General features: G+C 38.6%; 1 long non-coding RNA gene across 1 annotated transcript; it reads right to left on the bottom strand.

The window, feature by feature from the left end:
* Positions 1-15,499: 15,499 nt before the first annotated feature.
* On the bottom strand, positions 15,500-69,719 carry LOC129047417 (uncharacterized). Its single transcript, XR_008527218.2, has 7 exons — positions 69,178-69,719; positions 42,182-42,247; positions 36,616-36,717; positions 33,289-33,431; positions 20,569-20,662; positions 18,305-18,423; positions 15,500-16,314 (listed from the first exon to the last, which is right to left on the bottom strand). It is a non-coding gene; the product is annotated as an uncharacterized LOC129047417 (long non-coding RNA).
* Between the last annotated feature and the right edge of the window lie 2,370 nt (positions 69,720-72,089).

Genomic DNA, 72,089 nt, shown 5'->3' with positions numbered 1-72,089 from the left:
TGAAAACCAAATATTACATTTGAAGACTAAAGGGACTGTTTATGTTTACTATATACAAAAATAACAGAAGACTGGCCAGATGCAGTGGTTCATGCCTATAATCCTAGAACTTTGGGAGACTGAGGCAGGTGGATCGCCTGAGGTCAGGAATTTGAGACTAGCCTGGCCAACATGGTGAAAACCCATCTCTACTAAAAATACAAAAATTAGTTGGGTGTGGTGGTGCTCACCTGTAGTCCCATACTTAGGAGGCTGAGGCATGAGAACGGCTTGAAACTGGGAGGCAGAGGTTGCAGTTAGCCAAGATTGCACCACTGCACTCCAGTCTGGGTGATGGAATGAGACTCTGTCACAAATAATAATAATAATAATAATAAAAATAATAATAATCGAAGACAAATAATAGAAGACAAAGAGAAGGTTGTGACATTGCTGCCAGAAGCACAGTTTAACAGTCAAGAGGGACTTAGACCGCCTAGGTTTAGGTCTCAATACCTCCACTCATTGGCAGTGAGACCTCGGGGGAAGTTACTTAACTCTTTAATTCTCAAAGTTATCATCTATAAAGAATAATAACTAACTATTGGGAATGATGTAAGGATGAAAAGCAATCCTACAGGTAAAATGCTTACTAATTATAGTAATGTGCTTGGCACATTTTTTTAAGTGCCCAATAAACATATTAGTTAGTTTTCTTTTCTTTTTTTAAAGTTAGATACATTTTAAGGCCTGTTTAGCAGCCCTCTCCCTTCATCTGAGGGGGCACATGACTTTGGCACATGATTCAGGCCCAGTCAATCAGAGTGTCCAATCCTGGGCCAAAGTGATTAATTTAGGTTGGGCAAGTGACTAAGGGGCTCCATTATTCTGCATCTTTTTTTTCCCCCATTAACCAATGTAGTTGCTTTATACAGCTTTTATCATTAATAAGTTACTTACTATATGCCATAGTGATGAATAATTAGCTTATATTTTTATAGAAAATTCTGGTAAATAACAGTGAAGTAATGTATCAAATTTTATAGGTTAAAATGACAGAATGGAAAAGCAGGTCCAGGATTAAATGAACGTTAGTTTCTTAAGACACTAATAATTATATGAATTTATATAATTCCTTTTGTTTTATTTTTTAAGCTGGTTTGAGTCAGAGTTCTGACTCTTACTGATAGAAGAGTCCTGACCAATATTAATAAATGGTAGTTGTAGTTTATGTCTAGAGACATTCTTCGATGTGCACTGGGAACAGTGCCCAGAGCAGCTTAATCACAGAGGGGTGAAAATAAGCTGAGGGACAGATTTGAGTTTTTAATAAAACCAGATAAACTGACAAGTTTGGGCACTTCAAATCGGAATTGATAGTGTTTTCCTTGAGATTTTAATAACTTTCACAAATCAGGTATAGCAAATATCAAATGCCAGGATGCCAGGATAATTAATAATAGAGGTAAGACATTGCAACTCCTTCCTTTTATTGGAAAAGAGCTGCTCCCTGCCCCTCTTCCCTTGCGGCAGGCCTCAGATATTATGGGAAAGTGTCCTCTTTGACACAACGTGAAATTCATCATTTCAGCATTCCCCAGTGTTCCTGACAAAAGTTTTAAAAATTCTGTCTCACAATGAACTCTAATGTAGTGTTTGACCGTTCCTTAATTTGAGATCTTGTTCATTTTTTTGCATCTAAAGTTTTAAAGAAAAATATAACTTCTAATTCCAGTTTTTAAAAATTCAGTGGTAAAGCAGTTTGGGCTGATGAACTGATGGACTTGCATGAAGAATTTTAAACCTCCTAAATTTTATTAATGTCATCTTTCACCCACTGGTGATCATCTTCATCTAATCTTAGCTTTTAGTACTTCATTCTGAAAACAGTGCTTGCAGGATACCTGATGTCTTGATGATCAAGAGACTGGTCAGTGACATTTAGCAATTGTGACTTTACCCTTTACCAAGTTTTCTGTTACAGTCACGCCCATGTGGTTTCATTGGTCATTCCAATATCTAGTCCGTTCATATTTTTTTATCTAGGACAGAAACTTGCCTGTATTAGAAAATGCTATAAATAGCAGTGGGCTGTGGGCTTCTCACTGCCTTTTGAGTAAATAATCTTTTTTAATAAAAAGATTGTGTAATTTAAAGATCACATTATAACGACTCACTTTAGTCTTTAATATCACCAGTGTTCAGAGATGGAGTTAACAGTGAGATCTGGATAAAAAAGATACACAATTCTGTTTTTCATCTCTTCCCCTTGGCAATACTTCCTGAGAACAGTGTGAATGAAATTCCAAGAGTAAATAACCAATAGCATCATATACTTTCCAACATGCTGTGAACTAGTGAGTGAAGAAAATTAGAGCTCCAATGGTTTCCTGTGAAGGATTTAATAAATTATTTTCTAGTACAAAAATGAGGTTGAAATAGCTGTCATTGCATTCTTATACTTGTACCAGGTTCAGAACTATAACAAAAATCCAAAATTATGAAGGTATTCACATTTACAGAATACATTTAAATATGACTAAATATAATTTTAATTATAATTAACATGTATTGGATAGTTACTATTTTCCAAGTACTGAGTTGAGTGCTTTATAGCTTAAATGAGTGAGTTAGCTCATGTAATTCTCGTAATAATCTGTATGTGGTAGGTACTATGAGGGTTCCATCCCTGTTCTGCTGACTTCAGAACCTGGGCTTGTCTTAGCAATGCTATTTTATGGAACTATTACATTTCTTCATTTGCTTTTCTCCTCTACAGATACCCACATATTTATCATGTCCCACAACTAAACACAAGTTTTAAAAAATTGTTCTGCAAATACCCACACATTTATTTTTATTTTTTAACTTTTTATTTTGAAACAATTACAGATACACAGTAAGCTGTGCCACAAAATACACAGAGATACCATGCACACTTCACCCAGCTTCCACCAGTGGTGACATCTTGCGTAACTAAGGTAACACTATCAAAATCAATAAATTGACGTTGGTACCTTCCACATAACTAATTCTGATTTCACCAGTTTTACAAGCACTCTTTGTGTGCTATAGTTTGTTATAGGTTTGTAATGCTTTCCAACAAATGAAAGCTCCTTGTTTTATCTAGGCAAATATTCCAGTCTTTTTTTTTATAGTTCTTTCATTACTTCTTTACAAAGTGCTTCCCCACCCCCAAATTATAACAGTATATTTTCAATATTTTCTTTTAGTATCTTAGTTCTTTTAGAGTTTACTTTTGCATATAGTGTGAAGCAGAATCTAATTTAGTTTTTTTCCGCAAAATGTATCATCAGGTTGTGATAACACTATTTATTGAATAGTCAATCCTTTCCTACTGATTAGAATGCCACTTTTATCATATACATTCATCTTTTTTTCTTCTGTATTTTGTTATATTTTTCTTTTTGTCAGTGACTGCATCAATACTATGCAATTTAGATGTAATTTTCAAAAGTGTGTAGTTATTGTACTTTTAGCAAGAAAATCACACTCATGCAAGACAACAGAGCACAAATAATTTCTTCTTTCTCTAAATTCAAGTGTGCTCTTGTGCTGGGCCCAAACTCAAAAGCTTCTGGACACCATGCAGGTATCATAAATGTATGATAAAGTCAGTGGTAAGTCAACGAAGATTGCTTTTTATCATAAATAGGTGATTACATGATGCTCCTGAAAGCATGTCAATTCAATATTTTAACATATTTTTCTGTCCAAACAAGTCTGTGGTCTCTAAATGTCCACCTCCAGTCTAGTGGAAATAATTCTGTATTAGAATCAAACAGCTCCTCAAGCTTCATCATTTATTAACTGTGAAACTTTGAGAAAATTACTTAACCCTGTGAACCTCAGTTTCCTCTTTCGAAGAAATAAATAACAATAGTTACCCACAAGATTGGACTAATTATCACATGAAATAATATGCATTACAATACTGAGTATAGTGCCTTATACATGACTTTTACTCAAGGATGTTAGTGTAATTTAAACAGCAACTTATTAAGGGAAAGCAATGTATCTTTTGATCTAGATAAAGGCCACTTTTAATACACTAAATCGAGGAAGCTAGAAAATGTGTAAATATGAGTTTATTTATGAGCTTTTATGTATAGCACTGTTTTGGGTATTATTCAAGGAATAGATATTATTAGATGTAGCCCTTGCTTTTGATAAGTTACAGTCTGATTAAGACACAAACATTGTAAAGTCCATTTTTTTTTCTTCCTGTCCAGCATTCTTTCTTACCTATTGAGGACTTGACCACTCCACTCTCAATTCATATGCTGCGTTGGGGTTTGCCCACAGGCAGGCATACATGTCATAGGCCTGGCCTTTTGGATGTGTTCACGTTCTAGCTACTGTGATTGCTTCAAATCTGGGCATGAGAACAGCTCAAGGAATTCTGAAACTTTTGCTAGAGCTACTGGGGAAAAAATGTCCATGAATTGTTACACTAGCAGAATTTAAACCTGAGCTGCTCATCCCTCGGATCGTCTCATAAAAAATAAATGCTTGAGAAGGAAGCGAACACAGTAGGTGGCAGACATGAGAGATGGTAGGAGAGACGTAGACTGATGCCATCACTGGAGCCCCTGAATTCAGTTGTACCTGTATTGGCATCCCTTGAACTTCCGAGTTATTTTTTTTTTAAGTTAGTCTGAACTGTCTTTCAGTTATTTTCAATCAAGAATCCTGAACAATATAGAAATACAATACAGACATTAAAGAAACACGTGAGGGAGCTTACAAAGCAACATAAAGCATCCATCCTCAAGAAATATGAAAGTCCATTTCTCTTTCTAGGTAGAATTATTCCAAGTCAGATGCATACAAACTGCAGAGGACTTCTGGGAGGAGATAATAAGCACCATACAATTAAAAAAAAATCCTTGGAGATTGAGGTTTCATTGACCCTCAGTTATAAGGAACTCAAGCTTTAATATAGGGGGAGGTCCTATTCATGACTAGCCTGTGTCATGTAACCTGAAGTTTCAACATATTTTCTGAACACTTCCAACATATTTCCAGGGGTTCAGGAGATAAATGGAATTGAATAAAAATATGGAGTAAGAGAGCTGATTTTGGTGCAGTGCTTGGAGTAAGAGATTGATTTAGTGGGGCAGTGTTACAGCAAGGCAAGAAGAGGCCTGGGGTAGAAGTGGCCTGCAGAGGGGGGCTTTCTTCTGCTGTTTCCTCTCCCCCTGCTTCCTACCTTCTCACTGGGAATGTCTTTTGGACATTGTAAATCTGTCTGCCAGACATATCTCCTGGCCACAGAGCTGAAAGCCTCAGCATCAAGGCTGCATTTCTTACTTCAAGACACTACATCATTACATCAAGACAATTATATCAAATACATATAATTGTGTTTGAAACAAACATTAGAATCTATTAACTGAATACATTTTGGACCATGAGATTAGTTAATAAAACTTTTCCAGCCCAGAGCTAAGGCACAGAGCTGGCCAATTCCTATCCGAGTGAAGTGGAAGGCATGGAGAAATCTGGAACATGGAGAAGGACAAGTCCTTGTGGCCTATGGCCTCTTTGGGGGCAACATAAGAGGGCATTATGAGAACAAGGGCATTAAGAATCTGGCTGATTTAGATTTGAATCATGATCCTATGTTTACCTGGGCAGTTACTAGGAACTCTGTATTCTCTTCTGTAAAATGAGGGTAATAATGATACCTGTTTCATATGTTAAGAACATTTGATAAGGTTATGGCCATAGACCATGGTGCCTGGGCATAACTATAGATGCTCAGTGTATGTTAACTCTTGTTATCATCATCATCCTTATCATCATCTCATGTTGATGTTGGTTTTATTATAACAGGAAATATATATACCTTAAGAAAGGGGCTGTGTTGAAGGCAGATTGACTCACTTTTTAGGTTTGCTCCACACGCAATACTGTCTGCTTGAGAACCACATGGCAATTGGATGGGTAAGGTTGCTCCAGACCACAGTGATTTCAGAGAAGAGTAATAGAAAATTTTGCCACAGAGAAACAAACGTCTGTCCTTGAAACATGTCCCATGTAACACAAGGAATTTCGCAGCCTTATTTTTGCCTTATCACTACAACTATATTATGGTTTATAAATATCAACAGTATCTGAGTGCTTTATCTGGCCCAAATAAATGAATGTTTCTATTGCTACCAGTTTTTCTTCCTTGTATTACAAATGCCACAATGAACAGAAACATCTCTCTTGGAGCACTGTATGTGCTCAATCACATTCTGTTGCTCTCCACCACCCCCAAACATCCAGATGAAATGCAAAATATTCAGTCCATGGTTTATTACAAAAATCCAAATGTACACATATTGGGAAGCATTGATTTGTATTACTGTGAAGCCAAAATATTTAGATGCAAGGGTGGGGACTTTCTCCTTTGTTCTTGCTCAGAAATGCACAAACTTAACCAGAGTCTAGATCCCGAGTCCCATAGAAGCCAATTAGCTTCCATATTCAGATGTTTTCACAGAATTATTTATATATGTATAAAAGCACAACACAGGATAATGAATGCAACTTTTGTGTTCATATGGACTTTGATTTGACTTATATTTCATACACTCACTAAACATGTGGAATCTGTCAATTTACCATAGCTCTTTGAGACTCATTAATCTCATCTACAGGATGGAGAGAATCAACTCTGCCATGCCCAGGGGATACGAGGGGCATATCAAAACACTGTGATTTCCATGTAAAACCTGAGAAGAACTGGGAAGAAGAGGAGGTTTTCCTTACAAGAAGGACTGGAGAACAGATATGGCAACTAAGAGAATTAAGGCAACCACACTAATTTATGTCTCTTACACCCTATGGCCCAGTAATTTCACTTCTAGGACTTTACCCACAGACATATACTCATGTGTACAAAAAAAGGCTTATGCGGTGATGATCACTGCAGTACTGTTGTTAAAAATCTTTCTAAACTAAATCCAATGTCCATATATTGTATATTGGTGAATTAAATCACGGCAAAACCATTCAATGAACCACTGTGCTGCAGATAATAAAAAGAGTGAGGTAAGTGTGTGTGTGTGTATATATATAGTATATATACATATACATATATAGTGTATATATATATACATATATAGTGTATATATATACACTATATATAGGTGTGTATATATACATATATAGTGTGTATATATAGTGTATATATATACATATATAGTGTGTATATATAGTGTGTATATATACATATATAGTGTGTATATATAGTGTGTATATATACATATATAGTGTGTATATATAGTGTATATATATACATATATAGTGTGTATATATAGTGTATATATATACATATATAGTGTATATATACATATATAGTGTATATATACATATATAGTGTATATATATGTAGTGTATATATATACACATATATAGTGTATATATATACATATATAGTGTGTATATATATATAGTGTGTGTGTATATATATATATATATATATATATATATATATAGTGGCATAGAGCAATGTCCAAAGATATAAATTTAGGCCAGTAAAGGAATTTACAGAAGAATATTATATTACAATCCCATTTGTATAAAATGTGTATCCATATCAATCTATCAACAGTAGTATTTACTAGGATGAGAAAGTTACCTGGGAATTTCACTATATTATCCATTTTAAAAATGATGGATTTCATTACAATGACAATGCATATTTTTGCCATAAGGAAATATAAAGATTTAACCTAAAAAGTCACATTTTTTCCAACCAATGAAGATGAGAAAGCCATTGAAGGACTTTGAACAACAGAGTGATACATCACATTTAACAGGATCACTGTGGTAGCTGTGTTGACAGTGGATGGGGGAAGCAAGGTGGTAGCAGCAAGACCAGTTATGACACCATTGAAATAACCAAGGCAAGAAGTGATTGTGGCTTAGACTGGAGTTATAGTAGAGGGAGTGGAGTGAAGTGACATGTACTGTACATGTTTGAAGACAGTCAATGAGCTCTGCTAGTGGATTGGGTCTGCAATGTGAGAAAAACAGAGGAGTCAAGGACAATTACAAATATTTTTGATCTACTTGCTTGTTTTATGTTTGTTTGTTTTTAAGACGAAGTCTTGCTCTGTTGCCCAGGCTGCCGTGCTGTGGCACGATCTCGTGCTCACTGCAACCTCTAGGGCACAAACGATTCTCCTGCCTCAGCCTCCCAGTAGCTGAGATTACAGGCATCCGCCACAACGCCCAGCTAATGGTCTGCTCAATTGGAAGAAAGTAGTAGTCTCATAAGGTTCTTATCTTGCCTTCCATTGTATTATCCTCTTCTGGTTTTCCTCCTTCTCTTGTGCACTTATTTTTTGAGTGGTAGTATGTGCAAAGACTGGTTATGATGCACAATCAGCCAGCATATACAATTTGGGATTCAATGTGTAAATTCCCTTCAGAGGGAAGAGGAAAGAGGAAGCCTGAGCCAGGAACAACTGGATCTTGAAGGCTTATTACCTTCAAGTGAAGGCCACACTGATATGAAAATTATGGACCATGGCAAGACTAGAAAACTCACCAAGGGCATGAAACATCAGAGTGATCTCTCAGAGTAGATTGTCCAAGAAAATAGATGTTTGCAGTAAGCTTTAGATATTCTCCAACCTGAAATCTTGTGACTGGAGCATATTTGCATTACTTTCTTTGTCTTGATACTGCAAGTTTCCTAGAATTTGCTGTGACTCATGTATTTGAATAGTTTTCCTTTGGTTTACACAATTTCAAGTTTAAATACCCATTGATGTTATTACATACAATACACTTTCAGTCAGCACTTTAGAATTGTAATCTTCATTTATGCACATAATTTGTTTCTTCAGTTACAAACATGTGGTGCAATTATGTTGGTTTTTATCATTGATTTGGGAATTAGGGTTTGTGTTTACATGATTAAAGTATTCAGTTTTTGAGTAAGTTCTGTAACTTAAATATTTACTTTGCAACAGTCTTAGTTTCAATGGAAAATCAACTTTAAAAGGTAAAATTTGGTGCCATCCAGTGTCATCATTGTGAATTGCAGCATAAGCACAATTGTGAGGAAAACAATTTCAAATTGAAACAAACTACAATTCACAGAAATACAAATAATGATTTTAAAATAGTATAAATTTGGAATTAAATTTAACTGTAACATGAGATAATATAGAAAAAACCATGGAATTAAGAGAATTGAAACATATTCTGGAATTGCTTTATTTATAAAATGGGAATATGTTACCTACATGGTAGACAAGAGCTAGAAAAGTTTTATTTTTATAAGGTCTAAATATCAAACACTATACTTGACATCTATATGGTCTATAGATGTCTAAATCTATAAGGTCTAAATACCAAACACTATACTTGACATCTACTCCATTAGACATATATTATCTTTATATTACACTATGTTAAGTAAAATATGTATTGCAAAGAAATTAATATTTGATTCAACTTATAGGGCATTACACAAGTCTGAACTTTTGAAAGTCATTCACAGGACAACATATGGGGCACATTTCTGTAGATGCTAAAATTAAGAAGGAAAATTTCTACTAAGTATAGACTTTTGGTCTTCTCACAGAAGTTTTTGGTCGTTCAGGTGCAGTAACAATGGTATATATTTAAAACACTTAATTGAATATGAGATATTCTGTTAGCAAGACTACCTGGTCATGACTTGTGTTAGTTAGGTAATAGGTTTGGCTGTTGAAAGAGACCCTGTAATAACTGTGGTTTAAATGAAATAGAGAAATTATTCTCTTTCATGTTAAAGCCTGGGCAGGCAATTTAGAACTGAGACCCGTTTTCGAGCCTGGAGCCAAGATGGCCGAATAGGAACAGCTCTGGTCTACAGTTCCCAGTGTGAGCAATGCAGAAGGTGGGTGATTTCTGCATTTCCATCTGAGGTACCGGGTTCATCTCACTAGGGAGTGCCAGACAGTGGGTGCAGGACAGGGGGTGCAGCACACCATGCGCAAGCCGAAGCAGGGTGAGGCATTGCCTCACTCGGGAAGCGCAAGGGGTCAGGGAGTTCCCTTTCCTAGTCAAAGAAAGGGGTGACAGACGGCACCTGGAAAATCGGGTCATTCCCACCCTAATACTGTGCTTTTCTGATGGGCTTAAAAAACGGCACACCAGGAGATTATATCCTGCACCTGGTTTGGAGGGTCCTATGCCCACAGAGTCTCGCTGATTGCTAGCACAGCAGTCTGAGATCAAACAGCAAGTCGGCAGCCAGGCTGGGGGAGGGGCGCCCGCCATTGCCCAGGCTCGCTTAGGTAAACAAAGCAGCCGGGAAACTCGAACTGGGTGGAGCCCACCACAGCTCAAGGAGGCCTGCCTGCCTCTGTAGGCTCCACCTCTTGGGGCAGGGCACAGACAAACAAAAAGACAGTAGTAACCTCTGCAGACTTAAATGTCCCTGTCTGACAGCTTTGAAGAGAGCAGTGGTTCTCCCAGCATGCAGCTGGAGATCTGAGAACGGGTAGACTGCCTCTTCAAGTGGGTCCCTGACCCCTGACCCCTGAGCAGCCTAACTGGGAGGCATCCCCCGGTAGGGGCAGACTGACACCTCACACAGCCGGGTACTCCTCTGAGACAAAACTTCCAGGGGAATGATCAGACAGTAGTATTCACAGTTCACGAAAATCCGCTATTCTGCAGCCACCACTGCTGGTACCCGGGCAAACAGGGTCTGGAGTGGACCTCTAGCAAACTCCAACAGACCTGCAGCTGAGGGTCCTATCTGTTAGAAGGAAAACTAACAAACAGAAAGGACATCCACACCAAAAACCCATCTGTACATCACCATCATCAAAGACCAAAAGTAGATAAAACCACAAAGATGGGGAAAAAACAGAGCAGAAAAACTGGAAACTCTAAAAAGCAGAGCACCTCTCCTCCTCCAAAGGAACGCAGCTCCTCACCAGCAACAGAACAAAGCTGGACGGAGAATGACTTTGACAAGTTTAGAGAAGAAGGCTTCGGATGATCAAACTACTCCGAGCTACAGGAGGAAATTCAAATCAAAGGCAAAGAAGTTGAAAACTTTGAAAAAAATTTACACAAATGTATAACTAGAATAACCAATACAGAGAAGTGCTTAAAGGAGCTGATGGAGCTGAAAGCCAAGGCTCGAGAACTACGTGAAGAATGCAGAAGCCTCAGGAGATGATGCGATCAACTGGAAGAAAGGGTATCAGTGATGGAAGATGAAATGAATGAAATGAAGTAAGAAGGGAAGTTTAGAGAAAAAAGAATAAAGAAACAAACAAAGCCTCCAAGAAATATGGGACTATGTGAAAAGACCAAATCTGCGTCTGATGGGTGTACATGAAAGTGACGGGGAGAATGGAACCAAGTTGGAAAACACTCTGCAGGATATTACCCGGGAGAACTTCCCCAATCTAGCAGGCAGGCCAACATTCAGATTCAGGAAATACAGAGAATGCCACAAAGATACTCCTCGAGAAGAGCAACTCCAAGACACATAATTGTCAGATTCACCAAAGTTGAAATGAAGGAAAAAATGTTAAGGGCAGCCAGAGAGAAAGGTTGGGTTACCCACAAAGGGAAGCCCATCAGACAAACAGCGGATCTCTCGGCAGAAACTCTACAAGCCAGAAGAGAGTGGGGGCCAATATTCAACATTCTTCAAGAAAAGAATTTTCAACCCAGAATTTCATAACCAGCCAAACTAAGCTTCATAAGTGAAGGAGAAATAAAATACTTTACAGACAAGCAAATGCTGAGAGATTTTGTCATCACCAGGCCTGCCCTAAAAGAGCTCCTGAAGGAAGCACTAAACATGGAAAGGAACAACCAGTACCAGCCACTGCAAAATCATGCCAAATTGTAAAGACCATCGAGACTAGGAAGAGACTGCATCAACTAACGAGCAAAATATCCAGCTAACATCATAATGACAGGATCAAATTCACACATAACAATATTAACTTTAAATGTAAATGGACTAAATGCTCCAATTAAAAGACACAGACTGGAAAACTGGATAAAGACTCAAGACCCATCAGTGTGCTGTATTCAGGAAACCCATCTCACGTGCAGAGACACACATAGGCTCAAAATAAAAGGATGGAGGAAGATCTACCAAGCAAATGGAAAGCAAAAAAAGGCAGGGGTTGCCATCCTAGTCTCTGATAAAACAGACTTTAAACCAACAAAGATCAAAAGAGACAAAGAAGGCCATTACGTAATGGTAAAGGGATCAATTCAACAAGAAAAGCTAACTATCCTAAATATATATGCACCCAATATGGGAGCACCCAGATTCATAAAGCAAGTCCTGAGCGAACTACAAAGAGACTTAGACTCCCACACAATAATAATGGGAGACTTTAACACCCCACTGTCAACATTAGACAGATCAATGAGACAGAAAGTTAACAAGGATACCCAGGAATTGAACTCAGCTCTGCACCAAGCGGACCTAATAGACATCTACAGAACTCTCCACCCCAAATCACAGAATATATATTTTTTCAGCACCACACCACATGTATTCCAAAATTGACCACATACTTGGAAGTAAAGCTCTCCTCAGCAAATGTAAAAGATCAGAAATTATAACAAACTGTCTCTCAGACCACAATGCAATCAAACTAGAACTCAGGATTAAGAAACTCACTCAAAACCACTCAACTACATGGAAACTGAACAACCTGCTCCTGAATGACTACTGGGTACATCATGAAATGAAGGCAGAAATAAAGATGTTCTTTGAAACCAATGAGAACAAAGACACAACATACCAGAATCTCTGGGACACATTCAAAGCAGTGTGTAGAGGGAAATTTATAGCACTAAATGCCCACAAGAGAAAGCAGGAAAGATCCAAAACTGACACCCTAACTTCACAATTAAAAGAACTAGAAAAGCAAGAGCAAACACATTCAAAAGCTAGCAGAAAGCAAGAAATAACTAAAATCAGAGCAGAACTGAAGGAAATAGAGACACAAAAATCCCTTCAAAAAATTAATGAATCCAGGAGCTGGTTTTATGAAAGGATCAACAAAATTGATAGACCGCTAGCAAGACTAATAAAGAAGAAAGAGAGAAGAATCAAATAGACACAATAAAAAATGATAAAGGGGATATTACCACCAATCCCACAGAAATACAAACTACCATCAGAGAATACTAAAAACACCTCTACACAAATAAACTAGAAAATCTAGAAGAAATGGATAAATTCCTTGACACATACACCGTCCCAAGACTAAATCAGGAAGAAGTTGAATCTTTGAATAGACCAATAACAGGAGCTGAAATTGTGGCAATAATCAATAGCTTACCAACCAAAAAGAGTCCAGGACCAGATGGATTCACAGCTGAATTCTACCAGAGGTACAAGGAGGAACTGGTACCATTCCTTCTGAAACTATTCCAATCAATAGAAAAAGAGGGAATCCTCCCTAACTCATTTTATGAGGCCAGCATCATCTTGATACCAAAGCCAGGCAGAGACACAATCAAAAAAGAGAATTTTAGACCAATATCCTTGATGAACATTGATGCAAAAATCCTCAATAAAATACTGGCAAACAGAATCCAGCAGCACATCAAAAAGCTTATCCACCATGATCAAGTGGGCTTCATTCCTGGGATGCAAGGCTGGTTCAATATACGCAAATCAATAAATGTAATCCAGCATGTAAACAGAACCAAAGACAAATACCACATGATTATCTCAATAGATGCAGAAAAGGCCTTTGACAAAATTCAACAACCCTTCATGCTAAAAACTCTCAATAAATTAGGTATTGATGGGACGTATCTCAAAATAATAAGAGCTATCTATGACAAATCCACAGCCAATATCATACTGAATGGGCAAAAACTGGAAGCATTCCCTTCGAAAACTGGCACAAGACAGGGATGGCCTCTCTCACCACTCCTATTCAACATAGTGTTGGAAGTTCTGGCCATGGAAATTAGGCAGGAGAAGGAAATAAAGGATATTCAATTAGGAAAAGAGGAAGTCAAATTGTCCCTCTTTGCAGATGACATGATTGTATATCTAGAAAACCCCATTGTCTTAGCCCAAAATCTCCTTAAGCTGATAAGCAACTTCAGCAAAGTCTCAGGATACAAAATCAATGTACAAAAATCACAAGCATTCTTATACACCAATAATAGACAAGCAGAGAGCCAAATCATGCATGAACTCCCATTCACAATTGCTTCAAAGAGAATAAAATACCTAGGAATCCAACTTACAAGGGATGTGAAGGACCTCTTCAAGGAGAACTATAAACCACTGCTCAATGAAATAAAAGAGGATACAAAGAAATGGAAGAACATTCCATGTTCATGGGTAGGAAGAATCAATATCGTGAAAATGGCCATACTGCCCAAGGTAATTTACAGATTCAATGCCATCCCCATCAAGCTACCAATGACTTTCTTCACAGAATTGGAAAAAACTACTTTAAAGTTCATATGGCACCAAAAAAAGAGCCTGCATTGCCAAGTCAATCCTAAGCCAAAAGAACAAAGCTGGAGGCATCATGCTACCTGACTTCAAATTATACTACAAGGCTACAGTAACCAAAAGAGCATGATACTGGTACCAAAAGAGAGATATAGACCAATGGAACAGAACAGAGCCCTCAGAAATAACGCTGCATATCTACAACTATCTGATCTTTGACAAACCTGAGAAAAACAAGCAATGGGGAAAGGATTCTCTATTTAATAAATGGTGCTGGGAAAACTGGTTAGCCATATGTAGAAAGCTGAAACTGGAACCCGTCCTTACACCTTATACAAAAATTAATTCAAGATGGATAAAAGACTTAAACGTTAGACCAAAAACCATAAAAACCCTAGAAGAAAACCTAGACATTACCATTCAGGACATAGGCACGTGCAAGGACTTCATGTCTAAAACACCAAAAGCAATGGCAACAAAAGCCAAAATTGACAAATGGGATCTAATTAAACTAAAGAGCTTCTGCACAGCAAAAGAAACTACCATCAGAGTGAACAGGCAATCTACAAACTGGGAGAAAATTTTTGCAACCTACTCATCTGACAAAGGGCTAATATCCAGAATCTACAAGGAACTCAAACAAATTTACAAGAAAAAACAACCCCATCAAAAAGTGGGCGAAGGACATGAAGAGACACTTCTCAAAAGAAGACATTTATGCAGCCAAAAAAAACACATGAAAAAATGCTCATCATCACTGGCCATCAGAGAAATGCAAATCAAAACCACAATGAGATACCATCTCACACCAGTCAGAATGACAATCATTAAAAAGTCAGGAAACAACAGGTGCTGGAGAGGATGTGGAGAAATAGGAACACTTTTACACTGTTGGTGGGACTGTAAACTAGTTCAACCATTGTGGAAGTCAGTGTGGCGATTCCTCAGGGGTCTAGAACTAGAAATACCATTTGACCCAGCCATCCCTTTACTGGGTATATACCCAAAGGACTATAAATCATGCTGCTATAAAGACACATGCACACGTATGTTTATTGTGGCACTATTCACAATAGCAAAGACTTGGAACCAACCCAAATGTCCAACAATGATAGACTGAATTAAGAAAATGTGGCACATCTACACCATGGAATACTATGCAGCCATAAGAAATGATGAGTTCATGTCCTTTGTAGGGACATGGATGAAATTGGAAATCATCATTCTCAGTAAACTATCGCAAGGACAAAAAACCAAACACCGCATGTTCTCACTCATAGATGGGAACTGAACAATGAGAACACATGGACACAGGAAGGAGAACACCACACTCTGGGGACTGTTGTGGGGTGGGGGGAGGGGGGAGGGATAGCATTAGGAGATATACCTAATGCTAAATGACGAGTTAATGGGTGCAGCACACCAGCATGGCACATGTATACATATGTAACTAACCTGCACATTGTGCACATGGACCTTAAAACTTAAAGTATAATAATAATAAAATAAAATAAAAAATTTAAAAAAAGGGCAAGATTTCAGACCTCTAAAAAAAAAAACAAAAAACAAACAAACAAAAAGAACTATGAGACCCACAAAATTATGTGGGACCCAGGCTCCTTCTACTTGTGGTTCTGGGGCCTTGAACATATAGCTTCTCTCTCATGTTCCATGATGACTTCTCTGTTCCTCTTCTCATTCACAGCTTTATCTGCACTTGCCATCCTTAAAACCATATGAGGCAAATGGGCCGAGGAGGGTGCTCAGAGCTGATTGTATGGTTCACATCTTACTCTGCCCCTAAAATTTGTGCCCCTTTTCTGTGAACATTTCTGCTCCTGATGGAATATCTGGTACAAAAATAATATTCATATATTCTTCTATCAGTGAAACATACATACACTCATTTATTGGTTTATGCCAATATTAAGAAGAAACATAAAATAATACATCTTATTTAGTTAGTTATACATAGTAATATTAAGGGAAGTAAATCAATGCAATTTGTTCCATTAGACCAGTGGCTCCAAAGTAGTTGTTCTCAACTTTGGCTATATACTATAATCACTTAGGGAGCTTTAAAAATACTTGTACCTGAATCCAGCAATCCAAGTTTCTGATTTAATGGAACTAAAATGCAATTTGGTCTGCAGCAGTTTCCTCCCCAGGTGATTCTAAGTACAGCAAGATTGAGAATCATTGCTGTAGATCGTGGTGCAGAACAGGGTCACCTGAGGAGATTCTGAGCTTCATCTGTGCCTTCCCACACCCACACTCCCCATTTCATTATGCCACAATTAACCTGGAGTGGGGTCCAGGCATCAATATTTTCAAAAAATTTCCCCAAGTGAATCTAATTGTAGTTCGGGCAGAGAACCAGTGCTAAATATGAAAGACTGTTTCTTTTATGATTTTTTTTGTTACCATATGTATTGGCACTTATGCTTGAATTTATAGCTGTTCTGTCGAATTAAATGAGAAGTTTCTGGTATAGGAAAACTACAACTATATTGAAATTAACTCTATATGAGCATCTCATTAAAATCTCAGCTTTACCCAAGTTTAGCTGGAATGCTAAACTAATGTCAAAAATAAAATTAACTATCATTTTGCACATTTATGTTTAGATAGAATTACCTAACATTTTCAATTGCTATGTATTTTTAAACAACTTGATTACATTTAAATGCAAAGCTTTACTTTGTCATTCAAAGATCTCATAAAGAGACAATTTTATTGTTGGAAGGACGTCTCAGCAGCCATAGCCTTCTCTACTATTGTCAACACTTAGAATATTCTGGGTTGGGCCGGGAGTTCGATATTCTTTTTGCCACTCACATTTCCTCTCTACATATTCTTCTATATCAGATAGCCCAGATACAGTATCATCTGACTGTTGCAAAGCCAGTTGTACTGTACTCAGAATCTTGACCCAACCAGGAGTTTAGCCATGAAGTTGTTGGCTCATGTCATCTTTGTACTCCAGACAGGATTAACTTGTATGTTTGTGTGTTGCAATTATACAAACAAGATGAGTCATGGATTACTTGGAGCATTTTCAGTTTTGGGGCTTTCAACTTCAGGACTTTGTGTTCAAATTCCCTTGTACTGTAGCTCCAGCTCTATGTGATACCTAACATATGGAAGTGTGACGGATGAATGCATGAGGACAGTCTCTGAAGGGATCCACAAGGATGTGCTCCCTGCTAGTGACCTATGAATCAGGTAACTCCAACTGAGCCAAAAAAAAAAATTCACATATATTTTTAGAAAACACTTACCAGAGCCTATGATTTCTTTATGCCTTGGATTTCCATGTTGGGGACCAAGGATTTCTTTTTCCGTTACAATAATTAAAATGAATCCCATTAGGGACTTTTGAATATTTGCATAAAATTGGAAGGGTTCTTTAAGAAGTATTTTAAAGAAATCCTGTAGTACAGTGTGCAGAATGCATATCCCATTGGGGCCTTATTAAATGATGCCACATCTTAGGGGGACACCTACCTCTCCTTTTCATGGTTTCATAGAAGGAAGGACATTTTCAACTATTCCATTCCCAAGGAGAAAAAGCCCAGAAAAGAGATACTTCCAGCTTTTCCCTGCCCTTTTGCTTTCTTCTCTGTACTGGAAGTAGGTTGACTTATCTGACCACTTTCTTTGAAGAAGAAATTGAGTATGGTTGGCTCTACTCCTTCTGTTCTCCTTTTTTTTTTTTTTTTTTCAGATCTGACTTTGCACGGAGTTGTGTCCTGCTCCTCTCCACAGTGAAATGTACTGAGATAGGCTTTGTCCTTAAATCCATGTCTACCAAACTCAAGTGCTTCCCAGCAATCTTACCTTTTTTCTAGTCCATCCACACTCCTACTCTCCTAGATGAGTATTTCTTTCTTTATCTTCTCTTTTCAAACTCCCTTCCCAAACCATGTTATTAGCTGAAAACCTTGTTCCTTTCTTCACTGAGAAAATAAAAGTAATCAGCAAAGAACTTCCACAGATTCCCATTACCAAATCTACTAATCCATCTATACCTAAACTCATATAACTGCCTTTCTTTCATTTACACATAAACAGCCTACATTCCAATCCAAGACCTATCTACTTGTGCTCTAGATCCCATTTCATCTTTCCAAGGGCATTGCTTTAGCAGTTTTCCCCAATCATTAATTTCTTTTATTGATCTACTTAATCATTTATATCAGCTGATATACTTTGTACATTCGTTCCTGCCCACATTTCATGTTGAATTGTAATCCCCAGTGTGGAAGTGGGGCCAGTGGGAGGTGGTCACAGGGGCAGATTTCTCATGAATAGTTTAGCACCATCCTTTTTGTGCTGTTCTTGTGATAGTGAACTCTCAGGAGATCTGGTCATTTAAAAGTGTGTGGCACCTCTCTCAACCCACTGGCTCTCTCACTTGCTCCTCCTTTTGCTGTGTGATGTGCCTGGTCTCCCTTCATCTTCTGCCACAATTGTAAGCTTCCTGAGGCCTCCTTAGAAACCTAGGAGATGACAGTACTATGCTTCCTGTACAGTCTACAGAACCGTAAGCTGATTAAACCCCTTTTCTTATAAATAACCCAGTCTCAGTTATTTCCTTATAGCAATGCAAGAATGGCCTGATACATCAGCATATAAACATACTGTAACATTTCTCATCTAAAAATAAAGGTGTTTTATATCCCATATCTCCCACCAGCTTCTACCATTTCCCTGCTACACTTGACACGAGAATTTCTGAGAAAATTCTAGTGCATTTTTAGTCTCCACTTTCCTCTCCTCTCATTCTCTAATGAGTCAGCTCTAGTTAAGCTTTTGCCTCCATCACTCTACTTAAAGTTGTTCCACTCAAAGTCAGAAGTGACCTCTCCATTGCTAAATTCAATGTTATATTTTTAGTCTTCATCTATCAGGAACATTTGACATAGCTAGATACCGTTTTCTCTGCTGTATTGGCTACTCCTTCTTAATCTCTGATGAATCCTATTCATTTTTCTAATTCTTTTTCTTCTTTCATTTTTTCATTCTTAGATTATTTTCTTTCTTTTTCTATATTCACTTCCTAGGTGCCTGCATCCATTTCCACAACCTTAGTATTATCTATGATATTGGTGTGACTTCCCAGTTTTTTCTTTAGTTAAGTGCTCTTCACTGAAGCCTCTAGACTTGTAAACCCAGGTGCTTACCTGACACCCCCATCTAGATGTCTAGTAGGTATTTTAAATATAACATTGCTAAACATTTTTAATTTTCTCCCTTAGACCTGTTCAATTTCAGCCCTCTCGCTCTCTAGTTTCTAGTTTCCAAATGACATCTTGAAGTCATTTTCGACCTCTTTCTTTCTTTTGTACCCTAAATCCAATATGTTAGCAACTTCTATTGGCTCCATATTTGGAATATATTATATCAGCACTCAATTAGAGAAGCAAAAACCACTACAAGATCTATAGATCTAAAAGGATTTGTTGTAGGATCTATAAATCTAAAGATTTGTTGTAGGATTTTGTAAAATCTACAAAAAAAGAAAGATTTGTAAAAGGATTTGTTGTGGGGATTTGACTGTACACAACAATTGTGGAGCTGATCTGGTTAGGCAGTTTCTGTAAGACTGTTTTCATCATATTTAATACTATATCTTGAGTTCATAGCTCTGGTAGTTAGAAAGGGAAGATAGACATAAATATATCTATATATGGATATATTCAGAGATATCTCTATCTCTGTTCAGATATATGAACTACCTGAACTATCTCTGTTCAGATATCTATTCTATCTGAACAAAGACAGAGATATTTCTGTCTGTATGTTTATCTATCTACCTATCTACCTACATGTAGATATTTAAATATATCATTCTGCCCCATAGTCTTTTAAAAGAAGGTCTTTCTCCTGACCGTCCCTAATGGAAAACTCACATGAAATAGAATTCTGAAAAATGTAATTCAACCTAGTCAAGTTGACAAGATACCACAGTCCAATTCTTGCTAACTTGGCATCTATACATATCTCCTTAAACCATACTTCATATGAAATAACAATAACAAAGTCATATGTCTTCCTACTATGCTACAACTATCTCACATGCAACTGAAAAGCACACTAACCCTTTCCCCAGGAAAGACAACAAATCCTTTGTTGTCTTTGGGTGTTATTCATTCTCCTCCTGGCTGGTTCACACTCCACTTTGATATCCTGTAACTTAAATACAGACAACCACTATTAAGATGTCTTACGTTAAATTATAAGGGATTAAAGAAGCAATAAAACAAAAATATTTATATAAAAATAAGAAAAAACTCATAACTATGACAGTCCTCGTTTCTACAACTGGTCCCATAGCATAGCCAATATTTATAGTTATGAATTGTAAACTTCCTTAGGCCTCCTAGAAGCCAAGCAGATGCCAGCATTATGCTTCCTGAACAGCCTACAGAACCATGAGCTGATTAAGCCTCTTTTCTTATAAATAACCCAGTCTCAGGTATTTCCATACCTTCTTCCATGGTCCTTTCTGGATTTCCTTTGCCCTAACAAAGTCCCTCAACTGGTCATGATGTTTTTCCTGGGAGAGGTGGTCCTAACTTTTACTCTTGAGGGGCCTGAGTCCTTAGCAGTTCTGTTTAAATTGGATTGTTGCAGTTTTCCATGGACTTTGCTCTCAGGAACGTGCTAAGAGGTTTCCCAGAGCATCTTCTGTATTCCAACAAACTTCCTATTTGTCTCATTATGTAAAGCAACCTCAATTCCTCTCTTTTCACCAGTCAGAAACTGACTTCTAGTCAGAAACTTCTTTCACCTGTTGATTCAGTGTCATGCAGAGCTGAAAGTGTTGAGAGCCAGTCTCAACTCCCTGTTTAATGGAGTGTTTTATCTCCTAGTAGGGGCATTACATCCTTTGGAACAAAGACCTCTAGGCCAGCTAAACCTAAAGTCATGGGAGCAGGAAGAAAAATTTTGCTTGTGGATCACTAAGGGCATTAGTGAGAGGAGACAGTTCCATTTTCACCTCTTGATTCTTGGACCTACAAATTCTGTCTATGAGAGAAACAGCACGATATAATTGTTGTTGATTTAGGGTGCTACTGAATCCTGGAGAAAAGAGCTTACAATATGTCACTTAGCTCACACAGTAACTGAGTCTTCAAAAGATCATTTTACCATTCTGACAAGTCAAGTGCTTCAGAATAAAGGGGAACATGGTAAGTTTCATGAATTCCATAAGCATGAGTTAATTGCTATACTTCCATTTGCTATGAAATAAATTCCTTGCCTTGTTGTGATACTGTGTGTTCAGAGCTGATGCTGAGTAGAATACAGGAAATCCATGAATTGTAGTTTTGACAGAAACATTGCAGAAAGGAAGGAAGATCTCTATCAGAGTAAGTTTCTATTCTAGTAAGAATGCAGGGGAACATCAGCCACCTTGTAGCTCACATGTGGTTTCACTGGCTAGCTCATCTTCATAGTTGCTGGGCCTGCAACTGCTCCCCTTCCTCTGTATCTTCCTTTAGATTTTAAACTTGTATGCGGGTGTGTATGTTCAGAACACATCTTCCAAACATCTATATTATTGTGGTCAGAAGCAACAGGAGCTGTCAAGAGTTTTAGTCATTTCTCATGGGTTCCATCTTGTGCTTTGGGGTCCAGCTTAATCTTGTTTGCCCCCATTTACATTTACTGTCCCTTCCCTAGTGACTGTCTTGTGGACTTCATACTCCAGCTTCAGATATGAAGACAACAATCTGACTGAGACTGTGTGTGGCTGCTCCCACAATTATATAAGATCAAATTCCAGCCAGGTGCAGTGGCTCATGCCTGTAATCCCAGAACTTTGGGAGGCTGAGGCGGGTGGATAACTTGAGGTCAGGAGTTCAAGACCAGCCTGGCAAACACAGTGAAATCCTGTCTCTATTAAAAATACAAAAATAAAATTAGCCGAGCATGGTGGTGCATGCCTGTAATCCCAGCTACTCGGGAGGCTGAGGCAGGAGAATAGCTTAACCCAGGAGGGAGAGGTTGCAGCGAACCGAGATCGCACCACTGCACTCCAGCCTGGTGACAGAGTAAGACTGTTTCAAAAAATAAAAGAAAAAAAAGATCAAATTCCTATGACAAGTGTCTTGATAAATACATATATCGATAGATAGATAGATAGATGATAGATATTCAAAGAGACAGATAAATAGATACATAGGTAGATGTATATATAGATACACACCTCCTAGTGGGTCTGCTTCTCTGACTGAATCCTGATAACAGAATTGCATACTGAGAGTGGTTGCAGAGAACAGAATCTCAAGGATGAGTTATCTGAATTGGTTTTGGGTTTTCTAGCATTGGCTCTCTGATCTGAATAGATTTAAAGGCACTAATGACCATGTCTCCAGTGGTAAATGGAGCACTAGTAGTTCATGGCATGTGGTAGTTCATGGCCAAAAAAGTTATGCAAATTATCTCCTTTAGATATCTGCAATCAAATGCTTATAAAAAGCATTTCAGCTCTTCAAGTATTTGCTGCCAATAGAATATTTTAGTGAAAATGAGCAAGATTGAGTTGGTTGGTTTCTTCTAACAATACCTGAGAACTTAGGGAAAGAAAATTATAAGTTCAGGGCTTTAAATTCTTAGCTCAACATTCTCACAAGGGACCTGGAATCTTCTATGTCTACACTGAAATAAACTGTTATCTCCTGTAGGCACAGGACTGAAGTTTATGAAAATGAAAGAAAAAAAATTCTCACCTTGTGAGTGGCTGAATTGCAATGTCAACTGAATGCCCAACCACACAGGGCCCCTTTGTTAAAGTTACGGCATTGATTGGAAGGAATGGCATCTCAAAAACTGGAATCAAGACATATGAGCAGATTCTGATGAAGCTGGTGTCTTGAACCTGTAAATTACACAAAGCCTTTTCCACCAGAAGAAACCGCCCTACCATCTCTTCCTCAGGAAGTTAGTCCCGCTTTGCTTAAAACACCTGCAATGGTTTCCCCTGAGGTAGTCACCTTCCAAGATATTGCTGATCTTCTTCAGGACCTACCCCCCAAAACTCTGCTTTCCTCTAGATCTGCAGCCAAACTCAAGTCTTAGCAGACTCAAGACCTCCTCACTACTTAGAATGTGAACTCCCTGAGTACAGTGACTTTGAGTTGTTCACTGTTGAATCCTCAGCACCTAAAACAGTATCTGGCCCATAGTTGACATTCAATAAATATTTATTGAGTGAATAATGAGTGTCTCTACAGGAGAGGCATACAGTTGTCCATTACTGCCTGTAGGAAAATTCAATATGGAGCAAACTGTTAGGAAATCTATTGAGGCTGAACATTTAAGCCACATCTTCCATTCTAGCTTTTATCAATAATGTTCATGCTTTAATCTCTATCAGATTCCTGCATCTATTGGGGTAGGAAAGAGAGGAGTACTATTTATTAGCCCCCTAAAGCCACAATCACATTTTCCAGAAAAATAAAATAAAGCATTTCATTACATTTTTAAATTTTAATTTTCAATTTTTGTGGGTATAGAGTACATGTATACATTTATGGGGTATATGGGATGTTTTGATATAGGCAGGCAATGTGAAATAAGCACATCATGGGGAATGGGTTATCCATCCCCTAGGCATTTATCCCTTGAGTTATAAACCATCCAATTATACTCTTTAAGTTATTTGAAAATGTATGATTAAGTTATTATTGACTATAGTCACTCTATTGTGCTGTCAAATAGTATGTCTTATGCATTCTTTCTATATATTTTTGTACCCGTTAGCCATTCCCACTTCCCTTTCAGCCCCCGCCCCACACTACCCTTCCCAGTATCTGGTAATCATCCTTCCACTCTCTTTGTCCATGAGTTCAATTGTTTTGAAGTTTAGATCCCACAAATAAGTGAGAATATGACATACGATGCTTTTCTGTCTGTGCCTGGCTTATTTCACTTGGCATAATGATCTCCAGTTCCATCCATGTTGTTGCAAATTACTGAATGACATTCTTTCTTATGATTGAATAGTACTCTATTGTGTATATGTACATTTTCTTCATTCATTCATCTGTTGATGAACACTTTGGTTGCTTCCAAATCTTGGCTATTGTAAACATGGGAGTGCAGATATCTCTTTAATATACTGATTTGCTTTCTTTGGGGAATGTACCCAATAGTGGGATTGCTGAATCATATAGTTGTCCTATTTTTAGTTTTTGGGGAATCTCCAAACTGTTCTCCATAGTGGTTGTACTAATTTATATTCCCACCAACAGTGTACAAGGGTTCCCTTTTCTTCACATCCTTGCCGGCATTTGTTACTGCCTGCCTTTTTAATATAAGCAATTTTAATTGGAATGAATTATATCTCATTGTAGTTTTGATTTGCATTTCTCTGATGATCAGTGACATTGAGCATCTTTTCATATGCTTGTTTGCCATTTGTATGTCTTCCTTTGAGAAATGTCTGTTTAAATCTTCTGCCCATTTTTAATTATACTATTAGATGTTTTTCCTGTTGAGTTGTTTGAGCTCCTTATATATTCTGGTTATTAATCCCTTGTCAGATGGGTAGTTTGCAAATATTTTCTCACATTCTATGGTTTGTCTTTTCACTTTGTTGATTGTTTTGTTTGTTGTGCAGAAGGTTTTTTAACTTGATGTGATCCCATTGGTCAATTTTTGCTTCGGTTACCTGTGCTTGTGGGATAATACTCAACAAATCCCTGCCCAGACTATGTCCTGGAGATTTTCCCCAATGTTTTCTTGTAGTAGATTCATAATTTGAAGTTTTAGATTTAAGTCTTTAATCCATTTTGATTTGATTTTTGTATTGGTGAGAGATACAGGTCCAGTTTCATTCTTTTTTATATGGATATCCAGTTTTTCCAGCACCATTTATTGAAGAGACTGTCTTTTCCTCAGTGTGTGTTCTTGGCACTTTTGTAGAAAAATGAGTTCACTGTAGGTGTGTGGATTTGCTTCTGAGTTCTTTGTTCTGTTCCATTGGTCTATGTGTCTGTTTTTATGCCAGTACCATGCTGTTTTCTTACCATAACTAGTATAATATGAAGTCAGTAATTTGATTTCTCTGGTTTTGTCCTTTTTGCTTAGGATAGATATGGCTATTCTGGGTCTTTTGTGGTTCAATATGAAATTTAGGATAGTTTTTTTTTATTCCTGTGAAGAATATTGTGATGATTAATACTGAGTGTCAATTTGATTGGTTTGAAGAATGCAAAGTATTGATTCTGGGTGTGTCTGTGAGGGTGTTGCCAAAGGAGGTTAACACTTGAGTTGGTGGACGGGGAAAGGCAGACCCACTCTTAATCTGGGTGGACACAATCTAATCAGCTGCTAGAATGGCCAGAATAAAAGCAGGCAGAAGAACATGAAAAGACTAGACTGGCTTAGCCTCCCAGCCTACATCTTTCTCCGTGCTGGATGCTTCCTGCCTTCGAATATCAGACTCCAAGTTCTTCAGGTTTGGGACTCGGATTGGCTTCGTTGATCCTCACCTTGCAGACAGCCTATCATAGGACCTTGTGATTGTGAGTTAATACTCCTTAATTAACATATATATATATATATATATTTCTGTTAGTTCTGTCCTTCTAGAGAACCATGACTAAATACAGATTTTGGTATCAAGAGTCTTTCTAGAGGAACAGATTATTAAGGATGGAGTTCTTTTGTTGGTTTTGGGGTTTCTGGAGTTGGCTTCTTAATATGATTAGACCTAAAAATGCTAAGGACTCTAATTCTAATAGTGTGGAGAACACTGGTAGTCTTTGGTGTGGACTGTTTAAAGAGTTATGCAAAATAAATTCATTTGACACACCTGATCCACCACTCATGAGAGGCAAGGAGTTTAGTGACTCTACACATAATACCTTTGACTAATGTGGTGAACCGAGGAACATAATGACATTGGTTGGTTGGTTGCTTCTAAATTCACTGGACAAAGTGATGAAAGAAAATGATGAAGTCAGGGATTCTAACTCCCAGTTTCAGAAGCAGATACTGAGCCTCAAATCTGCCAATCTTGCCCTGAGTGAGAGTCTTATCTCCTGTAGAGAAAGAGCTGAAATTGTGGAAAATCAGACACAAGCTCTTATCATACTAGTGGCTGACCTGCAATGAAAGGTGCATGCACAGCCTCACCAGGTGTCTACTGTTAAAGTGAGGGTATTGATTGAAAAAGAATAGAACCCTGCAACTTGGAATGGATATATGGGAGGACTCTGATGAAGCTGGGGACACTGAGCTTGTAAACTCCGATGAAACTTTTAGCCAGAAGAAGCAGCTTCTCCATCCCCAGTAGTGGCAACATCCCCTCCCTGACCCATGCTGCCATCAGCCTTTCCACATTTGCCTGAGGAGATAAACCCTGTGCTGCCTGAGACAACAATGATGTCCTCCCCTGATGCAGTTGCCAGGCAAGATAATGTTGATTCTCCTCAGGGGCCACCCCCAATACCTCTGTTTTCTTCTAGACCTATAACTTGACTAAAGTCCTAGTGGGCTTGTAGAGTTGAGGTTCAGAGTATGACCCATGAGGAGGTGGACTACACTTGAAAAGAACTACTTGAGTTTTCTGATTTATATAAGCAGAAATCTGGAGAACGGACATGGGAATGGATATTAAGGGTGTGGGATAATGGTGGAAGGAACATAGAGTTGGATCAGGCTGAATTTATAGATTTGGGTCCACTAAGTAGGGACTCTGCACTTAATGTTGTAGCTCAGGGAGTTAAAAAAAAGGTTCTAATAGTTTATTTGTTTGGTTAGCTGAAATATGGATTAAAAGATGGCCTACTGTGAGCAAACTGGAAATGCCTGATTTTCCTTGGTTTATGTAGAGGAAGGAATCCAAAGGCTTAGGGAGATTGGGATGCTAGAGTGGATTAGTCACTTTAGACCTATTCATCCCAGCTGGGAGGATCCAGAAGATACAACCTTGAACTGTGCTTTGTGAAATAGATTTGTGAGGGAAGCACCTGCATCTTTGAAGAGCTCTGTGATTGCTCTTCTCTGCATTCCAGATCTAACAGTGGGAACCACAGTCATGAGTGACTACAAAATTTACATGCAATGGGAATAATTGGATCCCAAGTTGGCAGCTCCCAAGTGGAGGTACTCAACCATCAAAGGTAAGGTGGGCATGCTACTGTAATAGACAGCAGAGGCAAAGCAACAATCAGAATAGTCTGACTCGTGTAGAGCTCTGGCATTGGTTAATTAATTGCAGTGTTCCTAGAAGTGAAATTATAGGAAGCCTACTGCATTCCTACTTAATTTATATAAGCAGAAAACTTCCAGGTTGAGTGGACAAAAGACTAATTTGAATTATAAAGGTAGAGCATAATGACCCCTCAATCAATTTCCAGACAAGCCAGTTTACAGACCCAGAACCCCTCGAATGAAAGGGAGGCTGAGTCCCCTTGAGGAAGGACCTCTCCACACTACTGACAATTTATGCTGTTAATCTTTCTTCCATCCTTTCCCAAGGAGACCTCTAGCATTTTAACAGGGTAGCTGTGCACTGGGGAAAGGGAAATGACAAGACATTTCAGGGACTACTGGACACTGGCTCTGAGCTGACATTGATTCCAGGGGACCCAAAACATCATTGTGGTCCTCCAGTTAAAGTAGGGGTTTACGGAGGTCAGATAATTATGGTGTTTTGCTCAGGTCTGACTTACAGTGGGTCCAGTGGGTCCCTGGACTCATCCTGTGGACATTTCCCCAGTGCCAGAATGCATAATTGGCATAGACATACTTAGCAGCTGGCAGAACACCCAAATTGGCTCCCTGATTGGTAGAGTGAGGGCTACTATGGTGGGAAAGGCCAAATGGAAGCCATTAAGGCTACCTCTACCTAAAAAAACCAGTAAATCAAAAACAATATCACAGCCTTGGAGGGATTGTGGAGATTAGTGCCACCATCAAGGACTTGAAAGACACAGGGATGTTGATTCCCACCACATACCCATTCAACTCTCCTATTTGGCCTGTGAAGAAGACATATGGATCTTGGAGAATGACAGTGGATTATCATAAGCTTAACCAAGTCATAACTCCAAGTGCAGTTGCTGTACCAGATGTGGTTTAATTGCTTGAGCAAATTAACACATCTCCTGGTACCTGGTATGCAGCCATTAATTTGGCAACTGCCTTTTTCTCCATTCCTGTCCATAAGGCCCACCAGAAGCAATTTACCTTCAGCTGGTGAGGCCAGCAATATACCTTTACTGTCCTACCTCAGGGGTATATCAACTCTCATTTTGTATCATAATCTTGATCACTTTTTGCTTCCATAAGATACCACATTACATTGATGACATTATGCTGATTGGATCCAGTGAGCAAGAAGTAGCAAATACACTGAACTTATTGGTGAGACATCTGTGTGCCAGAGAATGGGAAATAAATCCATAAATCTGATTAACATCTAGGGACCTTCTACCTCAGTAAAATTTATAGGGTTTCAGTGGTGTGGGGCCTGTCAAGATATTCCTTCTAAGGTGAAGGATAAGTTGCTGCATTTGGCCCTTCCTACAACCAAGAAAGAGGGACAATACCTAGTGGGCCTGTTTGGATTTTGGAGGCAACACATTCCTCATTTTGGTGTGTTACTCTGGCCCATTTATTGAGTGACCTGGAAGGCTGCCAGTTTTGAGTAGGATCCAGAAGAGGAGAAGGCTCTTCAACAGGTCCAGGCTGCTGTGAAAGCTGCTCTGCCACTTGGGCCATATGACCCAGCAGATCTAATGGTTCTTCACGTGTCAGTGGCAAATAGGGATGTTGTTTGGAGCCTCTGGCAGGCCCCCATAGGTTTATTACAGTGCTCTAGGATTTTGGAGCCAGGCTCTGCCATCTTCTGCAGATAACTACTCTCCTTTTGAGAGACAGACCTTGGCCTGTTACTGGGCTTTGATGAAAACTGAACATTTGACTATGAGTCATCAAGCCACCATGTGACCTGAACTGCCTATCATGAACTGAGTGCTTTCTGACCCATCTAGCCATAAAGTGGGTCATGAACAGCAGCATTCCATCATCAAATGGAAGTGAATATACGTGACTGGGCTCGAGCAGGTCCTGAAGGCCCAAGTAAGTTACACGAGAAAGTGGCTCAAATGCCCATGATCTCCACTTCTGACACCTTGCCTTCTCTCCCACAGTCTGCACCAATGGCATCTTGGGGAGTTTCCTATGATCAGTTGAGAGAAGAAAAGGCTACAGCCTGGTTCACAGATGGTTCTGCATGATATGCAGACACCACCCCAAAGTGGAAAGCTGCAGCACTGCAACCCCTTTCTAGGACATCCCTGAAGGACAGCAGTGAAGGGAAATCTTCCCAGAGGGTAGAACTTTGAGCAATGCATCTGGTTGTGCACTTTGCATGGAAGGAGAAATGGCCAGATGTGTGATTATATACTGATTCATGGCCTGTGGCCAGTGGTTTGGCTGGATGGTCAGGGACTTGGAAGTATAATTGGAAAATTGGTGACAAAGAAATTTGGGGAAGAGGTATGTGGGTGGACCTCTCTGGGTGGTCAAAAACTGTGAAGATATTTATATTTCATGTGAGTGCTCACCAAGGGTGACCTCAGCAGGACTGTTTACTAATCAAATGGATAGAATGACTCATTCTGTGGACACCACTCAGCCTCTTTCCCCAGCCACCGCTGTCATCACCAAAAGGGCCCATGAACAAAGTGGCCATGGTAGCAGAGGTGGAGGTTTCACATGAGCTCAGCAACCTGGACTTCCACTCACCAAGGCTGACCTGGCTACAGCCACTGCTGAGCGCCCAATTTGCCATGGCAGAGAGCAACATTGAGCCCTCCATATGGCACCATTTCTCGGGGTGATCAGCCAGCTACTTGGTGGTGGCAGGTTGGTTATATTGGACCTCTTCCATCATGGAAAGGGCAGAGGTTTGTCCTCACTGGAATAGACACTTACTCTGGATATGGGTTTTCCTATCCTGCATGTAGTGCTTCAGCCAAGACAACCACCCGTGGACTCACAGAATGTCTTATCCACCCGCATGGTATTTCACACAGCATTGCCTATGAGCAAGACACTCACTTTATGGCTAAGGAAGTGTGGCAGTTGGCTCATGCCCATGGAATTCACTGGTCTTACCATGTTCCCCATCATCCAGAAGCAGATGGATTGAAAGAACTGTTGAATGGCCTTTTGAGGTCACAATGACAACACCAACTAGATGACAATACATTGCAGGGCTGGGGCAAAGTTCTCCAGAAGGCTGTGTATGCTCTGAATCAGTGTCCAATATATGGCACTGTTTCTCCTGTAGCCAGGTTTCACTGGTCCAGGAATCAAGGGGTGGAATTGGAAATGGCACCATTCACCATCACCCCTAGTGATCCACTAGAAAATTTTTGCTTCCTGTTCCCATGACATTATGTTCTGCTGGCCTGGAGGTCTTAGCTTCGGAGGGAGGAATGCTGCCATCAGGAGACACAATAACAATTCCATTAAACTAGAAGTTAAGATTGCCACCTGGACACTTTGAGCTCCTCCTACCTTTAAGCCAGCATGCTAAGAAGGGATTTACAGTGTTGGCTGGGGTGATTGATCTGGACTATCAAGATGAAATCAGTCTACTACTCCACAATGGAAGTAAGGAAGAGTGTATGTGTAATACAGGAGATGCTTTAGGGCATCTCTTAGTATTACTATGCCCTGTGATGAAGGTCAATGGGAAACTACAATAGTCCAATCCAGGCAGGACTACAAAGGTCCAGACCTTTCAGGAATGAGGGTTTGGGTCACTCCACCAGGAAAAAACCATGACCTGCTGAGGTGCTTGCTGAAGGCAAACGGAATACAGAATAGGTAGTAGAAGAAGGTAGTTATCAATACCAGCCTACAACCACACGACCAATTGCAGAAATGAGAACTGTAATTGTCATGAGTATTTCCTCCTTCTTTTGTTAAAAACATGTTTGTGCATGTATACACTTGTACTAAGAAAATATCTTCATTTTATTTCCTTTTTCCTTTAACATGTGACATAATATTTATTGACTTCATATCAGCATTTAAGTGTTGTTAACTTTATGTAATAGCATTTGGGTTGGGAATTGGTGCACTTCTGGTTGCATGAAAGATAGTTGTATTATGTTAGGCATAATTATGATCTTATTATTGTCTTTGAAGATGATGTATGATCTCAGGAGATGTGTATGGATTGAAGTTGACAAGGGGTGGACTTGTAATAGTTAATACTGAGTGTCAACTTGATTGGATTGAAGAATGCAAAGTATTGGTCCTGGGTGTGTCTGTGAGGGTGTTGCTAAAGGAGATTAACATTTGAGTCAGTGGTGTGGGAAGGGCATACTGACCCTTAATCTGGGTGGGCACAATTCACTCAACTGCTGGCATGGCCAGAATAAAAGCAGGCAGAAGAATGTGAAAAGACTAGACTGGCTTAGCCTCCCAGCCTATATCTTTCTCCATGCTAGATGCTTCCTGCCCTCAAACATCAGACTTCAAATTCTTCAGCTTTGGAACTTGGACTGGTAACATTGCTTCTCAGCTTGCAGATGCCCTATTATGGGACCTTGTGATTGTATGAGTTAATGCTCCTCAATAAACTCCTCTTCATATATATATATATAGTTCTAGATATATAATCAAATATATATCCTATTAGTTCTATATATACAAAATAGGATATATATTATATATAATAGGATATATATATACACATATATAATAGGATATATATAGCCTATTAGTTCTATATATAATAAGATATATATAAAAAATAGGATATATATAATAGTATATATATAATGGGATATATACACACATATATAATAGGATATATATACATATATATTATATTAGTTCTGTCCCTCTAGAGGACCATGACTGATACAAACTTTGTAGGTATTTTGATAGAGGGTGCATTGAAATCTCTAAATTGCTTTGGGTAATATGAACATTTTAATAATATTGATTCTTCTAATTCATAAACATGGAATTTTTTTCCATTTTTTGGTGTCCCCTTGAATTTCTTTTGTCAGTGTTTTATAGTTTTCATTATAGAGATATTTCACTTAGTATTTCATTTTAAAGTTATACCCAGTCAAGCCAGTGCAAAAACGTTTAATGTCAATGTTTAGGGAGATGTCATTTTAGGACTTGTGCTAAACTCATTGAAGCTCTGAATTTTCAGGGAGCCACTTGTTCATGTTTGTGTTCTTTATTTTGATCCAATCAAGTCTTTATGCAGACATAGCTGCTAAAAGCTGTGAGCCTTAAACCCTCAAAATTGCCAGAATTCAAGTTCCTTGTGGCTGATAGATGTAGTCTTTCCTTAACTTTAATTCATTACAAAGTGTTTTCTTGTTTAAGACAATGTAAAGAATGTTGCCTCACCATAGGTTGTGCACAGAAAAAAGATGATTTGTTAGGGAAAAAATGTACAGTGACAGCAGTCTTTTGAATTCAACCTATAGAATATATACTATATCTGAAATATTTTATACCATTTTTTCAGTCATACACACTTTCTACTATCAGAATACTTTGACAATTATAATCAGGGAGACAGAAATGATAGAAATTTTAAAATAAAATTGCATTTATAAATCATTTGTATTAGAATATAATGAATTTCTACTGAAGCCACTTATTACTTGTGTTGTTTCAAAAGCTACTGCATATATTAATTGCTAATAACAAGCTACATGACTGAAACAAAAAGATCATCTAATCCAATCTAACTTCCTTTCCAAGAAAATCAATCAATGATGTTGCTAAGGAAATGGAATAGAAAAACTGTTCACCTTGTAGCCATTATTGCATATTCAGTGTTGAGACTTCTGGTCTAGTTGCCATTGAGGGATTTTTCTTTGAAAATGTGAAAATCAAGGTAACCATTTATTGTCAGACTTTTGTTGCTATGGAAGTATTCATTATCTTGGAACACCTAATGCGAAGGAAACAAATAGAATTAGTGGAGGCATCAATGGAATATAAACTTGTAACCTACTACATTGCAACTAGAGCAAGTCTCCTTCCTTATTTTGCGCAATAGATTGTCTGAAGCTGCTCTGTGAAAATACCAGGTGGTAGTTGGGGGGAATGTCTGTTCAGCAATGTCTGGGGTGGGGTGGGGGAGGTGCTAAACCAGGACTAGACTGCCTGTTAGTGCTCATGTAAAGTTCCCAGTCTAGACAATGAAGAGGCAGAGGGACAAAAAAGGTGACAAGTTTGGGGATTTGGTTTGGCAATGTCTATGTGAATAGAGCCTGGCCCTTTTGTCTTTAGAAACTTTAAGTAAATGATCCAAGCTTCAGGTTTGGTCATTTCCTAGGTCCTTTAAATGGATCTAGGCAACAAATGAGACATGTCATAAAGATCATGTGAAAGCCTGATTGCTGTCACTAGTAACTGTTTCCAAAATAATTCAGACAGCATCCCATTCACTCTTTTTAACTAACCACTTCCTTGTTATTATCTTATCTGACTCCTGGCCCTTGGGTCTGAATTCCAATCTCAGTATGAATGTTAGGTTTCACCTCCTGATTCTGAGGAACCATTTTGGTCATGCTTTTGGTTCTCTCTGTTAAGTAGAATTTTGGAACTTGACTTTTAGCTTGTGTAGCTTCAGAATTTCTATATGGGAAAAGCACAGGAGTGGTAAGAGTGTGGGAAAGCAGGGACTGAGGGAACTATAAAGAAATTGTTATGTGCATGGCACACATATTTTTATTCATCTTGTTTGTTATAGAGTAATTAAGATGCCAAGTTTTAGAAAGTTACTTTAAGCATAGTCAGGATAAAATTGAGAAAATATCCTTATCAAGGAATTTTAATCTTTCTTAATTTTGTGATGGTTTAGAAAAGAACAATTAATCGAGATTTTACGGAGAAGGGGAATAAAGTCCTGGCATACTCCAGACTTTCATTTTCAAGTATTATAGCTTCTGGCAACTTGCTCTCCACTGGAATGGCCTTGACTCACCATCCGAGGGATCTGACACAACTACTAGCTGCACCCAGAAGTGGCAGGATATTACCAATACCACAAAACCTTCTATGATGTATTAGTTAGAGCTTTTGTAGTTATGGGTGGCAGAAAACCCAATCCCATTGGCCTAAGCAAAGAGGAATTGGTCTACTACAAGAAACACATATAAGGCAGTGCTAACTTCAGATCCACTTGGCTTCTGGGGCTGAACATCATCTATCCCTGTCTCTTGGCATTGTTCTATTCCACAAGTTGATGTCATTTTCAGACAGGCCCTTATCTTGCAGAAGTGACATGACTGCATCAGTTCTAACTTTACTTTCATATCCCGAAGAGACCAGGAACATTACTGAAGGTGGGAGAATCTGGACTTATCGAATATAATTGTGATGGTATTTCTGTAAGGATGGGGAATGGATGACAGACGGCAACTCTGCAACTGTCCACCTCACATGACTCTTTGAAACTCAGACATTGAATATTTTCCTACTTTTTATTTCTACCTTGCTCTTAATTTACACATCATCCTTTCTATCACTTCCCCTCTCACTCCAAGTAACTACAATACATTAGATAGAATGTGCCTGGGATTCTATGCAGCACCTTAAATGCCTGTCTTAGCCTGTCATTTTAAATTCAGTAAATGTGTATTAGGTGCCTTTATGTAGGGCATTGATTTACATAATGCTTGGCTGTAGAACAAGAAGAGCCAGACTATTTTTTTCCAGATAGTAAGTGTTTATCTCTGGGTAATATATTAATTTGAGGAAGGACATTCCTAGTTGGCTTTTACCCATGCAACAAATCATGTAGCTAGACTCCTTCCATCTTGTGGCATCATCATTCCAGGGACTTATAATCATCTGACTCTAGCTGGTGGAAGGGAAAAAAGAGATAGAGAAGTTACATGAGGTTCCTAAAACTCTTGGCCACAAAGGAGGACTCTCCCTCTCATGTTTCATTGGTGAGAATTAGTCAGATAGCCATGTGCACGTAGGTGCAGGAGCATTGGGAAATATCATTCTTAGCCATCTCTGCATTCTCACTGCACACATCACAGTGTGAGGAAACATGCAAAATATGGAGTCTCTGTTTCTTTAGAAGGGAAAGCCGATTACTATAGATACATAGCAGACAATAACTGAGGAAGAAGTTTCACAACTCATTTTAGAAAACCAAGCATTTTGGTGTTGTTTTAGATTTTAACCCCCTGAGTGTTGGTTATATGATATATTGAAATTTCTTGGCATACTGCCACTCCCCAAAATATGCACAGATGGAAGCTTAGTAAATGCTGCTTGAAGGTAATGTTCTTCTTTCTCAGGGCAGGATCTGATTTTTTTGAAACTCCCTATATGCCTGATACAATAGTCTGCTCACAACAGGTACATAGGAACTGTTAGCAGGTACCCATGGGACAACTCTGCTTCCAAGATCTTAATCTCCTTTCTGACCTTGCCCTTTTTTTCCTACTGGAGTTGCTCTTGGTTCTCACCATGAGCTTCATTCCAAAGACTATCACTACAATGCTGGGTTTACTTTCCTGCTTCTCAGAGCAGCCATTCAATGACACACAAAGTGGCACACTCGGATCCATCACTCCCTTCAATAAGCATTAGCAGCAAAGCCTAAGTATTACTTAGAATAAGATTCCTAAACTATTGTGTGGGGATCTATCTCATCATATTAGAATAGGTTAGACTTTTTCAGTACCATATTCCGTTAACCACTTCGTTATCTCCATGATCATATTTTTTTAAAAAAACAACAACCTTCCCCCCAAACCAGAGCAGATATCATTTCAGATTTTTACATATAGTAGAATGTTTGCTTTTTTTATTTTTTAGATCAGTGCCATTTACAGGTGTCATTTGCCCAAGGCAAATTTATTCTTATAAAAATCTCATAATTCTAAAATAATGGCAGATCTTCATATTCTTTAGATGTGAGTTGTTTGGAATGTTATATTAACATAGCACACATTGAGGCTTATTTAGCTTTGAGTCTTTAGCTCAAACTGTTTTATAATTTCTAGCAGAGAAGATAACCCTAAAAGAATGCATATTAAAGAACAAGCTCTAGTGATTATAGAAATCTCGTTTCATATAATCAACCAAACACCTTATCAATGCTGGATCACCTGATTGTGGAGCTACCCTTCGTAATCATCTTTGCAATTCCAGCCCTGGAACTTTTGTTGCCATGAGGTTTTGACAATGGCATGAATAATGGCTACTCCTTCCTGTTTCGGGAAGAAAAAGGAAATGGGAATTAAGGAGGTGAGAGTATGTTTCCAGTGGGACACTCTGGGCAGTGTGATGAAGCAGGGAAAGTGTTAAGGGACACCAAAACAAACACACACACAGAGGTGGGTGGGAAGATCTCGAATTTGTGAGAATTGAAGATTATACAATTTGGGCCAGGCGCAGTGGCTCACGCCTGTAATCCCAGCACTTTGGGAGGCCGAGGCGGGTGGATCATGAGGTCAGGAGGTCGAGACCATCCTGGTGAACATGGTGAAACCATGTTTCTACTAAAAATAAAAAAAAAAAAATTATCCACACGTGGTGGTGGGCGCCTGTAGTCCCAGCTACTTGAGAGGCTGAGGCAGGAGAATGGTGTGAACCCAGGAGGCAGAGCTTGCAGTGAGCTGAGATGGCACCACTGCACTCCAGCCTGGGCTACTGAGCAAGATTCTTTCTCAAAAAAAAAAAAAAATATATATATATATATATATATACACAATTTGAAGAGCTTTCTTTAAGGAAAGAAATTTGCAATTATAAATTCATGATTTTATATTCACAAAAATGAATATCTATCTGGAATGAAAAAGAAATGACAAGTTACAAATTTTTAAAAGGTGGTAAATTCAACAAATGTCACAAAAATCAAGAAAAATTGCATAATCATTAGCTATCTAACACACTTGTCAAATACTTTTTTGTCTGGAGTTTTGACCCTGTGATGACTTCTTCATAAGAAACATTTTGCAGAAAGAGAATGAAATGATAATTCAATATTTCCTTAGCATGATTAATTGAAATTTACCTTTTTATTACTGACTGTTGAAAGGCAAAACATAGGGAACTTTAGATACTATTTACAGTGCTGCTACACGTTCATACTCTATAAGCATAGAGATTATGATAAATTATATGTATGTAATTTCCATCAAAAAAGAAAAAAGTTGCACTGTGCATTCATGATTGTACATACAATGTGTTATTTAATATGTTCTTGTTTTCATAAAACATTCATGAGCATCATCATCTCCTTTGCTTACATTTTACATGCCTGACAATGGGAAAACTTTTCCACTGACCAGCTCTGGCTCATGCATTTCAACTTTTTAAAATTTTCACTACCCACATATATCTGGCCCCAGATGCTCTAGGACATGTTCATATTCTGATATGATCTCTAGATACTTTGAATCAAAACCCAGGTGTATTTTCACAGTGATAGTAATAATATTTCTGGAAGTAGTGGCTAGAAATAATTATCCATGGATGTGACTGTGAATTATAACTAAATTCTAGTAAACTCAAGCTAAATATATCTCTAACTCAACTTCTTCTGAGCAAGATCCTCAGAATATCTGTGGCCACTGAAACACTACTGCACAGGTGTGGCAGGGGGCAAGTCAGAGTGGAAAGGAATAGTCTCAATTCACTGAAATTAAAATATCTTACTTTTGTGAATTAAAAAAGGAAATATATGCACATATTGTTGGGCCTGTATTCATCAGCATTCAGCCAGAGAAACAGAACCAGGAGGAGATATATATTAAGAGGTTTATTGCAAGGAATTGGTTTACATGATTATGGCAAGTCCAAAATCTTTAGGATAGACTGGACTCTCAGGCATGGGGAGCAAAATCTGCTGTCCACAGGTGGAATTTCTTCTTTATTAAGGAAGCATCAACTCCACTCTTACAGCTCAACTGATTAAATCAGTCCTATTCAGATTTCCTAAGATAATCTCTCTTACTTAAAGTCAACTTTAAGTTGTGTTAAACACTTTAGGTTAGTGTTTGAAATTCAATCAAACACTTTAGGTTAGTGTTTGAAATTCAATCAAACACTTTAGGTTAGTGTTTGATTGAATTTCTGGTGACCATAACCTAGCTAAGTTGATAAGTGCAACTAATCATTATAGGGATGTTTCCAGGCTTTGTAAATGGTCCGTGCAAAAGAGGAATGTTTAAAATGCACTTGTTTTAGAAAAATCTGCACCTGGATAGGGCACAGGGAATGAAAGGGATAGTTTGGAGAATACCTAGAACTGCTTCTCAATTTTGCATCAGATACATCTTACAGATTTCTTTCTCTTTCTTTTTTTCTTTTTTCTTTCTTTCTTTCTTTCTTTCTCTTTCTTTCTTTCTTTCTCTTTCTTCTTTCTTCCTTCTTTCTGTCTCTTTCTTCTTTCTTCTTTCTCTCTCTCTCTTTCTTCTTTCTTTCTTTCTTTCTTTTTCTTTCTTTCTTTCTTTCCTTCTTTCTTTCTCTCTTTCAGATGGAGTTTTGCTTTTGTTGCCCAGGCTGGAGTGCAATGGTGCTATCTCGGCTCACTACAACCTCCGCCTCTCGGGTTCAAGCGATTCTCTTGCCTCAGCTTCCCAAGTAGCTGGGATTATAGGCACAAACCACCACCCACCGGGCGAATTTTTGTATTTTTAGTAGAGATGGGGTTTCACCATGTTGGCCAGGCTGGTCTCGAACTCCTGACCTCAGATGATCCACCCGCCCTGGCCTCCCAAAGTGCTGGGATTATAGGCGTGAGCCACTGTTCCTGGCCAGACCTATTTCTTTATCCTGGGTTACATGAATTTCAAAAAGTCTTCAGGGATTTATCTACATTGAATTTATAGAAGGAACTAATTGGATTCCTCAGAAAGATTCAGTGTTTGACCCCTGAGGAATGGAAATTCATGGCTGTATTAAGTAGCACATTACACAATAGGAGTATAAAGTTACTTGCTTCTATTATTATATATGTAAGAATAATAAGGGTCAATACCTATAAGTAACCTACTTATGAGAAATTGTGTTCCGTCCCAATGCTCACGAAGTTATCTACCTGGGTCTTATTGTGTGTGTCTGTGTGTGTGTATGTGTGTGTGTGTGTGTGTGTGTGTGTGTAAGAATAAAGACTTTTAGATATGAAGAAAGCAGTAACAATTACCAGGTTTTTGAAACTAATGCTTTTTCAAACCCAACCTATTTGACAGCATTTTCTCGTAGAGTTAAGAAAAATACTCTTTTAAAATAAATATCAGAGACATAAATAATGCTTTTGAAACATTGGACATTGAAGGCGAGACACTTAATAAGTTTTTTTTGTTGTTATTTTTCTTTTTTTTGTAGATAAACTCTAGTCAGAGTGATGTTTTGTGAGAGCCACAGAAATATTTATAAGTGGCAATGTTAAATATATTTGGACCTTGGCTTTGAAATATTGGTAAAAGTGTTTGAAGGTTTAAATTTTGTGCCTTTTCTTCAAGGGTAAATAGGCTCTGGAGCTGCTATGCATGAAAGGGAACAGCATCATTGTTATCTAGAGTATGTCACGGAATCTTTATGTGCATTTGTAATATCAATTCTTTTAGTTTGCCAGAGTTTGTTTTTGCCTTGGGTTCCTAAAGCAGGGTTAACTTCTTAAAAAGCTGTTCTTATTTCTAATATTTATTAGCTTATTAGACTTTCTTTGCATTTAAATGTATATTTTGGGGTTTCTTGGTAAATTTCTGTAAAAAGATAGATGGGATTTCAACAGGAATTGCATTGAATCTGCAGATTTATTTGTGGAATATTGTGATCTTGTCAAAATTAAATTGTGTTGTCCTTGAATTTAATTGTCTTTTCATTTATTTAGATCTTTGATTTCTTTCCGAATTTTTTTTTTAACTTTACAGTAGACAAGTCTCAACCTTTTATTTTCTTCCAACTTTTATTTTAGGTTCAGCGGGTACATGTGCAGGTTTGCTACATGAATAAATTGCATGTCATGGGGGTTTCTTGTACAGATTATTTTTTCAGGGTTAATTTTCTAATGTTAGGCTTTTCTTAAATCTACATGAACATGTATTTATTACTGTTTTGGGAGGAAAAAGTATCTACACACATGTATCTCTAAATCCAGATTAAGACTATTACTACAACAAGATTCCAAACATTTCTTTAGTTGTAACCAGATGCATATCCCAGAATCTGCAAGATGGAAAGAAAAGGCATTGTTTGGGTCTATAGTTATTTTTCAGTTTGAAACTGTCAGGAAGTGAGATTCTCCCAAGGTGAAAAGATTACAGTGGAGCGAAAGTGGTGGCAATAGGTAGTAGTATGCTGATCAACTAGCTCTCTCAAAAAACAGAAAAAAGAAAGAAAAGCCCTGATTTCACAGTGTTTGCCCATTTTCTTGATACAAATTTGATACAAATACACTCATCATAATGAATTTCAAGATAACAACCATTAAATATTTAGTCTCTCAAAAATCCTATTTAACAATCAGAGACAGCAACAGTCCGTTCCAGTCAGCTCTCACACCACTATTCATTTCTTCCTCTCATTAATTCAACAAACATTAACTGAGTACATACTATGTGTTAGCCACCATCCTATATTTTAATGAGAATAAAAATACCAATTAATATGACCTTATTCATCAGGAATTGTCACCCACTCTCTCTTGAAGTGAAGAAGTTGCTTAAAATTTGGGCCATAGAACTCAGGAACAAAAAAAGACTAGCATCTTATGATATGGGAGATTCATACCAACTCATGAGGTGGAAGATGGAAACCTTTATTTGTAACATTCAACAACAAATTGTAATAAACATCTGGTTACTATTTTTATTGTTCTTTTACACATTGATTTCCTTGAAACCCATGTCTGCTAACCTTGATTTCACTTTAAAAAGACTAGTACCCAATAATTAATTTTTATTATCTTGGTGCTTAAAATGAGCCTAGGAAACAGCTACACCAAGTGCTCTTCCTACACCAGTGTACCTGTTGAAGTCCTTGGGTTGGTTAGCTGCTGCGGAAGAGTGAAGCATTTCTGCTTCTCCCATTTCTGCCTCTGTTTAAAGGCAAGAGAGTTGTGTGTTACACCACACCTCTACTTCAGAGGAATTTTGAAGCAAGCCCTTTCGACCTCTCACTTTGTTCACCCCTATACTTATTCCTTTCCATAAGAGAAAGGGTGCAAACTTGATGCATTGGAATTTGAGTCACTGTGCTAAATCAATGCCCTTGGGTAGCACAGTTTTTTGACTTTTTACATGCTGTTGGATTTAAATGATAATCAGATAGATTGGTGGACATTTGTCCTCACAACAAGCAGAAGACTATGAAGATGAAGCAGACATATTCTTCTCATTCATGTGGTTGGCTGGGTTAGTAAATTACATGTTTGATTTGCACATCATCCTTTCCTTCAATTATCCTTCCCTCCCTTCCAATACTCTTAAGAGAGTAGATGATCTCACTTTACCTTTGAACTTAAACTGTATTTTCTAATCCACAGTTTAACATTGAGATATAGGACACATACACTTGTATTAATAAAAATGACAATAAATTATTGCTTAGCTATTGATTTTTAGACTATATTCTGTATTAGTCCGTTTTCATGATGCTGATAAAGACATACCAGAAGCTGGGTAATTTACAAAAAAAAAAAAAAAAGAGGTTTAATGGACTCACAGTTACATGTGGCTGGAGAGACCTCACAATCATGGTGGAAGCTGAACGGCACATCTTACATGGCAGCTGGCAAGAAAGAATGAGAACCAAGTGAAAGGGGTCTCTGCTTATAAACCATCAGATCTCATAAGACTTATTCAGTATGAGAACAGTATGGAGGAACCACCCCCCTGCCCACCTTGATGATTCAATTATCTCCCACCAAGCTCCTCCCACAACATGTGGTAATTATGGGAGCTACAATTCAAGATGAGATTTGGATGGAGACACCCAATGGTCTCCACCAATGGAGGGACCATTCCACTCTGGTCCCTCTCAAATCTAATGTCGTCACATTTCAAAACAAATCATGTCCTCCCAACAGTCCCCCTAAGTCTTAACTCATTTCAGCATTAACTCAAAAGTCCACAGTCAAAATTCTTGTCTGAGACAAGGCAAGTCCCTGTCACCTATGAACCTGTAAAATCAAAAGCAAGTTAGTTACTTCCTGGATACAATGAGGGTACAAGCATTGGGTAAATACAGTGGTTACAAGTGGGAGAAATTGGCCAAAACAAAGGGGCTACAGTCCTCATGCAAGTCTGAAATTTGGCAAGGCAGTCAAATCTTAAAGCTCAAAGATGATCTCCTTTGACTCTATGTCTCACAACCAGGTAACACCGATGTAAGAGGTGGGTTCTCACGGTCTCGGGCAGCTCTGTCCCTGTGGCTTTGCAAGGTACAGCCTCCCTCCTGGATGCTTTCATGAGCTGGCACTGAGTGTCTGCAGTTTTTCCCGGTGCATGGTGCAAGCTGTCAGTGGCCTACCATTCTGGGGTCTGGAGGATGGTGGCCCTCTTCATGTATCTGCACTAGGCAGTGTCCCAGTGGGGACTCTATATGAGGACTTCAATCCCACGTTTCCCTTCTGTACTGCCCTAGAAGTTCTCCATGAGGGCTCTGCCCCTGCAGAAAACTTCTACTTGGAAACCCAGGCATTTCTGTACATCCTCTGAAATCTAGGTGGAGGTTTCCAAACCTCAATTCTTGACTTCCGTGCACCTGCAGGCTCAACAACTCATGGAAGTTGCCAAGGCTTGGGGCTTGCACCCTCTGAAGACATGGCCCAAGCTGTACCTTGGCCCCTTTTAGCTATGGCTAGAGCAGATGGGATGCAGGGAACCAAGTCCCTAGGCTGCACATAGCGGGGATGCTCTGGTCCCAGCCCACAAAACCATTTTTCCCTCCTAGGCCTCCATGCCTGTGATGGGATGGACTGCTGCAAAGGTCTCTGACATGCCCTGGAGACATTTTCCCCACTGTCTGGGCAATTAACATTTGCCTCCTCGTTACTTATGCAAATTTCTGCAGCCAGCTTGAATTTCTTCTCAGAAATGGGCTTTCCTTTTCTATCATATTATCAGGCTGCAAATTTTCTGAACTTTTATGTTCTGTTTACCTTTAAAACTGAATGCTTTTACCAGCACCCAAGTCACATCTTGAATGCTTTGCTTCTTAGAAATTTCTTCCACCAGATACCCTAAATCATCTCCCTCGAGTTCAAAGTTTCACAAATCTCTAGGGCAGGAGCAAAATGTCACCAGTCTTTTTGCTAAAACATAGCAAAAATCACCTTTACTCCAGTTCCCAACAAGTTCCTTATCTCCATCTGAGACCATCTCAGCCTGGATTTCATTGTCTATATCATTATCAGCATTTTGATGAAAGGTATTCAACAAGTCTCCAGGAAGTTCTAAATTTTCCCACATTTTCCTGTCTTCTTCTGAGCCCTCCAAATTGTTCCAACCTCTGCCTGTTATCCAGTTCCACAGTTTCTTCCACATTTTGGGTATCTTTACAGCAGCACCCCAGCCTACCAATACCAATTTACTGTAATTAGTCTGTTCTCATGCTGCTGATAAAGACATATCTGAGATTGGGTAATTTATAAAGAAAAAGAGGTTTAATGGACTCACAGTTCCACGTAGGTGGGGAGGCCTCACAATCATGGCAGAAAGCAAAAGGCACATCTTACATGGTGGCAGACAAGAGAAAATGAGAATCAAGTGAGAGGGGTTTCCCCTTATAAAACGATCAGTTCTTGTGAGACTTATTTACTACCATGAGAACAGTATGAGGGAAACTGCCCCCATGATTAAATTATCTCCCACTGGGTCCCTCCCAAAACACGTGGGAATTATAAGAGCTACAATTCAAGATGAGATTTAGGTGGGGACACAGCCGAACTATATCATATTCTGTCATCAAGGGGCCTGTGAGGGGGAAACTATAGAAATTAAAATGCCACAGAAAACCCTAAGTTTACTTCTTACCACCTTTCATCCTAACCAGTTTAGTCTAATTTTTCTTGTGCATTCTACTCAGGTCTATATCTCCTTGAAACTTTCCCCTGACACCAGCTTTTCTCTTTCTTTCAATGAATATTCTCCTGTCACCAAATTCTCCTGTCACCAAATTCACAAACATTTCAACAGTCCCTTTACCTCCCTTATAAACAAAACTTTGGCTTTTGTCTGATGAAACCACATTTAGATTTTACAATATCCCATATGGAAAATGTACAGCCATTATACAGAATGATGAAAAAAAAATATTGGGTAACTTGTTATTCCTCTTAACCAACTACAGCAGTAGTTTGCAACCCCTCATTCATAAATATCATTTCCATTTTTTTTCTTTTTTTTTCTGTGACAGGGTCTCCCTGTGTCACCCAGGCTGAGTGCAGTGGTGTGAACATGGCTCACTGCAGTCTTGACCACTCAGGCTGAAGTGATCCTCCCAACTCTGTCTTCCAGTAGCTGGGACTATAGGCACATGTCACCAGGCCTGGCTAGTTTTTTTGTTGCTTGTTTGTTTGTTTGTGTGTGTTTTTTTTTTTCATAGAGATAGAGCTTTATCACATTGCCTAGGCTAGCCTCGAACTCCTGAGGTCAAGTGATCTGCCTGCCTCAGCCTCCCAAAGTGCTGAGATTACAAGCAGGAGCCACTGCACCTGGCCGCAATTCCAATTTTAAAGGGTTTTCAGAACTTTCTAGGGGTCAGGGAGAAACAGAAAAAATCATGGGTGTGATACATGAATAAAAAGATGATATTTTGGAATGAAATGCTAAGTTGGAAAAAAAGAAGAAAACCATATATGTATGAACTCTACTGTGCTTAAGAGTGAACCTGGTTTATGAACATGGTATGTCTTTCCATTTATTTGTCGTCTTTGAAAATTTATTTCAGCAATGTTTTGTAATTTTCAGCATAGAAGTTTTTGCCTTCTTGGTTAAGTTTATTCCAAAATTTTAAAATGTTTTTTGAATTTATTGTAAATGGGATTGTTTTATTTCCCTTTTCAGATTGCTCATTGTTAATGTATAGAAACACAATTGATTTTGTATGTTGATTTTGTATCTTTACCACTTTACATAATTATTTTATTAGTCCTAACAGGTTAGCATGTGTGTGTCTCTGTGTGTGTGTGTGTGTGTTTGTGTGTGTGTGTGTAATCTTGAGGGGTTTTTATATATAAGATGATGTCATCTTCAAACAGAGATAAATTTGCTTCTTCCTTTCTGATTAGAATACCTTTCTTTCTTTCTTCTCTAATTGCTCTGGCTATTACTTGCAGTACTTTGAATAGAAGTAGAGAAAGTGGGCATTCTTGGAACTTGGAGGAAAAACTTGAAGTTTGTCACTGTGGAATATGAGATTTGCTCTGAACTTTTCATGTATTGCCTTTATTATGCCAATGTAATTTTATTCTACTCACAATACATTGAGTGTTTTTATCAGGAAAAGGTGTTGAATTTTGTCAAATATTTTTTCTACATCTATTGAGATTATTATATAGTTTTTATCCTTTATTCTGTTAATGTGGTGTATCACATTGATTAATTTGCTTATGTTGAACCTCCTTGCATCCCAGTGACAAATCTTACTTGATCATGGTATGATCCTTTGAATGTGCTGTTGAATTTGGCTTACTAGTATTTTGTTGTGGATTTTTACATCCATGTTAGTCAGTGATATTGACCTATACTTTTCTTTTCTTGCAGTGTCTTTGTCTGGCTTTACTATTAGAGTGATGTTGGTCTCATAGAATGACTTTCAAAGAGTTCTCTCTTCTGTTTTTGTAATTATCTAAGGATGATTGGAATTAAATTTCTTTAAATGTTTGGTAGGATTCATCTGGGAAGCCATATTGTCCTAGGCTTTTCTTTCTTGCAAGGTTTATAAATACTGATACAGTCTCTATATTTGTTATAGGTCAGTTCAGGATTTTTATTTTTTCTTGATTTAGTCTTAGTAGGTTGTATGTTTCTAGGAATTTGTCCATTTCTCATTTGTCTAATTTTTGGTATATAATTGTTCATGATACTTTTTATGATGTTTTTTATTTCTGTGGGATCATTTGCAATGTCTCCTGTTTTATTTTCTATTTTATTTATTTTAGTCTCCCCTTTAAAAATATTCTAGCTAAGGATTTTTTAATTTTGCTTATCTTTTCAAAAAAAAAAAACAACAACTAGCTGAATGAAATCAAGAATGAACTACCTTAATGAAATCGAGAAAACAATGCAATTTACAATAGCTACAAAAAATAAACTACCTAGGAATAAATTTAATCAAGGAGGTGAAAGGCATGATGAAAACTACAAATAACTGATGAAAGTAGATGAAGGGACAATAACAAATGAAAAGCTACTTTATGCTCGTGATTTGGAAAAATTATGACCATTCTACCCAAAGCAATCTACAAATTCAATACAAATCCTATAAAAATACCAATGACATTCTTCACAGAAATAGAACAAAATTCTAAAATTTTATGAAGCTGCAAAAGACCCTGAAGAGCCAAAGCAATATGGAGGAAAAAGAACAAAGCTGCAGGTATCACAGTATCTGACTTCAAAATACATTATAAGGCTAGAATAATGAAAACAGCATGGTATTGGTATTAAAACAGATACATAGACCAGTGAAATAGAATAGAGAACCCGGAAATAAATCTTTGTATTTATGGCCAACTGAGTTTCCTTTTCTAAACAAATTTTTAATTTTTGTGGGTACATAGTAGGTGTATATATTTATGGGGTACATGAGATGTTTTGATGCAGGCATGTAATGTGAAATAAGCACATCTGGGGAATAGATTATCCATCATTTTAAACATTTATCCTCTGTGTTACAAACAATCCAATTATATTCGTTTAGTTATTTTTAAATGTACTATTAAATTATTAATCACTACAATCACCCTATTGTGCTAGCAAATACTAGGTCTTATTCTTTCTATTCTTTTTTAATCCATTAACCATCCCCACCTCCCCCTTTATCCCCTCTACCCTTCCCTTCCTCTGGTATCCATATTTCTACTCCCAGTATTGATAAGTCCAATTGTTTTTATTTTTAGATCTCACAGATAAGTGAGAACAAGTGAAGTTTGTATTTCTGTGCCTGGCTTGCTTCACTTAACATAATGATCTTCTATTCCATCCATGTTGTTGCAAATGACAGGGTGTCATTCTTTTTTATGGCTGAATAGTACTCTATTGTGTATATGTACCACATTTTCTTTATTCATTCATCTGTGATGGACACTTAGGTTGCTTCCAAATCTTGGCTATTGTAAACAGTGCTACAACAAACGTGGGAGTGCAGATAGCTCTTTGATATACTGATTTGCTGTCTTTTGGGTGTATACCCAGAAGTGGGATTGCTGGATCACATGGTTGCTCCATGTTTAGTTTTCTGAGGCACCTCCAAACTGTTCTCCATAGTGGTTGTACTAATTTACATTCCCACCAATAGTGTACAAAGGTTCCCTTTTCTCTACATCTTCACCAGCATTTGTTATTGCCTGTCTTTTGGAAATAAGCCATTTTAACTGAAATGAGATAACATCTCATTGTAGTTTTAAATTCCATTCATCTGATAATTGGTGATACTAAACACCTTTTCATATGCCTGTTTGCCATTTTTATGTCTTCTTTTGAGAAATGTCTATTCAAATCTTTTGTCCAATTTTAATCAGATTATTAGACTTTTTCCTATAGAGGTTTTTGAGCTCCTGACATATTCTTGTCAGGTGGGTAGTTTGCAAATATTTTCCCTCATTCTATGGGTTGTCTCTTCACTTTCTTGATAGTTTCCTTTGCTGTGCAGAAGCTTCTTAACTCATGTCCATTTTTGCTTTTGTTGCCTGTGTTTTTAGGCTATTACTCAAGAAATTTTGCCCAGACCAATGTGCTGGGGATTTTCCCTAAAGTTTTCTTGTGGTAGTTTCATAGTTTGAAGTCTTAGATTTAAGCCTTTAATCAATCTTGATTTTATTTTTGTATATATTGAAAGATAGGGGTCTAAATTTCATTCCTTTTCATATGAATACCCAATTTTCTGAGCACCATTCATTTATTGAAGACACTGTCTTTTCCCCAGTGTATGTTCTTGGCACCTTTGTCGAAAATGAGTTCACTGTAGGTGTGTGGATTTGTTTCTGGGTTCTCTATGCTGTTCCAGTGATTTATGTGTCTATCTTTATGCCAGTAATGTGTTGTTTTGGTTACTAGAGCTCTGTAGTATAGTGTGAAGACAGGTAATATGATTCCTCCAGTTTTGTTCTTTTTGCTTAGGATAGCTTTGGCTTTTTTGGGTCTTTTTTTGTTCCATATACATTTTAGGATGGTTTTTTTCTATTTCTGTGAAGGATGTCATTGGAATTTGAGAGAAATTGCATTGAATCTGTAGATTGGTTCATGTAATATGAACATTGTCATAATAATGATTTTTCCAGTCCATGAACATGGAATATTTTTTCATTTTTTGGAGTCCTCTTCAATTCCTTTGATCAGTGTTTTATAGTTTTTATTATACAAGTCTTCCACTTCTTTGGTTAAGTCCTAGTTATTTAATTTTACTTGTAGCTATTGTAAGTGTGATTACTTTCTTGACTTCTTTTTCAGATTGTTCACTGCTGGCATATAAAAATGTACTGATAGTAAATACTTTGAATGTTTTAAGACTTGTTTTGTGACCTAACATATGTTCTATCCTTGAGAATAATCCATATGCTGAGAAAAAAATGTGTATTTTGCAACCATTCGATAAAATGTTTTGTAAATATCTGTTAGATCCATTTGGTCTACAGTGCAGATTAAACCCAATATTTCGGGGGGAGGGGGGAGGGATAACATTGGGAGATATACCTAATGCTAGATGACGAGTTGGTGGGTGCAGTGCACCAGCATGGCACATGTATACATATGTAACTTACCTGCACATTGGGCACATGTACCATAAAACCTAAAGTATAATAATAATAATAATAATAATAATAATAATTACAATAAAAGAAAAAAAAAAACCCAATATTTCTTTTTTGATTTCCTGTCTGGAAGATCTGTCCAATGCTGATAATAGGGTGTTTAAGTCTCCAGCTATTATCATATTGGAATTTATCTTTCTCTTTAGTTCTAATAATATTTGCTTTATATATCTGGGTGCTCCAGTGTTGGGTGCACATATATTTACAATTGTTATATCCTCTTGCTTAATTGATCCTTTTATCATCATATAGTGATCATCTTTGTCTCTTCCTTATAGTTTTTGTCTCAAACCTATTTTGTCTGATATAAGTATAGCTATTCCTGCTGTTTTTGGTTTCCATTGGCATGGAATATGTTTTTCTACTCCTTGATTTTCAGTTTATGTGTCTCTATAGGTGAAGTGTGTTTCTTGGAGGCCAATCAATGGGTCTTGTTTTTTTAAAAATCCATTCAGCCACTCTATATCTTTTGATTAGGGAGTTTAGTCCATTTGCATTCAATGTTATTATTGATAAGTAAGGACTTACTCCTGCCATTTTGTTATTTGTTTTCTCTTTATTTTTTTGTCTTCTCTTCCTTCTTTCTTTACTTTCTGTTTTTCTTTTAGTGAAGATAATTTTCTCTGGTCATATGATTTAGTTTCTTCCTTTATATTTTTTATGTATCCATTGTATGATTTTGTTTTGAATACACCAAAAGGCTTGCAAAAACTATGTTAAAACATATGATAAAACTATGACAACAACTTAACACTGTTTGCATAAACAAAAAAGCAAAAAAAAAACCTAATAAAAACTCACTCTAACTCCATATCCCCACTTTTGAACTTTTTGTTGTTTCTATTTATTTTTTATTGTATTATCTATGTTTTCAAAAGTTGTCATAGTTATCATTTTTGATTGATTCACCCTTTAATCATTCTACGTAGGATAAGAGTAGTTTATACACCACAGTTACAGTGTTATTATATCCTGTGTTTTTCTGTGTACTTACCATTACCAGTGAGTTTTGTACCTTCAGGTGATTACATATTGCTCATTAACATACTTTGGATTGAAATACTCCTTTTGGCATGTCTTGTATGACAGGTCTGATGTTGATGAAATTCCTCAGCTTTTGTTTGCCTGGGAAAGTATTTATTTCTCCTTCATTTTTGAAGGATATTTTTGCCAGATATACTATTCTGGAGTAAAAGTTGTTTTTCTTCAGCACTTAAAATATGTCATGCTACTCTCTCCTATCGTATAAGGCTTCCACTGAAAAGTCTGCTGCCAGATATATTGGAGCTCCATTGTATGTTATTTCTTCCTTTTCTCTTGCTGATTTTAGGAGCCTTTCTTTATCCTTGATGTTTGGGAGTCTGATTATTAAATGCCTTGTGATAGGCTTTCTTCTTCTTTCTTCTGCTTGATCAATTCTGCTATTAAAAGACCCCAATGCATTCTTCAGTATGTCAATTACATTTTTCAACTCTAGAATTTCTGCTTGATTTTATTATTTCAATTTGTTTGTTAAATTCATCTGATAGAATTCTGAATTTCTTCTGTGTGTTATCTTGAATTTCTTTGTTTCCTCAAAACAGCTATTTTGAATTTTCTGTCTGAAATGTCACATATCTCTATTTCTCTAGGATTGGTCTCTGGTACCTTATTTAGTTTGTTTGGTGAGATCATGTTTTCCTGGATTGTCTTGATACTTAGGGATGTTTGCTTATGTCTGGGCATTGAAGAGTGAGGTATTTATTGTAGTCTTCACAGTCTGGGCTTGTGTGTACCTGTCTTTCTTTAGAAGATATTTGAAGAATGTGGGTGTTGAGATCTAAGCTGTATCAACTTTACGGGGCACCCCAATCCCAATTACTCTGTGGTTTTTGCAGACTCATAGAGGTACCACCTTGATGGTCTTGGACAAGATCTGGGAGAATTCTCCAGATTCCCAGGCAGAGACTCTTGTTCTCTTTTCTTACTTTCTCTCAGACAAATAAAATATCTGCCTCTGTTCTGAGCCACTTGAAGCTGGGAATGGAGTGATATAAGTACCTCTGTTGCCACCACCAGTATGACTGAGCTGGATGAGATCTGAGACAAACAGAGCACTGAGTTTCACCCAAGTCCTGCTGTAACCACTCCCCGGCTACTACTTAAGGTTGCTCAAGGCCCTGGGGGCTCTATAATCACGATGTGGCAAAGCTATCCAGGCCTGTCTTTCCTTTTGGGTTTGGTGAGTTCCCTTAGGCCCTGGGCATATCCAGAGGTGCTGTTCAGGAGCCAGGGACTATGGTTAAAATCCTTAGAAGGCTACCCGGTGTTCTGTTGTACTGTGGCTATGCTGGCCCTCAAACTACAAGATGGAGTCCTTCCCACTCTTTTCTCCACTTTCCAAAGGCAGAGTAGTCAGTCCTTGGCCACTGCCATCATGGGCCCATGGGGGTGTTGCCAGACTATTGCCATTGTTCCCTTAAGGCCCAAGGGCTCTTCATTCAGCTTGTGGAGAATATGGCCTGCCCTGGGACTCACCCTTTAAGGCCTTGGAATCCCCTCTAGACCCAGGCAGGTCCAGAAATGCTGTCCCAGAGCCAAGGCCTGAAACTGGGGACTCTAAGAGCCCACTTGCTGCTCTACTCTCCTGTGATCAAGCTGATACCTAGGTGCAAGACAATGTCTCCTTTACTTTTCTCAAATAGAAGGATTCTTGCTCCACAGTCACCACAGCTGGGGAATGTGCTGAATCTCAACTGAAGCGAGGAAGTCTCAGAGTCTCACCCAAAGCCCTCAATGTAGTACTTGGGTATTGCTGCTGGTTATTCAGGGCCCAAAGGCTTTTAAGTTAGCAGGTGATGAATGGTGCCAGCACTATGTTTCATTCCCTTTAAGGCCACAGGTTCCTTTCTGGTCCAGGGTGTATCTAGATATGTTGTCTGGTGGCTGAGGCCTGGAAAGGGAGCCTCATGACTCTGACCCATTTCCTATCTTACTGCGTCTGAGCTGGTATCCCAGATGTAAGACAAAGTGTTCTCCAGTTTTTCCCTTCCTCTCCTCAGGCAGAAGGAGGTGTCTCTTTTGGAGCTGTGAGCAGTGTGGCCTGGGGTTAGGGGAAGAGTGATGCCAGCACTTCCTTAGGTGCCCAGTTGATGTGTCAGTGGGTCACATGCCCTCCCACCGTCAAACCCTGTGTACTAGCTATGAACCCAGTTCAACATGAGAATTCACCTAAAAATTGCAGTCCTGTGGCCTAGACCACCTTTCAAGTTCATTTAGAGTTCCAGAGCACTTTAGCCCACAGTGCCAAGACTTGCAAGGACTCAAGTTCTCATCACCTCTATTGGCAATTTCCCTCTGGCTAGTGCTGGTTTAAATGCTCCCTCTGTGGGTGTGTGTTAGCTGAATTTGGTCTGTTTTTTCTTTATGCTATAACCAGACAGCACTGAGTTCAATCACTTCATGATTCTGTGCTCTCCCTCCCCCAGTGCTCAGAAACACTCTCTTCACCATGCTGCCACTGCTGGGGGATTGGGGAGGAGGTTGCATCAGTGATTCATGACTGTTTTTTTTCTACCTCTTTAGTTCTGTTTCAGTGATATGAAGTTAAAATCAGGTACTATGAGTGCTCACCTGATTTTTAGTCCTTATGAAGGTGCTTTGTGTGTGTGTGTGTAGATAGTAATTAAATTGCTGTCCTTGTGGGGAGACGATTGGTGAAGCCTTCTATTCTGCTGTCTTGCTCTGCCTCTAATTTTCAGCCTACTGATTTTCAACAAAGGTTCCAAGAACATACAATGGGGAAAGAATACCCTCTTTAATAAATAGTGCTGGGAAAGCTGTATATCCATATGCAAAAGAATAAAACTAAACCTCTATCTTTCACCATATTAAATAAGTCAACTCAAAATAGTCCAAAGACTTAAACATATGACTGGAAACTATAAATCTACTACAAGAAAACATAGAGAAAATGCTTTAGGACATTGGTGTAGGCAAAGATTTTACAGCTACGATTTCAAAAGCACAGACAACAACACCAACAAAACTAGACAAATTAGATGATATGACACAAAAAAAGTTTCTAACAGCAAAGGAAACAACACAGTGAAGGAATAGTCTGTAGAAAAGGAGAAAATATTTGCAAACTATTCATTCAACAAGGGACTAATATCCAGAATATAAAAGGAACTCAAACTACTTGACAGCAAAAAAAAAAAACAAAAACAATAATCCCATTAAAAATTGGGCAAAGTATCTAAATAGACATTTCTCAAAAGAAGACATCCAAATGGCCAACAGTCATGTGAAAAAATGCTAAACAATACTCATCACCAGGGAAATGCAAATCAAAACCACAATGAGATACTATCTCATCTCATTCAGAATGGCTGGTATAAAAAAAAGAGAAAAATAACAGATGTTAGCAGGAATGTGGAGAAAAGGAAATTCATATATGCTGTTGGTGGGAATGTATATTAGTTTAGCCATGTACAGTATGGAAGTTTCTCAAAAACTAAAAATAGGACTACCATACAACTCAGCAATCCCACTTCTAGGTATTTTTTGAAAGGTAAGTACTCCAAAGTTTACTGCAGCATCATTCACAATAGCCAAAATATAGAATCAACCTAACCAATGGATGAAAAGTAAAGAAAATTGGGCATACATGTATGTGTGTGTGTGTGTGTGTGTGTGTGTATATATATATATATATATGCACCAAATTTTCGGGATTGTGTTTATACATATATGTGTATATGTATATATACACACACACAATGGAATACTATTCATCCATAAAGAAATAAAATCCTCTTATTTGCAGCAACTTGGGTGGAACTGGAGGTCATTATGTTAAACCGATAAAAGTTGGGCACATAAAGACAAATGTTACATGCTTCCATTCATACATGAGATTTTAAAAAGTTGATCTCATGGAAATAGAGAGTAAAATAGTGGTTATTAGAGGCTGCAAAGGGTGAGGAGTAAAGAGATGAAGAAAGGTTGCTTAATGGGTATAAGCGTACACACAGATAGAAGGAGTAGTTTCTAATATTTGATAGTATAGTAGGGTGATTATAGTTAAAATAATTTTTTTAATATCTAAAAGAGAAGATTTGAAACGTTCACAACATAAAGAAATGATAAATATTTGAGGTGACAGATATCCTAAATATCCTGATCTGATCATTATACCTTGTATGTATGTATCAGAATATTACGTGTACTCTATAAATATGTACAATTATTATGTATTAATAAAAAATGAGGGAAGCAACCATTCTCCACAGGATTTAAATAAGACCCAGAGTTTTATAGTTTAGTACTCAAACATTTAGGATATAATTCAAAAGTACGTATCATATAAATATCTAGGAAAATCTCAAACTGCACAATAAAAGAAAAATAACCAATGTCAATATGCTGAAATGATATAGATGCTAGAATTATCTGACAAAACCTTTAAAGTAGGTATGATACAAACACTCTGAAAACTAATGGGAGAACTGTCTTAAAAAGAATTGAAAGATAGAGAGTCTTAGCAAAGAATTGAAGTTACAAAGATTAACCAAATAGAAATTTTAGAATGAAAAAATGTAATAACCTAAAAGAAAGAAGTGCAAGATAAGATCCATAGCAAAATGGAGATGCCAGAGGCCCTATAAGCTTGAAGCAACAGCAATGAAAATAATACAATCAGAACAGAAAGAAGCACAATTGAAAAAATAAAAAAGACATAAACCTATAGATTCAAGATAGTTACTCAGTGAATGCAAACAAGATAAACTCAAGGAAATTTATACCCCAACATATAATTAAATTGCTGAAAACTAAAGAAAAAGAAAAAAATTTTGAAATCTCATAGAGAAAAACCATAGTATATTCAGAGGAACAGTGATTCCAGTAACCAAATCAGAAACTAAGAAAGAGAGACAGAAGTAGCACATTTTTTGAGTACTGAAAAAAAAAATTATCAACCTAAAATTCTATATCCTGTAAAAATATCCTGCAAGAATGAAGGTAAAATAAAGGCATTCCCAGATGAAGGAACACTAAGAGACTTTGTTGTTAGAAGACCTACTCTAAAGTAATTGGTAAAGTAAGCTTGTCAAACAAAAGAAAAATGATAGCAGTAGGAAACATTTAATATCAGGAACAAAGGCCAAGCAAGAGAAATGGTAAATATATGTATAAACATAAGAGAATGTTCACTTCTTGAGTTCTGTAAAATATGTTTGGTGGTGAAAAGCAGCATATAAGATCAACACACAAAAATCAACCATATTTGTATATGCTAACAATAAACATTTGAAAACTGATATAAAAAAGCCTTTTTCAACAATTCAAAACTTCAAATACTTGAGTATAAAGATAACCAAAAAACGTACAGGATCTGCATGCTGAAACTGCAAATGATAATGAAGAAAATAAAACAGGACCTAAATAAACAAGGAGAAATGCCACATTCATGGATTAGCACACTTAATGTTGATCAATTCTCCCCAAATTGGTTATAGAGTTAATGTAATTCCAATAAAAATCACAATAGGATTTTTTGAGATAGAAACATATGTAAAGGTCAAAGAAGTAGAATAACCAAAACAATTGTGAAAAAGAAGAAAAAAGAAGAATTATAGTACTTGATTTTAAGACTTACTATAAAACTACAGCAATAAGGACTGTGTGGTATTGTCAAAGAGATAGACCCATAAATTAATGGAACTGAACAAATAGTTCAGAAATGCATCCACACAAATGTGGGCAATTAATTTTTGACAAAGATGTAACAGATTTCAGTGGAGAGAGTGTAATCTTTTCAACAAATCATACTGGAACAATTGGATAACCACATGCAAAAAAAATAAACCTTGACATAAACCTCACACTCTTTGCAGCAATTAATTTAAAATAGATTATACATCTAAAAAAATACAATAAGTTTTTTTATAAGTACAGTTGGGAAAAAGTTTTTAATCTTGGATTTAAGCAAAGAGTTCCTGGAGAACACATCAAAAGCATAGTCAATGAAAGAAAAAAATAATAAATTAGGCTTCATCAAAAATAAAAACTTCTATATTGTGAAGACATTGTTCAGAGATTAAAAAACAAGTTAGAGGCTGAAAGAAAATATTTTCAATCGATATTTTATAAAGGATTTGTATCCAAAGTATATAAGATCCCTCAAAACTCAGGAAAAAAATAAGCAAAATACTTGAAAAGACACATCATCAAAGTTATATGGAAGGCAAATACACACATGAAAATAAGTTCAACATCATTAGTTATTAGGAAAACACAAACTGAAACCACAATGAGAATTATTATGTACCTACTAGATTACCAAAAATAAAAATGATTAAACCTACCAAGTACTGGTAAGGATGCAGAGTAGCTGGAACTCTTCAAAATTGCTAGTAGGAATGAAATATGGTAAAGCCACTCTGAAAAACAGATTGGCAGTTTCTCATAAAGTTAAACTTCCCACATGATCTGGCAAATCCACTCCTAAGTAGAAAAATGCAACAGCCTATGCACATAAAGTTTACAGGAGCTCTAATAATAGTTTTTAAAAGCTGGAAACAACACAAATATCCTTCAGCTAGTGAATGGATAAACTGTGATATGTTCACACCATGAACTACTACTCAGAAATAAGAAGGAATGAACTATTCATATATACAACAACTTGGATGACTCTCAAAGGCATTATGCTCAGTGAAAGTTTACAAACCCTATGAGTCCACTCATAAGTCATTCTTGAAAAGACAAAACTGTAACAACAGAGAACAGATCAGTGGCTGTCAGGGGCCAGGGATGGGAGAAGGATGTTACTGTTACCAGTGGGTCTTTGTACTTAGAGCTCTCAAGATGGTGGTGGGCAGCTCCCAAGATGGGGCAGGCTGCTCCCAAGATGGTGGCAAGCCTTTTGTTCTCTGACCTGGGGTTTTTGGCCTCACAGATTCCAAGGAGTGGAACCCTGGGCCAGGCAGTGAGTGTTATAGCTCTATTAGAAGCCAGGGGTCATGGAAGAGAACTGTGGAACCGAGTAACTAGTGTTCAGCTCAATGAAGACGAACCTGGGCACTTAGCCGTGCAGGAACAATGGTGAGCCTTTAGCCTGACCAGGAGCAGCAATGGGTGCCTCACTGGATCAAAAGCTCAGCGGACACCCTGCTGGATCCAGAGGGGTGGAAGTCAGCGGTGGGTCTATGATGGCAGCAAACAGCAGTGGTGGACAGCAAGTGAAAGCTCAGCTCGAGCTGTAACAAATATGGACCAGAAGAGTGTGCAGTTGCAAGATTTAATAGAGTGAAAACAGAGCTCCCATACAATGGGAGGGGACCCAAAAGTGGTTGTCCACTCCCGGATCGAATGCACAATCATTGTCCCTCACTTGTGCTCTCAGATGATACGTGATTTGACTATTTCTTTACCTCCTGCTTTTAGCCTAATTTGTATTTTAGTGAGACCTCTTTACTACCTGATCGGTCAGATGTGAGCTGAGATACAAGCCCCGTGTTTAAAGGTGGGTGCAGTCACCTTCCCCAGCTAGGCTTAGGAATTCTTAGTCAGCCTAGGAAATCCAGCTAGTCCTGTCTCTCAGTCCCCCATCTCAACAGGAAAACCCAAGTGCTGTTGGGGAGGTCAGCTGACTACCACTGTTAACTTCTTCCTGCTGAATTGGGGTGTGATAGGGGTCGTGCAGTTGAGATTTCCTCCGGAGGGGTGCCTTCAATGTCATTAACATCAGAGCATGGGCTAGCAGGCTGGTCCAGGGGTCTGTGGTAGATCTTAGACGTGATCTGCATCTGGGGCTCCATTTGAAGAACAATTTGTAGTTTTACAGTTTTGGTTCTGGAAGAGACAAACTTAACAAGGAAGGTTAAAGATACAGGGATTGAAATGTATGGCCTGAAGTGCAGGGGCATATGGGTGTGGGCGGTGAAAGTGGGTTTCCTTTAGAAAAACTCCTATATGATGGGGCATCAATATTTCTGGGAAGCCTCATTCTCCATAGAAGGTCTTGGTAAGGGGAGCTACTGGTAGAACAGCAGCATGGAGGAGGTGCAGTGAGAGTGAAAGGGGGTAAGAGAACAGTAAAGAGAAAAATATGACAAGGGAGGGCCATGGGGATGTACAATTCTAGTTACTTTCCTCATGGTTGTCACTTGAAGAGCAGGTGCAGATCCTCTAGAGGTTCACAGGAATAGCTAGTGTTGTCTCCTGGATTTTCAGGTTCCTTTGGCAGTATCAGGGGTTTGACTTGAGTGTGATGTATCCGAGACTCAACTCCAGCCACTTTAACTGCGATTGTGGTAGGTAAAATGACTGGGTAGGGTCCTTCCCAGGATGTGTCTAGGGATGGGGAATTAGAGGGAAGGGACTTGACTAATACCATGTCACCCAGGTGGAATAATTCCTTTCCCTCCTCTCAGGGACAGGTTGCCTGTAATGTTTTAAGAACTTGTTGATATTTGGCTAAGGAAGTGATGTCTGCAACTAAGTTGGCTGTCTCTCGGTTAAGCACAAGGTGATTGGTTAGGAAGGGCTGTCCATACAGCATCTCACATGGACTAAGTCCTGCTTTCTGGAGAGAGTTTTGGATTCTTAGTAAGGCTGTAGGCAACAGAGCAGGCCATGCAAGGTGGGTTTCTTGGGTTAGCTTTTTTTAGATGTTGTTTGAGTGTTTCATTCATTTTCTTGACTTTTCCTGAGGATTGTGGCCTCCAGGCACAGTGTAAGTGATATTGTATGCCTAAGGCCTGGGATACTCCGTGGGTTACTGAAGCCTTGAAAGCGGGGCAATTGTCACTCTGTAAGCCTCGGGGAAGTCTGAATCTGGGAATTATTTCATGAATTAGTGCCTTAATTACCTCTTGGGCCTATTCTGTCCTACAAGGGAAGGCCTCTGCCCAACCAGTGAAAGTATCTACCCAGACTAGTAGATACTGAAATCCCTGAGATTTGGGCATGTGGGTAAAATCTAGTTGTCAGTCTTCTCCTGGGTAATGGCCTGTTCTTTGTTCTCTGAAGGAGCTTGGCGATAAGGCAGGGGATTATTTCTTTGGCACACTTCACGGGCCCTGACTATCTGCTTGATAGTTTTGAAAAGTTCTGGTCCAGTAAATAATGATTTGGCCATCTGATGGGTGCTATCAATGCCAAAGTGAAAGGTCTGGTGAAGGGGTTTAAGTAATTTCCATTGGTTAGCTGCAGGCAAAAGTATTTTTCCTTCTTCGGTGGCTAGCCATCCTGAGGGGAGGAAACTATGTCCTTGTGAGTTTCCCCATTCTATTTCTTCTGCTGAGTACTGGGGCTTGGTTTCCTGGAGGAGATTATCCCATACTAGGGGTCCTTCTATAAGCATTTCTAATGGAGGGTCCCACCTTGCGGCTCTTTTGGCTTCAATATCCGCTTGGCGGTTCCCTTCTGTTTCTCTTTCCTTTCCTTTCTGACAACCCCGGCAGTGTAAGACTGCCATCTCTTTTGGTTTCTGTATAGCCAATAATAATCTCCTAGTGGCTTCCTGATGTTTGATAGGTGTTCCCTCAGAAGTTAGGAATTCTCTTTCTCTCCATATTGCTGTGTGGGCACGGAGGACTTGGTAAGCATACTTAAAAGTCTGTATATATATTTACCCTTTTTCCTTCTAATTCTAGTGTATAATGGCCCCTGCTTTTGCTAGAATGCCTCTCCCTAATAAAGGAGTGAGGCTTTCAGGCATAATTAGAAAGGCATGTGAAAAGAGTAAAGTTCCCCAGTCACAACTTAGTGGCTAGGAGAAGTATCTAGTGACTGCCTGTCCTGGGACCTCTTGGATAGTGACAGATCTGGAGGACAGTTCTCTGAGACAGGAGAGTAAGACTGAGAAGGCCACACCAGTGTCCAGGAGACAGTTAACCCCCTGACCCTCAATGGCCAAGCCTACCTGGGGCTCTGTGAGGGTGATGGCATGGGCTGGCACTTGTCCCAGGCACCATCAGTCCTGTTGCTGGATCATCTGGTTAGTGGCTTCTGACTCAGGACCTTCATCCCCTGGGGCAGTGGGCCTTCCAGTGATTCCCTTGACATAAGGGGCATGGATGAGGGATTGGCTTATTTCTATTTGGACAATCTTTTTTAAAGTATCCTTGTAGACCACACTGGAAGCAAGCCCTATTAGGCATTCAATTTGCCCAGCCTTTCCCTGTTCCAGAGCCTCCAAAGTCCGCTTGCCTGAGGGCCATGACTAAAGCAGTGGCCTTCTTTTTATTCCATTAGTCCCATTCTGCCTGCTCCTCCTGATCTCTATTATAAAAAAACCCAAGGTTGCCAAATTCAGTAGGGTTTCTAAGTTTTGCTCTGGGCCTAAGGTGGACTTTTGAAGTTTTTTTCCTAATGTCTATAGCTGACTGAGTGATAAATTTATCCTTTAAGATTAGTTGGCCTTCAATAGAGTCAGGTGGCAGGGAGGTATGCTTCCTCAATGCCTCCCTTAGTCTCTCCAGAAAGGCAGTAGGATTTTCTTCCTTTCCCTGTGTTATAGTGGACATCATTGAATAATTCATAGGCTTCTTCCTAGTTTTCTTTAGTTCTTCTAGCATGCAAGTTGGCAAATGTCTGTGGCACCAATCTCCATGTTCTGATTCTGTGTCCCAGTGAGGGTCTACACTGGAACTGCCTGCTGGCCTGTGGGGAATTTTTCTGTTTCCTCTGTTGTCATCCTATCATTGACCTGACTGAGATACCAGAGATCACCCAACTCTTGGGCTGCCGTTATGGCGGCACTTCTCTCATTTGGGGTTAGTGTCTGATCTAGCAGTAACATTATATCTCTCCATGTCAGATCAAAGGATTGTCCTAACCCTTGTAGAACATCAATATAGCCATCAGGGTTATCTGAGAATTTACCTAGGTCTATTTTAATTTGCTTCAAGTCTGAGAGGGAAAAAGGTACATGCACTCTGATTGGGCCAAATTCTCCTCCTCCCACCATTTGGAGGAGGCATAATCAGGGAATATTGGCACTCTTGGGTTTATTGTTTACCCCTTTGTATATCTCTTTTTGGACCATTTAGGTTGAAGGGGGGTCTTATTAATTGGGGAAGGGGCAGGGAGGTAGACTCTGAGGGCTTCCTCTAGAGCATAAATTACACTTTTTACATAATTGCGAGTTGTCTCTTAATGAAAAGAAAATTGGCACATATGGCACTTCACTCCATTTGCCCTCCTTTCTACAAAAGAGTCTAGCTGTAAGATGGTGTTATAATTTATACTTCCCTCAGGGGGCTAGGTTTCTCCCCCTTGAAGAGGATATTGTGGCCAGGCAGTAACTGCAGAAGAATATAAGTCACTTTTTTTTATTTTAATTTTAATTTTTATTTTTAGATGGAGTTTCACTCTTGTTGCCCAGCCTGGAGTGCAATGCCGCATTCTAGGCTCACCACAACCTCCACCTCCCGGGTTCAAGCAATTCTCTTGCCTCAGTCCCTCGAGTAGCTGGGATTACAGGCATGCACCAACATGCCCGACTAATTTTGTATTTTTAATAGCGACAGGGTTTCACCATGTTGGTCAGTCTGGTCTCAAACTCCTGACCTCAGGTGATCTGCCCACTTCAGCCTCCCAAAGTGCTGGGATTACAGGTGTGAGCCACCGCGCCCGGCTAAGTTGCTTATTTCTTAGCATCTGAGGGTCAAATTGGTCCCAATTCTCCAGAATACATCTTAGGGGCGTTTTTGCCTTGGGGGAAATGTTTCCCATCTGAAAAAAAGAACATAGGGATGCCAGCACCACTAGTCATTTTCCAATGGGCATTAGTCCTAGAGCATCCTCTGTGGTCCTAATGTTTATTCCTTTTCAGGGTGCGTAACCACCCATGGACCTCTTCTTATTGGATTAGTTACGCTCACTGATGTAGCAGTCCTGCACCCCTTTTCCTGCCTTTCTTGACCACAAAGAAAGGGGTCCAGGCTGCTGGATTCTAGTGGTCCTTTATCAGCATGCCCAACATTGCCTTTGTGCTCAGGGGTGAGTCTTAGAGATGGGCTGGGTTCCTGAGTATTTCATAACAACCCAGCTGCCCCATCAAGATGCATTCCCATAAATAACAGTTCTTATGCAAATTCATTTCAGAGAGGTGTGTAGGTAACATTTTGAGTCAGTATTGAGATAGAGTTTTTTTGATTCTGTAAGTACTTTAAGGCTTGGCTGAGTGCAAACAGCTTGCATGTTTGAGCAGACCAATTATTAGGCAATTTTCCTAACTCTGCTTTTATAAGAGTTTCCCTATCAATTACTGGATACCCAATTGTGGTTCTTTTTCCTCAGCCACCTGGGAGGAACCATCTATCTCCTATCCTGAAGGGAGTTCCTCCTAGGTCTGGTCAGACCTTTGCATGGTAATTAAGATTTAAATCCCTCATTAGGAAACCTGCTGGGTTAAGAGAATTTTCGGTGGTTAATGTTAAATTACTTTTTTCTAACAGAATAGTCCCATACTTTAAGATTTTTGAGTTAGTAAGCTACCTTTTTGCTTTTTTTGACTTAGGATAGCTCTGAACTGGTGAGGTATGCTCTCAATGAGGCTTCCTCCATAGGTTATTTTTTTTACTCTTCTGTTAGCAAAGCAGTTGCCGCTATCGATTGAATGCATTTGTGGCTTACTGGGTTAAGGATTTTTGATAGGAAGGCTATGGGTTGTCAGTGGTCTCAGTGTTTTTGGCTACACCCTTGTTTACACAGACAACAAGGTAGCATTGGAGTGTTATAGTCTCATAGAGAAGACCTTCAATTATCAATCATAGGTTTTAAATTTACCCTAGCTTTTAAAGGAATAGGGTACACTGTTTTTTCTTTTTTTTTTCTTTTTTTTTTTTTTTTTTGAGATGGAGTCTTGCTCTGTGGCCCAGGCTGGAGTGCAGTGACGTGATCTCAGCTCACTGCAAGCTCCACCTCCCAGGTTCACGCCATTCTCCTGCCTCAGCCTCATGAGTATCTGGGACTACAGGCACCCACCACCATGCCTGGCTAATTTTTTGTATTTTTAGTATAGATGGGATTTCACCATGTTAGCCAGGATGGTCTTGATCTCCTGACCTCGTGATCCACACATCTCGGCCTCCCAAAGTGTTAGGATTACAGGTGTGAGCCACTGCACCTGTCCCAGTACACTATTATTTCTTTACTACTTATATACTACTTATATATCTCTCTCTTTCTTTCTCCTTTGACTTTCTCTCTCTCTCTCTGACTCCCCTTTTGTCCTGTCTCTTCCTCCCTCTCTCTGCCTGTCTCTTCCTCTCTCTTTCTCTTTGACTTTCTGCCTTTCTCTTTCTCTTTTTGTAGATGGATTTTGGGAACACAACAGAAGGACGTTTGCTCATTACCCCCATTTGCCACTATAGGAATATGTGCCTCCCTTTTATTTACTCAAATTGCTTTCATCCTGATCTATTGTGTTGTTGCAGACCCAGTTCCAGTTGTTAAAGTACTGGGTCCTCAGTTCTAAGGTCCTGGCCAAGGAGCCAAGGCTTGGAGATTGTATTGCAGTGGGTAAGTTGGGTAGAAATTGGGGGAGGAGAGTATCTTATACAATGGGAGAGTAATCCTCCTAGCCATTTACAAACTTGGGGCCCTGGCAAGGGTGGTGGGGAACAGATCCCACATAATTGAGCATGTCAAGAGCTATATACCTAAATTGAGAGGGACACCAGGGAAAAGTATCCCTGGGTTCATAGCTTAGGTGCCTAAGGACACAGCATAGAGCTTCCCTAGATTCTTTTGGAGATACAACTTGCTCTAATACTTGGGAGAGGAAGTGAAAATCTAAAGCATTAGTATCTAGGAGGTAGGGATAGGAAGAAGTAGATTCAGAAGTAAGGAGAATTTTGGGGCTACACTTTCAAGAAAGTCATGGTCAGGACCCAGGAGGTATGGGCCAGAAGGAGAGGTAGGGGTGCACACATGGGCAACTGTTGAGTAGAGACTTCTGGCTGCACCATGATATCGACTGGACAATGCTGGCAGGTCAGGACAACAGCTTTCTGCCTCTAGTCAGCCCTCGGCTTCCCCCAGGAAAATTGTGAAAGTGGAAGCTGGTTCCAGGCAGACCAATGCTCCCAACCCAAAAGGGTTGCAGGTTGTTAGAAAACATTTTCCCAGGAAGGCTCACACCTGAGTCTTTAGTCCAGTGGCCATGCTAATCGTGTTTAACCTGCCGACAGATAGCCAGTATTTTCCTCCAATTCTAAGGAAGGATAGGACACGATAGCAAGCGAAAGGGGTCTGATATTACTCACCTCTTTGGAGGAACCTCGTACAGGCCAACAAATGTTACAGGTGGGTCTTTGTTCTTAGAGCTCCCAAGATGGTGGCAGGCTGCTCCCAAGATGGGGCAGGCTGCTCCCAAGATGGTGACAAGCCTTTTGTTCTCTGACCTGGGGTTCTTGGCCTCATAGATTCCAAGGAATGGAACCTTGGGCCATGTGGTGAGTGTTATAGCTCTATTAGAAGCTGTGGGTCACAGAAGAGAACCATGGAACCCAGTGACTAGTGTTCAGCTCGATTAGGATGAACCCAGGCACTTAGCCATGCAGGAACAATGACAAGCCTTTAGCCTGATTGGGAGTGGCAATGGGTGCCTCACAGTGGTGGATGGTGAGTGGTGAATTCATGAGTCCATATGTGTGTTAAATTTATAAAACTAATAAAAAGGTAACTTTTGTTGTGTGTTTACTTAAATAAAATGGTTAAAAAATGTTTTCTTTTGATTTTTTAAAATCTCAATCAGATGACAGACCTATTGATCTTATTCCCCTTGATGACAAACTTCTCAAAAGTATATTGCACACTAGAACTATACAAACTGGTTTATACAGAGAAATACTTCCAAGAGAAATTAATAGTTTTGATGAGAACAAATTTTCCCGAATCAAACAGGTTTCTTTTTTGTTGTAACCAGATATTTCCCAGGTTCTTTAATAGGTTATTGTTTACTGTGGAGCTCCAAGAGAATAATTTATTATACAGCATTACTCAAACTTCTGTGACCAGAACACCTATTGTTCTTGAAGTATTGATTAACAGATCCCTGAGGTACCAGTTATCTTAGCTCACTCAGTCTGCTCTAACAAAATACCACAGACTGGGCAATGTAGACAACAGAAATTTATCTCTCGTGGTTCTGGAGAAATAATCAAGTTGCTGGCAGATCTGATATCCTATGAGGGCTCTCTTCCTGACATGTAGACAGCATCCTCTCTGTGTTCACAGACCTCCCCTCCATGAGTCCTCATGGACTCTTTCTCTTCTTCTTCTTATAAGGGCACTAATCCCATCTAAACCTAATCACCTTCCAAAGGTGCCACCTCTAAATACCATCACACTAGGGGCTAGGCATTCAATGTATGAATTTTGAGGAAATACATTCAGCCCATAATACCATGTTATTTGGATCACTATTTGGGAACAGCTTTTGGGTCTTTCTTTTTAAAATCATCTTTACTGGCATATAATTTACCAGTGATAAAACTTGCTGATTTTAAGTACACATCTCAATGAGTATTTACAAATGTATATAGTCATGTAACCACAACCAAAATCAAGATATAAAATATTTCCATCAACTCAAAATGTTTTCTGATGCCATTTGCAGTCAACCACCTTCCCACCACCCTGGGCGCCTGGCAAACACTGATCTGCTCTAGGTCACTCTAGTTTCCCCTTTTTTTAGAATTTAATATTAATGAAAGCTACAGTATGTATTTTTGTATGTTTGGCTTCTTTCACTTAAGGCAATGCTTTTGGAATTCATGATGTCATAAAACATGAACTATTTAGTTCATGTACCACAGGTTTGTTGATCTATTTACCAATTGACGGACATTTGTGTTGTTTACCGATTTTGGCTTTGAGTAAATCTCTAGAGATATTTGCTTAAAAGGCTATGTATGAACATAGATTTTTATTTCCCTCGAGTAAATACTCAGGTTTGTGATTGCTAAGTTTTATGATATGTGTCTGTTTAATTTTTTTTTTTTGACAGAGTTTCACTTTTGTTGCCCAGGCTGGAGTACAATGGTGTGATCTCAGCTTACCACAACCTCCGCCTCCCAGGTTCAAGTGACTCTCCTGCCTCAGCCTCCCGAGTAGCTGGGATTACAGGTGTACACCACCACAACTGGCTAATTTTTTTATATTTTCTGTAGAGATGGGGTTTTACCATGTTGGTCAGGCTGGTCTCAAACTCCAGACTTCAGGTGATCTGCCCACCCAAAGTGCTGGGATTACAGGCATGAGCCACCATGCCTGACCATCTGTTTAATTTTATAAGAAACTACCAAATTGTTTTATAGAATGGGTGTACCATTTTGGAATACTTGAGAAAAACAATTTCTCTACATCTTTACCAATGTTTGATATTGTAATTTTTCTGGGTGTGTACTCGTAAATCATTGTGGTTTTAATTTGCATTTGCCTTTTGACTAGTGATAGTAAGCAGCTTTTCATTTCCCTATTTGCCACTTTGTCAAAAAACAAACTTGAATGACACATAAAGAAATATATTATTTTTAAATATAGTTGCCCTACTACACGATCCAACACTAGAACTTACTCCTTCTGTCTATCTGTATGTTAATATCCATTAAACAAAAATGTGGTCAGTTTGTATATTTATTATCAAGTTGTTGTTTATAGCTTTAGTTCTTATATTTTGTAAATGACCCCTTCATATTATGAGGTGCCCTGCTTTATTTCCAGGATTGGTAATATTCCTTACTTTGACTTTTACTTTATTTGAAATTATTAATTCCACTCCAGATTTCTTTTTATTAGTTTTGGCATAGTATATCTTTTTCCATCCATGATTTTTAACATATCTGAGTTTTTGTATTGATTTATTTTATTTTATTTTTTTGAGATGGAGTCTTGCTCTGTTGCCTAGGCTGGGGTGTGGTGGTGCGATCTCAGCTAACTGCAACCTCTGTCTCCCAGGTTCAAGCGATTCTCCTGCCTCAGCCTCCTGAGTGGCTGGGATTACAAGTGTGCACCACCATGCCCAGCTAATTTTTGTATTTTCAATAGAGATGGGGTTTCACCATGTTGGTCAGGCTGGTCTCGAACTCCTGACCTCAAATGGTCCACCTGCTCGGCCTCCCAAATTTCTGGGATTACAGGCATAAGCCATCATGTCCAGCTGAAGTTTTTATATTTAAAGTAGGGTTTTGTTTTTTTTTCCAGCATAGAGTTAGGTCCTGCTTTTTTAAATCCCATCCGACAATTGTTGCCTTTTCATTGAAATGTTTAAATCATTAGTAACTAATATAATTACAAACATGGTTGGATTAGATTTATCACCTTGTTGTTTTCTATTTATCTGATCTGATTTTTGTTCCATTTTCCCTTTCTACTACTTTTTGTATAGATTTTTAAATTAATTCATTTTTCTCCCATCTGTCTTATTAAATATCTCTTTGCTTTATTGTTATATTAGTTTAGTAATGGCTCTAGAGTTTACAATGCTCTGGAGTTTAGGTTTTCAGCTTATCACAGTCTTCCTTCAAATGATATTATACCACTTCATGGATAATGCAAGAAATGTAAGAATCTTATAATATAATATTATACTTTCATTCCATCCCCCCATGTTTTGTACTATTATTGTCATACAATTTATGCCCACATTTATTATAAATCCTGTAATACATTGCTATTATTTTTGCCTTAAACAGTCATTTTTCTTTTAAAGAAATGTAAAAATTAGAAAAAGCATCTTTTATATTTACCCTTACATGTATCATTTTTGGTTTTCTTCAGTCTTTTCTTTTCTTTTTTTTTTTTTTGGGACGGAGTCTTGCCCAGGCTGGAGTGAACTGGCACGATCTCGGCTCACTGCAAGCTCCGCCTCCTGGGTTCACGCGATTCTCCTGCCTCAGCCTCCCGAGTAGCTGGGACTACAGCCCCCTACCATCATGCCCGGCTAATTTTTAGTAGAGACGGGGTTTCACCGTGTTAGCCAGAATGGTCTGGATCTCCTGACCTCGTGATCCGCCTGCCTCAGCCTCCCAAAGTGCTGGGATTACAGGCATGAGCCACCGCACCCAGCCTCTTCATTCTTTTATGTAGTATTCCATTTAATATTTTTTACAGTGCATGTCTGCTGGTGGTAAATTCCCCTAGCTTTTGTTTGACAGAAATGCTTTTATTTCACCTTTGTCTTAGAATGATTTTGTTTCTTTTGAGGGGGAGAAGTTGCATATGCAATTCTCTTCTGACTTTTTTTCCCTTTCAATACTTCATTGGGATTCCTGTGGCAGTTAATCCACCAGTCTATTTATCTGTCCTGGGGTTATTCTTTTTGTTCCTTCTTTCCTCATGGCAATCCATGCAAGAAGACAAAATACACAATGAGTGAGTGTGGGAACAACCCTAGCTTAGAAACCCCGTGTCCTACATGAGCCAACATCTCTTCTCACAACCCTTAGCCATAGCTCCCAGGGTCTTGCATATTCAAAATAAAAAATGATGACTTATCACTCGGTATATATAGTCATACCTAGAACTCCCAGTCAAGACACAATCTTCCAATCAGCATTCATTGAGTTGCTTAGCATTGATATGACATTTCATTTTTATCACATTTCCTGGAGAACAGGGTTAGAAAGTTTTAAAACAGCAAATTCTCATGGAAAAGAAAAAAAAGAGGTTTTAAGCCATTTACCCACATCCTTGAAGCACCTTCTTCTCTTGAAGTCCATTGTGTTGCGCTCTCCGGGTGTGCCTTCTCTTTCCTTCTTGGTCTCACCTTTCCCTCCCATGTAGGCTTTTACAAGGCTATGTCCTTAACTCTCTTCATTTCTCCTTTGTGCTCTCTCAATATCTTCACTAGCTCTTTTGGTTTGGGTCATCTATGCAGACAAATGCCAAATCCTTACCTGTAGCCTTAACTTTTCTAACAACTCTAGTTTTGAATTTCCCAGTTCCTCCTGTGTGTTGTCATTTAGATATCTTGCAGGAACACTGAATTCAATTTATCTAATACAACTCCTCAATACTACCTACTGTATTTAATCACCATCTTCTCACTCAGTCATTTTCAATTATACCATTTCTCTCTCCCCTGTTTTTCAGGCATCTTCAAAGTACTATAGATTCTACCTCTGTACTATTTTTCTTATCAATATGGCCCCTCTTTTTCATGTCTATGCACTCTTTTTCTGCCTCTGAAATGCTCCAGGCTCACCATGCTGGTTGTCATGAAAACCATAAAAGAAAAAAAAAATACTATCTTTAATTGTCTATGCTTTGCTTTGAAGACTTCATCAGACCCTCTCTTACTCTTATTACTTCAAACATTCCCTTGTATTAGCTCCTCTTGGTTTAGGATTGCTGTGGTTTGACTATTTGTGTCTCCTTCAAATTTCATGTTGAAACTTAATTCCTAGTGCAACAGCATTAAGACGTGGGGCTTTTAGGAAGTGTCTGTGCTCACCAAACACCAAATCTGCTGGCACTATGATCTTCAGCTTCTCAGGTTCCAGAATTGTGAGAAATAAATTTCTGTTCTTTCCAAATTACCCAGTGTCAGATATTTTGTTATAGCACATAACAAATAGACTAAGACAAGGATCATACTTTCCTTGTACCTTTTTTTCTTCTCCATTACTCCAGGATGTGCTGGTGTTTCCCCAGAATTTTATACTATCTACACAGACTTTAGCTTCATGTCAATATACCTGTTACTAGGTGATTCCTAACCAGTATCTATACATTCCAAAAGAGTTCCAGAAAATTAGTTACTATCACTAGGCTACTTCATCACTTGCTTCAACAATAAGAATTATGTCAGTCAACTTTGAACATGTGCCAAGGAATGGAAGAAAAGAAGCATTGAGGTAGAAGCAGGAATATGGTTTGCACCCAGTGCAAGCCTGATGTTGTAGTATAAGCCTACCATCTGTTACAGGCTGAATTATGTCCTCTACTCCACAAATTCTTGTGTTAAATCTCTAACCCTGAGGATCTTAGAGTATAACTGTATTTAGAGTTAGGCCCTTTAAAGAGGTGATGATAGTGAGACCATTAGTGTGAGTCCCAATTCAAATTGGCTGTTGGCCTTGTAAGAACAGGAAATTTGGGGAGCTGGGTGCAGTGGCTCACATTTGTAATGCCAGCACTGTAGGAGGACAAGGAAGGCGGATCACTTGAGGCCAGGAGTTCAAGACCAGCCTGGCCAACATGGCGAAACCCCATCTCTATAATAATAATAATAATAATAATAATAATAATAATAATAGCAAAAATCAGCCAGGGGTGGTGGCATGCACCTATAATTCCAGCTACTTGGGGGTGCTGAGGCATGAGAATCACTTGAACCCAGGAGGTGGAGGTTGCAGTGAGCCGAGATCGCACCACTGCACTACAGTCCAGTCTGGGTGACAGAGCGAGACTGTCTCAAAAAAAAAAAAAAAAAAAAAAAAAAAACAAAAGAAGAGAAGAATAAGGAGGAGGAGAAGGAGAAGAAGAATAAATTTGGATGCCCAAAGAGACATTAGGGATCTGTACGCACAGAAGAAAGGCCATCTGAAGACACAGTGAGACAGTGGCCATCTGCAAGCCAAGGAAAAAGGCCAAACTTGCCGCCACCTTGATCTGAGGCTTCCAGCTTGCAGAAGTGTGAGAAAACAAATTTCTTTGTTTCACTCAGTCTGTGTGGTATTTCATTATGGCAACCCTAGAAAACTAACTCATGATCAATAAAAATGCATTTATGGCACAAACTGTCAACCTGTGTAAGTGCTAACAATGAAGTTTAAGTGAAAGAACAGACCCTTAACAAATTTTGTAACCACAATCAGGTGGGAAAAGAAAGAAATTTCTATTTCTCCAGTTTTACCTCTTTTCCTCATTTATTGATATTAATATTTATTAATATTATGTGTAATTTAATAATACACAAAATATTCAGGTCATGCTAATGTCCTTTAAAATATACATACATTGAAATAAAGCTAAGTTTATATCTTTGTAGCAGCAGCAGCCTCTGAATAAAAGCCCCCTCTTTCCTTTTCCCTCTCCTTCATCTAAAATGGACAGTTACGGGGAACCACAGCAGATGTTGCTGGTGAGATGCTAGTAGAAAGACATGTAGGAGATAAAGCTTAGACCAGGCACTGCGGCTCATGCTTGTAATCCCAGCACTTTGGGAGGCTGAGGTGGGCGGATCACAAGGTCAGGAGTTCAAGACCAGCCTGACCAACATGGTGAAACCCCGTTTCTACTAAAAATACAAAAATTAGCAGGGCATGGTAGTGTGTGCCTGTAATCCCAGCTACTTGGGAGGCTGAGGCAGGAGAATCGCTTGAACCCCGGAGGCAGAGGTTGCAGTGAGCCGAGATTGCGCCACTGCACTCCCGCCTGGACTACAGAGGGAGACTCAATTTCAAAATGAACAAACAAGCAAACAAAAAGCTTTGTGTTTACTCTTCCTCAAATTTCTCTTTGGCTCTGTGAAGTGGATATAAATGGATGAGAGTAAAGGCACCCCTGGCTGGGTAATGGGAATCCTCTGCAATGCCTCAACATAGTTATTAAACCTTAAATTCAGCTGCATGAGAAGCTGACAGCCAAGAG

The sequence above is a fragment of the Pongo abelii genome, chromosome 6, assembly GCF_028885655.2.
Source record: "Pongo abelii isolate AG06213 chromosome 6, NHGRI_mPonAbe1-v2.0_pri, whole genome shotgun sequence".
NCBI classification, from domain to species: domain Eukaryota; kingdom Metazoa; phylum Chordata; class Mammalia; order Primates; family Hominidae; genus Pongo; species Pongo abelii.
The sequence above is the reverse complement of the archived record's forward strand: the minus strand, read 5'-3'. Positions and strand labels throughout refer to the sequence as shown.